Below are 72089 nucleotides of genomic sequence, written 5' to 3'. Positions count from 1 at the left end.
CAAATGAACTTTACACAGGCTTTAACGAAACATGGCTTGTAACAAAAATAACTAGGCTTTAACGAAACACGGCTTGTAACAAAAAAAAATTAGCAGTAAGCTTTAATTGTCTTTTTGCACTGAGTCAATTCCTCTCGTGCTGTTTCCAACGTCTTATCATCGACTCATTAAGACCAAGCTCCCGTGCAGCAGCTCTATTTCCTTTTCCAACAGCCAGATCAATCACCTTCAACTTGAAAGCTGCATCATATGCATTTTTCCGTGTCTTTGCCATGATGAGGGTGACAAAATGACTACCGTAATCAGAATGATGGGAAGTTTGAGAGCGCTCGATTTAATCTAAACAGTAAACTAAAAAGTTGTTTGACCTTAACCCGTTCGGCAATTTCATTGGTCTAATGAAAGCTTCATGCCGCCAAAAAACTGAGCACGTCACAGAATGTGTTTTTTTGGAAGAAAAAAAATTGAAAGCGGGAAAAATCCATATATTAGCCACGTCATTGTTTAAGCCGTGAGGTTCAAAGCCTGGGAAAAAAGTTGCGGCTTATAGTCCGGAATTTACGGTACATGCCCATCTGAAGTTTGCCAATGAACATCTGAATGATTCAGAGAACAACTGGTGAAAGTGTTGTGGTCAGATGAGACCAAAATGGAGCTCTTTGGCATCAACTCAACTCGCCGTGTTTGGAGGAGGAGGAATGCTGCCTATGACCCCAACGACACCATCTCCACCGTCAAACATGGAGGTGGAAACATTATGCTTTGGGGGTGTTTTTCTGCTAAGGGGACAGGACAACTTCACCGCATCATTTGACGGGGCCATGTACTGTCAAATCTTGGGTGAGAACCTCCTTCCCTCAGCCAAGGCATTGAAAATGGGTCGTGGATGGATATTCCAGCATAAAAATGACCCAAAACACAGGGCCAAGGCAACAAAGGAGTGGCTCAAGAAGAAGCACATTAAGGCCCTGGAGTGGCCTAGCCAGTCTCCAGACCTTAATCCCATAGAAAATCTGTGGAGGGAGCTGAAGGTTCGAGTTGCCAAACGTCAGCCTAGAAACCTTAATGACTTGGAGAAGATCTGCAAAGAGGAGTGGGACAAAATCCCTCCTGAGATGTATGCAAACCTGGTGGCCAACTACAAGAAACGTCTGACCTCTGTGATTGCCAACAAGGGTTTTGCCACCAAGTACTAAGTCATGTTTTGCAGAGGGGTCAAATACTTATTTTTCTCATTAAAATGCAAATCATTTTATAACATTTTTGACATGCGTTTTTCTGGATTTTTGTTGTTGTTATTCTGTCTCTCACTGTTCATATAAACCTACCATTAAAATTATAGACTGATAATTTCTTTGTAAGTGGGCAAACGTACAAAATCAGCAGGGGATCAAATACTTTTTTCCTCCACTGTAGTACTAAAACACTTTAGTGTCTCCCTTGATCCTAGGTCCTGACAGAGTTGTGCAGACTCAGGACAACTGAGCCTTGGAGGAATACGCAGATTTAAAGAGGAGTCCGTAATTTGCTTTCTAATGATCATGATCTTTTCCTCAAAGAAGTTCATGAATTTATTACTGCTGAAGTGAAAGCCATCCCCTCTTGGGGAATGCTGCTTTTTAGTTAGCTTTGCGACAGTATTAAAAAGACATTTCGGATTGTTCTTATTTTCCTCAATTAAGTTGGAAAATAGGATGATCGCGCAGCAGTGAGCGCTCTTCGATACTCCACGGTACTGTCTTTCCAAGCTAGTTGGAAGACTTCCAGTTTGGTGTGGCGCCATTTCCGTTCCAATTTTCTGGAAGCTTGCTTCAGAGCTCGGGTATTTTCTGTATACCAGGGAACTAGTTTCTTATGACAAATGTTTTTAGTTTTTAGGGGTGCAACTGCATCTAGGGTATTGCGCAAGGTTAAATTGAGTTCCTCAGTTAGGTGGTTAACTGATTTTTGTCCTCTGTCGTCTTTGGGTAGGTAGAGGGAGTCTGGATGGGCATCAAGGAATCTTTGGGTTGTCTGAGAATTTATAGCACGACTTTTGATGCTCCTTGGTTGGGGTCTGAGCAGATTATTTGTTGCGATTGCAAACGTAATAAAATGGTGGTGATATAAATATAAATAAACTCTTGTTACTATAAGGCCAAAACTGGGTATAATTTAGCACCTGAAAGAGGTAGGCTAGGACATCTATATATAGGACTATATATCAATCTAGAACAGGATTATCTATTTTGGATGCAATTTGTATGGAGTTCACGGCGAGAGAGACTGCGAAAGAGTGCTTGCGTGTGCACTGATTTAAAGCAAGGATATTCGAGTAATAGGCTTTTAAAACTGTAGCTGAAACAAAAAAATGTAAAAAGAATAATCTTTACAATTTAAAAAACAAGGTGACCCCAAAAGCCAGATGGAGATGGGTAAGGAGGTAGGCTAATAACATTAGGGGAAATATTATGAAAGGTATGCATCAGCATACTAGGCCCGATTATATTTCGGTAGCCTGTAACATTGTAGGCCACATGTGCTGCACCAGAATCACATGTTCTCTTCTGCGTTATCATGGTTTGAACAATGTGCGTAATTCCAGTCCATATGATAGATAGATACATTTACATTTTAGTCATTTAGCAGACACTTTTATCCAGAGCGACTTACAGTAGTGAATGCATACATTTCATTTTTTTTTGTACTGGCCCCCCGTGGGAATCGAACCCACAACCCTAGCATTGAACACAGCAAGCTGGTGTGGCAAACACCATGCTCTACCAACTGAGCCACAGGGAATGGCCTAGATAGATAGATAGATAGATAGATAGATAGATAGATAGATAGATAGATAGATAGATAGATAGATAGATAGATAGATAGATAGATAGATAGATAGATAGATAGATAGATAGATAGATAGATAGATAGATAGATAGACACTACATTACCAAAAGTATGTGGACATCTAATTGTCGAACATTTAATTCCAAACTCATGGTCATTAATATGGAGTTGATCCCCCCTTTGCTGCTAGAACAGCCTCCACTCTTCTGTGAAGGCTTTCCACTAGATGTTCGTTGCTGCAGGGACTTGCTGCAGGGACTTGCTTCCATTCAGCCACAAGAGCATTAGTGAGGTCGGACACTGATGTTGGGCGATTAGGCTTGGCTTGCAGCCAACATTCCAGTTCATCCCAAAGGTGTTCGATGGGGTTGAAGTCAGGGCTCTGTGCAGGCCAGTCACGTTCTTCCACACCAATCTCGACAAACCATTTCTGTATGGACCTCGCTTTGTCCCCCGCGGCATTGTCATGCTGAAACAGGAAAGGGCCTTCCCCAAACTGTTGCCACAAAGTTGAAAGCAAAGAATCATCTAGAATGTCGTGGAAACCAAAGGCAGCGATATGCTGCTAAGCAGACGGGAGTGATTTTGAGAGGTTCAGAGCAGATTGACAAAAGGAATAGATTTGCTGCACTGGTGCCTGATTTAACTGGCCCTTGATCGTTGGGATTGCCTGTGTCTGCGACAACGGTGCTGACTCCAACTACGCTGACTGCAACTACGCTGACTCCAGCAGCGTCTTTGAGTTCGGCTCCTTTCCCTCTTTCTGAATCTGACGGGGCACTGACTGCTGTGGGAGGTTTGGACCTATCACAAGGAGCAGCGGGCTTACGCTATCCCGCTTCTCGTGGGCCGGTGAAAGGTTCAACGAATTGTGTGAGGGGTAAGAATCGGCGGATTTCCCCATTCCCTTCTCCGGCCATTGTATTGGGCAGTTCAATGGTGAGAACTGTCTCAGTTCCAGGAGCAAAAACAGGAAATTGTGTCTATCATAGTTCACATGGGATTCAAGGACATTATGAAGGGCAGCTCAGAACAGCTGAAGATGGATTTTAAAGAACTGATTGGGTCACAACTTGACACCAACAAACACCCAATAATATCTGTCCCTCTGTCCTTAAACCATGGCATTGAACAGTTCTGCAGACTTCTAGCCCTCCATAACTAGCTACGAGACTACTGCAGCTCTCTGTGTAACATTTATTGACAATTTTGATACCTTCTGGAAAGAAAGCTAATTTTATATGGAAGATGGGATCCACCCAAATCATTAGGGTTTCTGGATCCTTTCACAGCATTATAAGGCTGGTGAGGGTTTGGTGCGAGTAGTCGCACTTCGCTTCGCTCCGCAGGTAATATTATATTTCATTACATTACAACGGTTTGATTTGTTTGATCTGAGCAATTTTTTTTCTTAGCTAGCTACATAGCCGTCTTTGTATCAAAGATAATTGTGTAGTTTAGAGTAATTAGAGTAATTATCGAGGTTAGCTAGCCAGCTGTTTTCGTCCTCCTAACTCAGTCAACACTGCTAGCTAGCCAACTAGCCAACCTCTACCGACTAGCAGCACTGTAGAAACTATTACATTACAACGGAACGACTTGATTAGTGTAGTGTTAGCTAGCTACATAGTTGTCTTTGCTGTCTTTGTATCTAAGATAATTGTGTAGTTTAGAGTAATTATCGAGGTTAGCTAGCCAGCCGCGCCGCGACGCCGTTGTCCAGACTCCAGACTTAGTCAACACACCTAGCCATCGTCAAACCCACTGCTAGCTAGCCGACCTTTACTGACTAGCAGCACTGTAGAAACTAATACATTACAACGGAACGATTTGACTAGTGCAGTGTTAGCTAGCTACATAGTTGTCTTGGTCATAGTTTGATAATTGTGTAGTTTAGAGTAATTATCGAGGTTAGCTAGCCAGCCGCGACGCGACGCCGTTGTCCAGACTCCAGACTTAGTCAACACACCTAGTCATCGTCAAACCCACTGCTAGCTAGCCGACCTTTACTGACTAGCAGCACTGTAGAAACTAATACATTACAACGGAACGATTTGACTAGTGCAGTGTTAGCTGGCTACATAGTTGTCTTTGTCATAGTTTGATAATTGTGTAGTTTAGAGTAATTGTCGAGGTTAGCTAGCCAGCTATTTTCGTCCCCCGCGACGCCATTTTTCCAAACCTAGCCAACTATTACCGACGAGCAGCATTGTAGAAACTAAATACATTACAAAGGAACATCTTGATTAGTGCTATGTTAGCTAGCTACATAGTTGCTTTTGTATCATGATAAGGTGTAGTACTGAAACTATCGAGGTTCCCTAGCCAGCTACACGTTCAAACAAAGTCAACAACGCAGCCACTGCTAGCTAGCCTACTTCACCAGCCAGCAGTACTCTATCATTTGTTATTTTAGTCAATAAGATTTTTGCAACGTAAGCATATCTTTCTGAACATTCGAGACGTGTAGTCCACTTGTCATTCCAACCTCCTTTGCATTAGCGTAGCCTCTTCTGTAGCCTGTCAACTATGTGTCTGTCTATCCCTGTTCTCTCCCCTCTGCACAGGCCACACAAACGCTTCACACCGCGTGGCTGCTGCCACTCTAACCTGGTGGTCCCAGCGCGCACAACCCACGTGGAGTTCCAGGTCTCCGGCAGCCTCTGGAACTGCCGGTCTGCGGCCAACAAGGCAGAGTTCATCTCAGCCTATGCTGCCCTCCAGTCCCTCGACTTCTTGGCGCTGACGGAAACATGGATTACCACAGATAACACTGCTACTCCTACTGCTCTGTCCTCGTCTGCCCACGTGTTCTCGCATACCCCGAGAGCATCTGGCCAGCGGGGTGGTGGCACTGGAATCCTCATCTCTCCCAAGTGGATATTCTCTCTTTCTCCCCTTACCCATCTGTCTATCTCCTCATTTGAATTCCATGCTGTCACAGTTACCAGCCCTTTCAAGCTTAACCTGTTAGGGCTAGGGGGCAGTATTTACACCGCCGGATAAAAAAACGTACCCGATTTAATCTGGTTACCACTCCTACCCAGTAACTAGAATATGCATATACTTATTACATATGGATAGAAAACACCCTAAAGTTTCTAAAACTGTTTGAATGGTGTCTGTGAGTATAACAGAACTCATTTGGCAGGCAAAAAACTGAGAAGGTTTCATGCAGGAAGTGGCCTGTCTGACAAGGTGTCGTTCTTCTTGTCTCTGTTTATTGAAGAGTGAGGATCTTAGCTGTCCCGTGACACTTCCTACGGCTGCCATAGGGTCTCAGAAGGCGGTAAAAAGCTGAATCGTGGCTTTGCAGGCTCTGGCTGAAAAAAAGTACCGCGTTTGGGTAGTGGCTGGTTACAGTACTGTGAGACTCAGGCTCGTGCCCGCGTCGACCGAAAGCTTTGTTTACTTTCCTCTGTTTAGCTAAATGGACATTCTCAGTCGGAATATTATCGCTTTTTTACGAGAAAAATGGCATAAAAATAGATTTTAAACAGCGGTTGACATGCTTCGAAGTACGGTAATGGAATATTTAGATTTTTTTTGTCACGAATTGCGCCATGCGCACGACCCTGATTTACCATTTCAGATAGTGTCTGGGACGCACGAACAAAACGCCGCTATTCGGATATAACGATGGATTATTTTGGACCAAACCAACATTTGTTATTGAAGTAGCAGTCCTGGGAGTGCATTCTGACAAAGACAACAAAAGGTAATCAAAGTTTTATAATAGTAAATCTGATATTGGTGAGTGCTAAACTTGCCGGGTGTCTAAATAGCTAGCCCGTGATGCCTGGGCTATGTACTTAGAATATTGCAAAATGTGCTTTCACCAAAAAGCTATTTTAAAATCGGACATATCGAGTGCATAGAGGAGTTCTGTATCTATAATTCTTAAAATAATTGTTCTGCTTTTTGTGAAAGTTTATCGTGAGTAATTTAGTAAATTGTTAGCGAATTCCCCGGAAGTTTGCGGGGAATTTGCTAGTTCTGAACGTCACATGCTAATGTAAAAAGCTGGTTTTTGATATAAATATGAACTTGATTGAACAAAACATGCATGTATTGTATAACATAATGTCCTAGGGTTGTCATCTGATGAAGATCATCAAAGGTTAGTGCTGCATTTAGCTGTCTTCTGGGTTTTTGTGACATTATATGCTAGCTTGAAAAATGGGTGTCTGATTATTTGTAAAATAGTCATATGTTTGAGAAATTGAAGTAATAGCATTTCAAAGGTTTTGAAAATCGCGCCACAGGATTCAACTGGTTGTTACGGTCCCATAGAGGTTAACATCCTAATCATTTATCGCCCTCCAGGTTCCCTTGGAGAGTTCATCAATGAGCTTGACGTCTTGATAAGTTCCTTTCCTGAGGATGGCTCACCTCTCACAGTTCTGGGTGACATTAACCTCCCCACGTCTACCTTTGACTCATTCGTCTCTGCCTCCTTCTTTCCACTCCTCTCCTCTTTTGACCTCACCCTCTCACCTTCCCCCCCTACTCACAAGGCAGGCAATACGCTTGACCTCATCTTTACTAGATGCTGTTCTTCCACTAATCTCATTGCAACTCCCCTCCAAGTCTCCGACCACTACCTTGTATCCTTTTCCCTCTCGCTCTCATCCAACACTTCTCACTCTGCCCCTACTCGGATGGTATTGCGCCGTCCCAACCTTCGCTCTCTCTCTCCCGCTACTCTCTCCTCTTCCATCCTATCATCTCTTCCCTCTACTCAATCCTTCTCCAACCTATCCCCTGATTCTGCCTCCTCAACCCTCCTCTCCTACCTTTCTGCATCCTTTGATTCTCTATGTCCCCTATCCTCCAGGCCGGCTCGGTCCTCCCCTCCTGCTCCGTGGCTCGACGACTCATTGCGAGCTCACAGAACAGGGCTCCGGGCAGCCGAGCGGAAATGGAGGAAAACTCGCCTCCCTGCGGACCTGGCATCCTTTCACTCCCTCCTCTCTACATTTTCCTCTTCTGTCTCTGCTGCTAAAGTCACTTTCTACCACTCTAAATTCCAAGCATCTGCCTCTAACCCTAGGAAGCTCTTTGCCACCTTCTCCTCCCTCCTGAATCCTCCTCCCCCTCCACCCCCTCCTCCCTCTCTGCGGATGACTTCGTCAACCATTTTGAAAAGAAGGTCGATGACATCCGATCCTCGTTTGCTAAGTAAACGACACCGCTGGTCCTGCTCACACTGCCCTAACCTGTGCTTTGACCTCTTTCTCCCCTCTCTCTCCAGATGAAATCTCGCGTCTTGTAACGGCCGGCCGCCCAACAACCTGCCCGCTTGACCCTATCCCCTCCTCTCTTCTCCAGACCATTTCCGGAGACCTTCTCCCTTACCTCACCTCGCTCATCAACTCATCCTTGACCGCGGGCTACGTTCCTTCCGTCTTCAAGAGAGCGAGAGTTGCACCCCTTCTGAAAAAACCTACACTCGATCCCTCCGATGTCAACAACTACAGACCAGTATCCCTTCTTTCTTTTCTCTCCAAAACTCTTGAATGTGCTGTCCTTGGCCAGCTCTCCTGCTATCTCTCTCAGAATGACCTTCTTGATTCAAATCAGTCAGGTTTCAAGACTGGTCATTCAACTGAGACTGCTCTTCTCTGTGTCACGGAGGCTCTCCGCACTGCTAAAGCTAACTCTCTCTCCTCTGCTCTCAGACCTCCTCCTAGACCTATCTGCTGCCTTTGATACTGTGAACCATCAGATCCTCCTCTCCACCCTCTCCGAGTTGGGCATCTCCGGCGCGGCCCACGCTTGGATTGCGTCCTACCTGACAGGTCGCTCCTACCAGGTGGCGTGGCGAGAATCTGTCTCCGCACCACGTGCTCTCACCACTGGTGTCCCCCAGGGCTCTGTTCTAGGCCCTCTCCTATTCTCGCTATACACCAAGTCACTTGGCTCTGTCATATCCTCACGTGGTCTCTCCTATCATTGCTATGCAGACGACACACAATTAATCTTCTCCTTTCCCCCTTCTGATAACCAGGTGGCGAATCGCATCTCTGCATGTCTGGCAGACATATCAGTGTGGATGACGGATCACCACCTCAAGCTGAACCTCGGCAAGACGGAGCTGCTCTTCCTCCCGGGGAAGGACTTCCCGTTCCATGATCTCGCCATCACGGTTGACAACTCCCTTGTGTCCTCCTCCCAGAGTGCTAAGAACCTTGGCGTGACCCTGGACAACACCCTGCCGTTCTCCACTAACATCAAGGCGGTGACCCAATCCTGTAGGTTCATGCTCTACAACATTCGCAGAGTACGACCCTGCCTCACACAGGAAGCGGTGCAGGTCCTAATCCAGGCACTTGTCATCTCCCGTCTGGATTACTGCAACTCGCTGTTGGCTGGGCTCCCTGCCTGTGCCATTAAACCCCTACAACTCATCCAGAACGCCGCAGCCCGTCTGGTGTTCAACCTTCCCAAGTTCTCTCACGTCACGCCGCTCCTCCGCTCTCTCCACTGGCTTCCAGTTGAAGCTCGCATCCGCTACAAGACCATGGTGCTTGCCTACGGAGCTGTGAGGGGAACGGCACCTCCGTACCTTCAGGCTCTGATCAGGCCCTACACCCAAACAAGGGCACTGCGTTCATCCACCTCTGGCCTGCTCGCCTCCCTACCTCTGAGGAAGCACAGTTCCCGCTCAGCCCAGTCAAAACTGTTCGCTGCTCTGGCACCCCAATGGTGGAACAAGCTCCCTCACGACGCCAGGACAGCGGAGTCAATCACCACCTTCCGGAGACACCTGAAACCCCACCTCTTTAAGGAATACCTAGGATAGGATAAAGTAATCCTTCTAACCCCCCCCCCTTAAAAGATTTAGATGCACTATTGTAAAGTGGTTGTTCCACTGGATATCATAAGGTGAATGCACCAATTTGTAAGTCGCTCTGGATAAGAGCATCTGCTAAATGACTTAAATATAAATGTAAGGCAGCGTTGAGACAATAACTTATCAATGACCCAAGCCCCGCTCAGTTAATCCCTACCATTGTGTCGCTGAGTTGTCAATGCTTCAGCAAATGTACATTATCCCAGGGGCATTAGAAGACATAATGTAAGTAACCTAATACCACAGCTATTGCATGCAGAAATCATGTGCCTATGAACCAGAGTTATACTGTTAGCACTGAGGCGGTGTGCCCTAGTAGGAAGTCCACCATATGCAGCTCACCCTGCACTAACATAAATAACATGAGCATGTCTACCTCTGCTAAGCTTCCCAGTAAAACATCCCAAAAAAGTGCTAAAAAACTTTAACATGTGGCTTAAGAAACAAGGTTCATGAAATCAATAATTTGCTAATAACAGATGACATTCATATTCTGACAATCTTTGAAACTCACTTAGATAACACAGCGGTAGCAATAAATGGTTATTACATCTAGAAAAAAGACAAATGCCAAAGGAGTCAGTATCTGGATAACATGTGTGAAATGCTTGATATTGTATGTGACATCAGAGATGTATTTTCTGGGTGATTTAAATATTGACTGGCTTTCATCAGGCTGCCCACTCAAGAGAAAGCTTCAAACTGTAACTAGTGTCTGGAACCTGGTTCAGGTTATCAGTCAATCTACCAGGGTAGTTACAAACAGCAGAGGAATTAAATCATCAACATGTATTGAACACCAATTTACTAATGCTACAGAAATTTGCTTTAAAGCAGTATCCAAATCCATTGAATGTAGTGATCACAATATAGTAGCCATATCTAGGAAAACAACAGTTCCAAAAGCTGGGCCTAACAAACTCAGCAAAAAAAGAAACACCCCTTTTTCAGGACATTGTCTTTCAAAGATAAATCGGAAAAATCCAAATAACTTCACATATCTTCATTTTAAAGGGTTCAAACACTGTTTTCTATGCATGTTCAATGAAACACAAACAATTAATGAACATGCACCTGTGGAACGGTTGTTAAGAAAATAACAGCTTACAGACGGTAGGCAATTAAGGTCACAGTTATGAAAACTTAGAACACTAAAGAGGCCTTTCTACTGACTCTGAAAAACACCAAAAGAAAGATGCCCAGGGTCCCTGCTCATCTGCGTGAACGTGCCTTAGGCATGCTGCAAGGTGGGCATGAGGACTGCAGATGTGGCCAGGGCAATAAATTGCAATGTCCGTACTGTGAGACGCCTAAGACAGCGCTACAGGGAGACAGGACAGACAGCTGATCGTCCTCGCAGTGGCAGACCACGTGTAACAACACCTTCTTAGGATCGGTACATCAGAACATCACACCTGCGGCACAGGTACAGGATGGCAACAACAACTGCCTGAGTTACACCAGCAACGCACAATCCCTCCATCAGTGCTCAGACTGTCCGCAATAGGCTAAGAGAGGCTGGACTGAGGGCTTGAAGGCCTGTTGTAAGGCAGGTCCTCACCAGACATCACCTGCAACAATGTCGCCTATGGGCACAAACCCACCGTCACTGGACCAGACAGGACTGGCAAAAAGTGCTCTTCACTGACGAGTCATGGTTTTGTCTCACCAGGGGTGATGGTCGGATTCGCATTTATCGTCGAAGGACTGAGCGTTACACCGAGGCCTGTACTCTGGAGCGGGATCGATTTGGAGGTGGAGGGTCTGTTTACATACAGAGGTTGGAGTCATTAAAACTCGTTTTTCAACCACTTGTTGGCAAGTCGGTTAGGACATCTACTTTGTGCATGACACAAGTTATTTTTCCAACAATTGTTTACAGACAGATTATTTCACTTATAATTCACTGTATCACAATTCCAGTGGGTCAGAAGTTTACATACACGAAGTTGACTGTGCCTTTAAACAGCTTGGAAAATTCCAGAAAATTATATAATGGCTTAAGAAGCTTCTGGTAGGCTAATTGACATAATTTGAGTGAATTGGAGGTGCACCTGTAGATGTATTTCAAGGCCTACCATCAAACTCAGTGCCTCTTTGCTTGACATCATGGGAAAATCAAAAGAAATCAGACAAGACCTCAGAAAAGTAATTGTAGACCTCCACAAGTCTGGTTCATCCTTGGGAGCAATTTCCAAATGCCTGAAGGTACCACGTTCATCTGTACAAACAATAGTACGCAAGTATAAACACCATGGGACCACGCAGCTGTCATACCGCTCAGGAAAGAGATGCATTCTGTCTCCTGGAGATTAACGTACTTTGGTGCGAAAAGTGCAAATCAATCCCAGAACAACAGCAAAGGACCTTGTGAAGATGCTGGAGGAAACAGATACAAAAGTATCTATATCCACAGTAAAATGAGTCCTATATCGACATAACCTGAAAGGCCGCTCAGCAAGGAAGAAGCCACTGCTCCAAAACCTGTTTTTCAGTGTTTTTGTCCAAGCTTTGATACACCTGTACTGACCTCGCCTTCTGGATGATAGCGGGGTGAACAGGTAGGGCTCAGGTGGTTGTTGTACTTGATTATCTTTTTGGCCTTTCTGTGACATCGGGGGCAGGTGATGTGTTGGGCAGACCACACCACCCTCTGGAGAGCCCTGTGGTTGCAGGAGGTGCAGTTGCCGTACCAGGCGGTGATACAGCCTGACAGGATGCTCTCAATTGTGCATCTGTAAAAGTTTGTGAGGGTTTTAGGATCCTAGCCAAATTCTTTCAGCCTCCTGAGGTTGAAGAGGCGCTGTTGCGCCTTCTTCACCACACTGTCTGTGTGGGTGGAGCATTTCAGTTTGTCAGTGATGTATATGCCGAGGACATTAAAGCTTTCCACCTTCTTCATTGCGGTCCCGTCGATGTAGATAGGGTGGTGCTCTCTATGCTGTTTCCTGAAGTCCACGTTTCCATCAGAGGCGTACGCATTTATAAATAAACATTAACCATTACTAAACTAGTTCTAAATCCATTATAAATGGACCCTTATTGTAAAATGCCATTTTGCACCATAAAGCTAACAAAATGTTACATGAAGTTATAATAGTTAATAGCAGGAGAGCACAGTACGAGCAACCCACCCTCCATTTGCTCTTGGCAAAGTTCTTCTTGATCTGGGCGTTGACAGACTCATGGATGTTCTTAACCATGGCTGTGTCTCCAGCAACCTGGGGGAGGGAGAGAGACATGAGGGTCTGTTGAGGGGCACAAGAATATGTGCAAGAAGGTGCGTGTGTGTGTGTGTGCGCATGCACTGTACCAAGAGTGCTGAAGAGCCTGGTCACATGTGTAGCATATCCTTGGGTTCTTCTCTATCAGGTGGACGATAAAGACTTTAGCTAAAAAAACACCACAGGGACACACACAACGATTTATATCTCGCACATCTGAGAGTGGAGGACTACCGTACCTAAGATGAAGATATTGTTGAGAAAGGCGGTATCTTAGAAGAATACCACCAGTTAAACAAGATGTAAAAGACTGAAGACTGGACATACTTAAAATAGAATTAGTGATGGTGGAAAAAAATAGACAGTTACATATCGGGATATTATTTTAGACGATATATCATTTTGACAATATTGCACTATTATTTTTTGCAGTAGTTAGCTTTACCTGCACCAAAACTCCTGTATTTTTCCTTCATAGCATGTTCTCCATCTTTTTAAATAGTGAGCCAAAATGTTTTCAGCACTTGTTTGCTCATGGTTCTCTTGTCCCTCTGCAGCACACATATGGTGTGCAATATGTTTAGAACATCAAATCACAATAAAATCACTACTGAATCACAATACATATTGAATCACAATACATATCGTATCGGAACATAAGTATCGTGATAATATTGCATCGTGAAGTCCCTTGAAGTCCCAGCCCTAAACAGCAGTAGACAATCTTAGGCCCATTCATGACTAGTCCATAATGTAATAACTGCCAATAATGTTATATCTTTTTCAGTCTCCTGACCCTTAGCGATAGAAGAAAAAAAAAAGATTTTTTTAATTTAACTAGGCAAGTCAGTTAAGAACAAATTCTTATTTACAATGATGGCCTAGGAACAGTGGGTTAACTGCCTTGTTCAGGGGCAGAACAACAGATTTTTACCTTGTCAGCTCGGGGATTTGATCCACCAACCGTTCGGTTACTGGCCCAACGCTCTAACCACTAGGCTACCTGCCACCCCAGATATAGTGATATATAGATAGATATATATACTGCTCAAAAAAAATAAAGGGAACACTTAAACAACACATCCTAGATCTGAATGAAAGAAATAATCTCAATAAATACTTTTTTCTTTACATAGTTGAATGTGCTGACAACAAAAATAATCAATGGAAATCCAATTTATAAACCCATGGAGGTCTGGATTTGGAGTCACACTCAAAATTAAAGTGGAAAACCACACTACAGGCTGATCCAACTTTGATGTAATGTCCTTAAAACAAGTCCAAATGAGGCTCAGTAGTGTGTGTAGCCTCCACGTGCCTGTATGACCTCCCTACAACGCCTGGGCATGCTCCTGATGAGGTGGTGGATGGTCTCCTGAGGGATCTCTTCCCAGACCTGGACTAAAGCATCCGCCAACTCCTGGACAGTCTGTGGTGGATGGAGCGAGACATGATGTCCCAGATGTGCTCAATTGGATTCAGGTCTGGAAAACGGGCAGGCCAGTCCATAGCATCAATGCCTTCCTCTTGCAGGAACTGCTGACACACTCCAGCCACATGAGGTCTAGCATTGTCTAGCAACATCCTCCGATCATGCTGGAGGATGCTGCAGGCAGCAGAACATTCTCCACGGCGTCTCCAGACTCTGTCACGTCTGTCACATGTGCTTAGTGTGAACCTGCTTTCATCTGTGAAGAGAACAGGGCGCCAGTGGCGAATTTGCCAATCTTGGTGTTCTTTGGCAAATGCCAAACATCCTGCACGGTGTTGGGCTGTAAGGACAACCCCCACCTGTGGACGTCGGGCCCTCATACCACCCTCATGGAGTCTGTTTCTGACCATTTGAGCAGACACATGCACATTTGTGGCCTGCTGGAGGTCATTTTGCAGGGCTCTGGCAGTGCTTCTTCTGCTCCTCCTTGCACAAAGGCGGAGGTAGCGGTCCTGCTGCTGGGTTGTTGCCCTCCTATGGCCTCCTCCACGTCTCCTGATGTACTGGCCTGTCTCCTGGTAGCGCCTCCATGCTCTGGACACTACGCTGACAGACACAGCAAACCTTCTTGCCACAGCTCGCATTGATGTGCCATCCTGGATGAGCTGCACTACCTGAGCCACTTGTGTGGGTTGTAGACTCCGTCTCATGCTACCACTAGAGTGAAAGCACCGCCAGCATTCAAAAGTGACCAAAACATCAGCCAGGAAGCATAGGAACTGAGAAGTGGTCTGTGGTCCCCACCTGCAGAACCACTCCTTTATTGGGGGTGTCTTGCTAATTGCCTATAATTTCCACCTGTTGTCTATTCCATTTGCACAACAGCATGTGAAATTTATTGTCAATCAGTGTTGCTTCCTAAGTGGACAGTTTGATTTCACAGAAGTGTGATTGACTTGGAGTTACATTGTGTTGTTTAAGTGTTCCCTTTATTTTTTTGAGCAGTGTACATAATACCCCATAAGGACAAAGCAAAAACAGTTTTTTATAAAATGGAAACATTACATTTACAAAAGTATTCATACCCTTTATGCAGTACTTTGTTGAAGCACCTTTGACAGCGATTACAGCCTGGAGTCTTCTTAGGTATGACGCTATAAGCTTGGCACGCCTGTATTTTGGGAGTTTTTTGGATGGAGAGTGTCGCTGCACAGCAATTTTCAGGTCTCTCCAGATATGTTCGATCGGGTTCAAGTCTGGGCCACTCAAGGACATTCAGAGACCACTCCTGTGTTGTCTTGGGTGTGTGCTAAGGGTCGTTGTCCTGTTGGAAGGTGAACCTTCGCCCCAGTCTGAGGTTCTGAGCACTCTGAAGCAGGTTTTCATCAAGGATCTCTCTGTACATTGTTCCGTTCATCTTTCCCTTGATCCTGACTAGTCTCCCAGTCACTGCCTCTGAAAAACATCCCCACAGCATGATGCTGCCACCACCATGCTTCACTGTAGGGATGGTGTCAGGTTTCCTCCAGATGTAATGCTTGGCATTCAGGCCAAATAGTTCAATCTTGGTTTCATCAGACCAGAGAATCTTGTTTCTTATGGTCTGAGAGTCCTTCAGGTGCCTTTTGGTTAACTCCAAGCATTGCTCAGTTTGGCCAGGCAGCCAGCTCTAGCAAGAGTCTTGATGGTTCCAAACTTCTTCCATTTCAGAATGATGGAGGCCTCTGTGTTCTTGGGGACCTTCAATGCTGTAGAAATGTTTTGGTACCCTTCTCCAGATCTGTGACCCGACACAATCCTGTCTCAGAACTCTACAGCCAATTCCTTTGACCTCATGGCTTGATTTTTGCTCTGACATGCACTGTCAACTGTGGGACCTTATATAGACAGGTGTGTGCCTTTCCAAATCATGTCCAATTAATTGAATTTACCACAGGTGGACTCCAATCAAGTTGTAGAAACATCTCAAGGATGATCGGTGGAAACAGGATGCAGCTGAGTTCCATTTCGAGTCTCAATGCAAAGGGTCTGAATACTTATATAAATAAGGTATTTCTGTTTTAAATTTTTTCTACATTTGTTAAAAAAAATAACTGTTTTCACTTTGTCATTAGGGGTATTGTGTGTAGATTGATGAAGAAAATAAGGCTGTAACGTAACAAAATTTGGAAAAGGTCAAGGGTTCTAAATATTTTCACAATGCACCGATAGATAGATAGGTAGACAAATAGATAGATAGGACACATAATACCCCATAATGAAAAAGCAAAAACTGTTTTTTATAAAAGCGGAGAGACTCACACTGTTACTGCTCCTAGACGGAGGGGGACATACAGGTAGTGGGGTTAGTGTGTGTGGTACAGTGTGAGTTGGCTACGGAATGCGCCTCGGTGTCTGTAGCATGGTCATAGATTTGTGCTCTTGCTAACTCCATTGCTGTCATTGTCAAGCCAAACACTTGGCATCACTATCAGTGACAAGGAGTTGGCATGATGGCGCAAACAGACTGGGACTCGGGCTATGGTCTGCAGCAGCGAGGAATGTATGTGAGAGTGTGTGTGTGTGTGTGTGTGAGTGAGAGAGAGAGAGAGAGAGAGAGACAGTGTGCAGAAGAGCATGTTTTAGCGAGAAAAGTACAGTGGAAGATATCTCTCCTATCTGTGCTGCCATGCCTTCTTACTACTCATGGGAAATACTTCAGACAAGGTAAATAATCTCTACTCCCCCTCAGTCACGTCAATCATTTATCTGACTAACCTAACCTCTACTATATTATAGAAGATGGGGAGGATATTAAAAGGCGGGTATCTTACATCAGCGGTTATAGAGTTGGGCCAGTAACTGAAAGGTCACTGGTTCGAAACCCTGAGCCGACAATGTGAAAAATCTGTCAACGTGCCCTTGAGCAAGGCACTTAACCCTAATTGCACCTTTAACTCGCTCTGGATAAGTGCATCAGCTAAATTACTGAAATGCAAATGTAAACCACAGTCAGGATGGGAAGGAAGATGATATGACTTTCTTATGGGGACTTATTTCCATTGATGTCCCTATTTTTTTACAAAAGTACATATACAATTACATAGATACAGACATATTACAGAGATAGAGACGAAAACCTCCAGATGAGTATGAGTTCTGACAAGCTTGTTTGGCTGGTAGCTTATTTTTTCGATGTTTGGGGCTGCTGCTGAACCATGATGTGCAGGCATAATCAAAGTGACACTGGACTAGGGCACTTGCCAGTGTCTTTGGGTTGTTTATTGCTATGTTTCCATAAAATTGGCAACAGAATTTCATGTGAATATTCTAAAATTCTCATAAAAACAATATGCCATTTCAGGGAATCTTCCTATGACAGGGAAGATTTTAATTTACTGGACATTTGAGAAATGTAATGGACATCCATACACACTACTGTTCAAAAGTTTGGAGTCACTTAGAAATGTCCTTGTTTTTGAAAGAAAAGCACATTTTTTGTCCATTAAAATTACATCAAATTGATCAGAAATACAGTGTAGACATTGTTAATGTTGTAAATGACTATTGTAGCTGGAAACGGCAGATTTTCTTTTTTTTAATGGTATATCTACATAGGGGTACAGAGGCCTATTATCAGCAATGTGTTCCAATGGAGTGTTGTGTTAGCTAATCCAAGTTTATAATTTCAAAAGGCTAATTGATCATTAGAAAACCCTTTTGCAATTATGTTAGCACAGCTGAAAACTGTTGTGCTCATTAAAGAAGCAATAAAACTGTCCTTCTTTAGACTAGTTGAGTATCTGGAGCATCAGTATTTGTGGGTTTGATTACAGGCTCAAAATGGCTAGAAACAAAGCACTTTCTTCTGAAACTCATCAGTCTATTCTTGTTCTAAGAAATTAAGGCTATTCCGTGCGAGAAATTGCCAAGAAACTGAAGATCTGGTACAACGCTGTGTACTACTCCCTTCAAAGAACAGCGCAAACTGGCTCTAACCAGAATAGAAAGAGGAGTGGAAGGCCCCGGTGCACAACTGAGCAAGAGGACAAGTACATTAGAGTGTCTAGGTTGAGAAACTGGAAGCTTCATTAAATAGTACCCGCAAAACACCAGTCTCAACGTCAACAGTGAAGAAGCGACTCCGGGATGCTGGCCTTCTAGGCAGTTCCTCTGTCCAGTGTCTGTGTTCTTTTGCCCATCTTAATCTTTTCTTTTTATTGGCCAGTCTGAGTAGTGTATCTGAATATCCAACCTGGCTCAATCAATATACGAAGGATGTTGGCCAAATGATCCACATTAAAAACAGCCTATAACAAATTACGAAAACACAATTCCTCCTTGTGTTTCGATGAGTAGCATATGCAAAACTTTATAGCCTATACTTTTTTTGTTTTTAGGCTACTTTCCTAAAACAATAATTGTCCACCTCACAATTCAGCTGTCAAAGATTTGAACACTAAATGTATCAGGGCATTGCATGCAAAGGCCTAATAGGCTTAGGTGTCCACTGTATGATGTTCATATTTTAATTGAACAGTTGATGTTGAGATGTGTCTGTTACTTGAACTCTGTGAAGCATTTATTTGGGCTGCAATTTCTGAAGCTGGTAACTCTAATGAACTTATCCTCTGCAGCAGAGGTAACTCTGGGTATTCGTATCCTGTGGCGATCTTAATGAGAGCCAGTTTCATCATAGTGCGTGATGTTTTTTGCAACTGCACATAAAGCCATTTTTAAAGTTCTTGAAATGTTCCAGATTGACTGACATTCATGTCTTAAAATAATGATGGACTGTCATTTCTCTTTGCTTATTTGAGCCTTTTCTTGCCATAATATGGTCTTTTACCAAATAGGTTAAAAATATGGTATTTACCAAGAAAGAGAAGCTTAGACCTAGCCCCAGAGAGATAGAGATATGCAGGTGTCATGCTACGATATGCAGATGTCATTACATTTACATTTAAGTCATTTAGCAGACGCTCTTATCCAGAGCGACTTACAAATTGGTGCATTCACCTTATGATATCCAGTGGAACAACCACTTTACAATAGTGCATCTAAATCTTTTAAGGGGGGGGGGTTAGAAGGATTACTTTATCCTATCCTAGGTATTCCTTAAAGAGGTGGGGTTTCAGGTGTCTCCGGAAGGTGGTGATTGACTCCGCTGTCCTGGCGTCGTGAGGGAGCTTGTTCCACCATTGGGGTGCCAGAGCAGCGAACAGTTTTGACTGGGCTGAGCGGGAACTGTGCTTCCTCAGAGGTAGGGGGGCCAGCAGGCCAGAGGTGGATGAACGCAGTGCCCTTGTTTGGGTGTAGGGCCTGATCAGAGCCTGAAGGTATGGTGGTGCCGTTCCCTTCACAGCTCCGTAGGCAATCACCATGGTCTTGTAGCGGATGCGAGCTTCAACTGGAAGCCAGTGGAGAGAGCGGAGGAGCGGGGTGACGTGAGAGAACTTGGGAAGGTTGAACACCAGACGGGCTGCGGCGTTCTGGATGAGTTGTAGGGGTTTAATGGCACAGGCAGGGAGCCCAGCCAACAGCGAGTTGCAGTAATCCAGACGGGAGATGACAAGTGCCTGGATTAGGACCTGCGCCGCTTCCTGTGTGAGGCAGGGTCGTACTCTGCGAATGTTGTAGAGCATGAACCTACAGGATCGGGTCACCGCCTTGATGTTAGTGGAGAACGACAGGGTGTTGTCCAGGATCACGCCAAGGTTCTTAGCACTCTGGGAGGAGGACACAAGGGAGTTGTCAACCGTGATGGCGAGATCATGGAACAGGCAGTCCTTCCCCGGGAGGAAGAGCAGCTCCGTCTTGCCGAGGTTCAGCTTGAGGTGGTGATCCGTCATCCACACTGATATGTCTGACAGACATGCAGAGATGCGATTCGCCGCCTGGTTATCAGAAGGGGGAAAGGAGAAGATTAATTGTGTGTCGTCTGCATAGCAATGATAGGAGAGACCATGTGAGGATATGACAGAGCCAAGTGACTTGGTGTATAGCGAGAATAGGAGAGGGCCTAGAACAGAGCCCTGGGGGACACCAGTGGTGAGAGCGCATGGTGCGGAGACAGATTCTCGCCACGCCAACTGGTAGAAGCGACCTGTCAGGTAGGACACAATCCAAGCGTGGGCCGCGCCGGAGATGCCCAACTCAGAGAGGGTGGAGAGGAGGATCTGATGGTTCACAGTATCAAAGGCAGCAGATAGGTCTAGAAGGATGAGAGCAGAGGAGAGAGAGTTAGCTTTAGCAGTGCGGAGAGCCTCCGTGACACAGAGAAGAGCAGTCTCAGTTGAATGCCCAGTCTTGAAACCTGACTGATTAGGATCAAGAAGGTCATTCTGAGAGAGATAGCAGGAGAGCTGGCCAAGGACGGCACGTTCAAGAGTTTTGGAGAGAAAAGAAAGAAGGGATACTGGTCTGTAGTTGTTGACATCGGAGGGATCAAGTGTAGGTTTTTTCAGAAGGGGTGCAACTCTCGCTCTCTTGAAGACGGAAGGGACGTAGCCAGCGGTCAATGTCATGCTACGACACCTGCATATCTTTGTCAAACATTTTAAAGTTCTTGAAATTTTCCGGATTGACTGAAATTCATGTCTTAAAGTAATGGTGGACTGTCATTTCTCTTTGCTTATTTGAGCTTTTTCTTGCCATAATATGGTCTTTTACCAAATAGGTAAAAAATATGGTATTTACCAAGAAAGAGAAGCTTAGACCTAGCCCCAGAGAGATAGAGATATGCAGGTGTCATGCTACGACACCTGCATATCTTTGTCAGACATCTTTGTCAGATGGCTACTGCTTCTGCAATACAGATATAGACGTATAGAAAGAGGGTAATTTGTACATTTTCTATCCAAATATTTATGCATTTATGCACTACCCTCCTTCTGTGCTCACCCCCAAAAAATGTAAAAGTTTAATAATCCTCCTCTACTTTGGACCACCACTCCACCCCAGTAAGTTTCGATCTGTCTCTAAAAATAAATGTTTTGTCAAACCTGTGGTATACGGTCTGATATACTACGGCTGTCAGCCAATCAGCATTCGGTGCTCGAACCACCCAGTTTATAATTCTAAGTGTAATTTCACCACCCAGCTGTTGGTGGTAGTAATACACCATCCTATCTGGCACCATTCAACATCCTGTCTCATTCATGTCTCAGAGTTTGTGGCGTGAGAAGGTACAGTGCATTCGAAAAGTTCAGACCCCTTCGATTTTTCCACATTTTGTTTACGTTACACAGCCTTATTGTCTTCATCAATCTACACACAAAAGCCTATAAGGACAATGCGAAAACAGGTTTTTAGAAATGTTTGCAAATGTGTATATATATATATATATATATATATATAAAAATATATATAATATAATATAATATATAAATATATATAAAAACAGAAATACCTTATTTACATAAGTATTCAGACCCTTTGCTATGAGACTCAAAATTGAGCTCAGGTGCATCCTGTTTCCATTGATCATCCTTGAGATAATTCTACAACTTGATTGGAGTCCACCTGTGGTAAATTCAATTGATTGGACATGTCTTGGAAAAGCACACACCTGTCTTTTTTTAAATTTTTATTTAACTAGTCAAGTCAGTTAAGAACAAATTCTTGTATACAATGATGGCCTAGGAACAGTGGGTTAACTGCCTTGTTCAGAACTGCAGATTTTTGACTTTGTCAGCTCAGGGATTCGATCTAGCAACCTTTCGGTTACTGGCCCAACGCTCTAACCACTAGGCTACCTGCTAGGCTACCTGCTAACCACTAGGCTACCTGCTGCCCCAAGGTCCCAAGGACCTGTCTTTATAAGGTCCCACAGTTGACAGTGCACAGTGGACTCCATCATTCTTAAATGGAAGAAGTTTAGAACCACTCTTCCTAGAGCTGGCCACCTGGCCAAACTGAGCAATCGGGGGAGAAGGGCCTTGGTCAAGGTGGTGACCAAGAACCCCATGGTCACTCTGACAGAGTTCCTCTGTGGAGATAGGAGAACCTTCCAGAAGAACAGCCATCTCTGCAGCACTCCACCAATCAGGCTTTTATGGTAGAGTGGCCAGACGTAAGCCACTCCTCAGTAAAAGGCACATGACAGCCCGCTTCGAGTTTGCCACAAGACACCTAAAGGACTCTCAGACCATGAGAAACAAGATTCTCTGGTCTGATGAAACCAAGATTGAACTCTTTGGCCTGAATGCCAAGTGTCACGTCTGGAGAAACCTGGCACCATCCCTACGTTGAAGCATGGTGGTGGCAGCATCATGCTGTGGTGAGGTTTTTCAGCGGCAGGGACTGGGACACTAGTCAGGATAGAAGAAAAGATGAACGGAGTAAAGTACAGAGAGATCTTTGATGATAACCTGCTCCAGAACCCTCAGGACCTCAAAGGTTCACCTTCCAACAGGACAACGACCCTAAGCCCACAGCCAACACACACAGCCAAGACAACGCAGGAGTGGCTTCGAGAAAAGTCTCTGAATGTCCTTGAGTGTCCCAGCCAGAGCCCGGATTTGAACCCGATCAAACATCTCTGGCGATAACTGAATATAGCTGTGCAGCAACACTCCCCATCAAACATGACAGAGCTCAAAAGGATCTGCAGAGAAGACTGGGAGAAACTCCCCAAATACAGGTGTGCCAAGCTTGTAGCATCATACCCAAGAAGACTCGAGGCTGTAATCACTGCCAAAGATGCTTCAACAAAGTACTGAGTAAAGGGTCTGAATACTTATGTAAATGTTATAATCAGTTTTATTTTATGACATTTTTTATTTGCAAACATTTCTAAAAGCCTGTTTTTGTTTTATCATTATGGCGTGTGTAGATTGATGAGGGAAAAAAACACTATAATGTAACAAAATGTGAAAAAAGTCAAGGGTACTGAATACTTTCTGAATGCACTGCTGGAGTTGGACGCTACACTTTTGTGCGTTTGTTCACCAGAGAGGTAGAGGCAGCAAGTGGCTCTGTTTGTGTTTGTGACTGTGTGCAAGTGTGAGGGGACGCATTTGCTCGCTGCAGCGTACCCACATCCATACACCCCCCAACATTGCGTGCAATGAAACATTTTTCGGAGTTAATTTTGTGCAATTCTACACATTTTACCATGGGGCGTAGATAAAATGTTGCAGTTTTAAAGCAAGTTTGCTCCAATTCTACACATTTTGCCATGGTGCGGAGGAGAGGATTTTGCAGTTTGTTTGCAGTTTGCAGGCCGGGCACTGATATTGGGCGATTAGGCCTGGCTCGAGGGGTTGCATTCTAATTCATCCCAAAGGTGTTCGATGGGGTTGAGGTCAGGGCTCTGTGCAGGCCAGTGTAGTTCTTCCACACCGATCTCGACAAACCATTGCTGTATGGACCTTGCTTTGTGCAGGGGGGCATTGTCATGCTGAAACAGACATCTAGAATGTCATTGTATGCTGTAGCATTCACTGGAAGGGGCCTAGCCCGAATTATGAAAAATAGCCACAGACCATTATTCCTCCTCCAAACTTTACAGTTGGCACTATGCATTGGGGCAGGTAGCGTTCTCCTGGCATGCGTCAAACCCAGATTCGTCTGTCGGACTGCCAGATGGTGCAGCGTTATTCATCACTCCAGAGAATGCGTTTCCACTGCTCCAGAGTCCAATGGCGGAGAGCTTTACACCACTCCAGCCGACGCTTGCACATGGTGATCTTAGGCTTGTGTACGGCTGCTTGGCCATGGAAACCCATTTCATGAAGCTCCGAAGAAACAGTCCTTGCGCTGATCTTGCTTCCAGAGGCAGTTTGGAACTCAATAGTGCGTGTTGCAACCAAGGACAGCACTCGGCAGTCCCGTTCTGTGAGCTTGTGTGGCCTACCAATTTGCGGCTGAGCCTAGGGCCAGTTGCCCATCCCTGATGTAGAATATGTTTTTCAACTTGAACCACAACAGTAATGGTAGTACTAACTACAGTCTGGTTCCACTACCCCTGAGAATGTCTCTGTTTCTACTCTCAAGGCGTTGACCCACAAAGATATGTTCTGCGGTTATGAGTTATTCATGCAATCAGTGAGGTGCATAAAAAAAGTTGCCACAAATTCTTTGAAATCACATGGTTTGTAGTATAACACAGAGGCCTGCTGAGGGGGTGGAGATAATGGGTGGATTTGCACTTGAAGCATTTTAGTTTTCAGATATTGTATGGAAATTAGTTGTGGGTGTCTTGCCCACTTCTCAAACATGGGTTAAGTCATTTTGATACTGAGAGGTCTGACCAAGCTTGGAACTCAATAGTGAGTGTTGCAACCAAGGACAATCATGTGTCATTTAGAAACATGATTGATGGAGACCTCCTGCTAGGCTACTATAAATATCAGTGGCCTATTCAGTGGAGTGAAACAATCAGAATGCAGTAGTAGATTTGTAAAAAATACATTTAATGCCAGCACACACTGATGGGGATGCATTTTTAGACTGTGGACTTTTAAACATTCAATTCCCCCTTTTACTACTGGAACTAGAGGTTTCACATGTAGTAAAGATTTAACTTGTGTGACTTCAGGTTCAACAAATGACTTCCTGTGGAACACTTTTTTCTTTAAAAATAATCTGTGGTTGTCGTCTTCATTCTTGACACCCACGGTGGTGACAAAATAAATTGTAGTAGTGTTGAGTTATTAGGAAACCCTTGCCGCAAGTAGGAGGTGATATGTTCATTCTTGAACACTGTATAACCTCCTTACAAAAATTATGATAACATTTCTATAATCGGATTTAGATGATTTATCATGGGGGTGACCAATGTCAGTTGTTTTGGGCAATTAATGGATTTACTGTGGTGGATTCTGAATGGTGTGATATAATATATATATATTTTTTTACAACGTCACAAGGATGTGTGTGCCATATTTGCTTTCATGGTAAATTGAAGCCACAAGATACAGTGAAACAAAACAGACAAATATGGACGAGCACTGCTTGCTCTCCACAAAATTACAATCTGTTTATGTCAATGTGATGTCAATTGTACACCGAATCTGTCAATGTATCTTTCTATTGTGGTCTCTTGCACAATACTTGTGTCATATTTAATTTCCATTACGTTTAAGGCCTGAGAATGAGTAGAGCAACAGGGTGACAGGATAGAGAATCGGAATAGTAATCTGCGATATGTAATAAATTATTAAGCTACTATATCTTCAATATCTAAAATGAAAAAATATTTTTAGGTCAACCTTAAAGAAGAGGGAGGAATTCAGACTTTGAGCACCTGAGACATGACCTAAAATAAAGGACAAAATAACTCGACCCACCAATTTATAACCTTTAGGATTAGATCGAGTGGGATGTAACATCACACACATCACATTAATACGTCTGTTCTGTTCCACTACTACAGTAAGCCGTTTCATTAATTAACCCTTTCCTGACATTCACAATGAAAGCCTGTAGTGACTGGTTAGTTTCCCCAGCAGTGGGAAGGTTGACTGAGGGTTGCGCATGTAGCCTGCTAATCCTTTTTCTCAGCTTAGTTACATTACTGAAAAGAGGCATGGAGATGCCCACGTTATCACACACACACACACTGATCTGGACGGCTTGGGAGTAGGAAGTGTTGTAATGAGAGCTCAGGGGGGAGTTCCCCCACGTGGCTGTGTGTGTTTCACACGGGAATGAAAATATATCACATCACACATTACCACACTAGCTTCAATTGAACAACATAGGCTAAGAGACCACTTATGGAGAAGATGTTGAAACATTGTTCTCTTTTACACATTTACTGTAACAGACCTCACTTCTCACTGACTCCTTGAGGTAAACCAATACTTCCTACTGGATTAAGATAACATCATCTTTTCCTCAGGTTACAATACCAAGAGGTCATAAGCTTTTATGGTCAATCATCAAAATGTGTTCAGGAAATAATTAACCAGTAGTTTAGAGTAAGCCCCCCTAGGTCACAGCTACATCTCATAGCACCCTGACCTTTTCAATAACAACCCCCAAAAAATTCAAGATGGGAAATCATAAATTCCAAGTCTTATAAAAACAACAAAAAACATTTGAAGTCTTAAGTTCATGTATTTAAATTAATGTAATGTTTTTTTTTAATAATCAATCAATCTAGCCTACTAGTTGAAATACTACAATGATAAAAAACAGAAAGTACCGGTTACATTGCATTACCCTTGTATGCAGAGGTCCTCATCCACGCCAAACCCTAAGCCTGTCCAATCGATCCTTCACATTCTAGAGTGCGTTAACCATCACCATCCATTCAGGCCACATTAAAACATTCACAGGAAAGAACAGACAACAGTGCAGCTCTCCTCAAAATAAGCAAGTCATTATGGACAGATAAAAAATGCTATGAATCCATCATAAGGAACATGTACTGTATGTGACTACGCTCCATGTGTCCAAAAAGGTTACAATTTCAATTGAAGCAAAAGATCCCAAGACAATGTTTACAAAGGTTTGCATTGCTTTCTTCCCCAGGTTATTCCCCCAGGCAATGTTGAAGACTATGTGAAAACCATTGACCTATCATGAATATGTCACGTCCCATGACCCATGCTATGACATTTGCTTTGCCAGTAGTACAGTACAGTTGTTTAACTGTAGTCCTTATCTAAGGCTGATAGAGATGGGGCTAACCATCCATTCAAACATCACCACCCTCAGCCTTGTCGTCAGAAACCAGAAGCATCCTGTTTTCAGGGGAAAAGCAGAGAAAAGCCGAAGCCTGAAAACCAAATACTTCCGGTTTCTTCCGACCCCACTCACACATTTTTTTACGGGTGCTACGTTAGGTTAAAACACCAACTGACATTGAAACAAAAGTGTCAAGCTAATGCACACAGAACATCAAAAGAATGTACAGTGCCTTGCAAAAGTATTCAGACCTCTTGGATTTCTTCACATTTTAATGTGCTACAAAGTATTGCAATTCATTTTTTGTCAACAATCTACACAAAATACTCTGTCAAAGCGGAAGAAAGAAATCATATTTTTTATTAATAAACATTTTAAAACATATAGTTGTTGCATAAGTATTCAGTTCCCTGAGTCCATACATGTTAGAAACACCTTTGGCAGCAATTACAGCTGTGAGTCTGCTTGTGTAAGTCTAAAGCCTTGTTCACACTGTAGGCCTTAATGCTCAAATCAGTTTTGGACTACTGTACTGACTGTCCAAACAGCAAGTTACAAGTGACCAAATCAGATGTGTAGGTTCAGACAGCAGACACAGCAGTCAACTAGCTAGCAGGGTAGCTGTTTAGCTTTCTGGCACATTCACTAATTTGTTTGTAAACAATTACCAAGCTAGTTAGCTCCCTCATGTGCTTGTCAAACTGTCAGAGTAGCTAGCAAGCAACAAGATAAGCGAAATATCAGTCTAAAAACCACTTGAGGGTAAATAAATCAGATTGGACTGAACAGACATGGTCAGGAATCAGATTTGTATCGGACTTCAAACTACCTACGAAGGTGGTTTAAAATGTGACTTGAAATGGCCGATTCCATGTTTTTTGGCTTTTCAGACCGCAGGAAAAAGAACAGATTAAAATCGGATATGCAAATAAATATGATTGAGTCACTTCACGGAACACGGTTTAAGGGCCTTGCACACCTGAATTGTGCAATATTTGCCTATTATTCTTTTCAAAATTCTTCAAGCTCTGTCAAGATGTTGGGGATCAAGGCCGGACAGCAATTTTCAAGTCTTGCCATAGTATTTCCACCATGCTTGAAAATAAGGACGCAGTTACTCGGTGATGTGTTTTGTTGGATTTCCCCCAAACATAGGGATTAGAATTTAGGCCCCAAAAGTGTATTCCTTTGCCATGTTTTTTTTGCAGTATTACTTTAGCGCCTTGTTGCATGTTTTGGAATAGTTTTATTTAGTATATTTGTGTTCTTCTCACTGTCATTTAGGTCATTATTGTAGAGTCACTACAATGTTGTTGATCCGTCCTCAGTTTTCTCCCATCACAGCCATTGTACTCTGTAACCGTTTTAAAATAACCAATGGCCTCATGGTAACATCCCTGAGCAGTTTAATTCTGGTCCTGCAGCTCAGTTCAGAAGGACGACTATCTTTGAAGTGTCTGGGTGGTTTAATACACAATGCACTGCATCATTATTAACTAGACCATGCTCGAAGATATTCGATGTCTGACTTGTTATTGTTACCCATCTACCAACCACTGCCCTTTTTAAGAGGCATTCAAAAAGCTCCCTGGTCTTTGTAGTTGAATCTGTGATTGAAATTCAATACTTGACTGAGGGACCTCACAGATGTACGGTGCATTCGGAAAGCATTCAGACCACTTACCCTTTTCCACATTTTGTTACCTTACAGCCTTAATCTAAAATGTATTTCATTTATATTTCTCATCAATCTACACACAATACACCAAAGTGAAAAAGTGAAACCAGGTTTTTTGAAATTTTTGAATATATATATATAAAAAATATATATATATATATCTAATTTACATAAGTGTTCAGACCCTTTGCTATGAGACTCGATATGGAGCTCAGGTGTGTCCTGTTTCCATTGATCATTCTTGAGATGTTTCTACAACTTCATTGGAGTCCACCTGTGGTAAATTCAATTGATTGGACATGGTTTGGAAAGGCTACACACCTGTCTATATAAGGTCACACAGTTGACAGTGCATGTCAGAGCAAAAACCCAAGCCATGAGGTCGGAGGAATTGTCTGTAGAGCACCGAGATAAGATTGTGGCGAGGCACAGATCTGGGGAAGGCTGCCAAAACATTTCTGCAGCATTGAAGGTCCCCAAGAACACAGTGGCCTCCAAGAAGTTTCCAAGAAGTTTGGAAACAAGATTCTCTGGTCTGATGAAAGCAAGAATTAATTCTTTGGCCTGAATGCCAAGCGTCACGTCTGGAGGAAACCTGGCACCATCCCTACAGTGAAGCATGGTGGTGGCAGCACTATGCTGTGGGGATGTTTTTCAGCGGCAGGGACTGGTAGACTAGTCAGGATCGAGGAGGGAAAGGAACGGAGTAATGTACAGAGAGATCCTTGTTGAAAACTTGCTCCAGAGCGTTCAGGACCTCAGACTGGGGCGCAGGTTCACCTTCCAACAGAACAACAACCCTAAGCACACAGCCAAAACAACTGTGTGCTTAGGGTGGCTTTGTGACAAGTCTCTGAGTGGCCCAGCCAGAGCCCGGACTTGAATCCGATCCAACATCTCTGGAGACTTGGAAATAGCTGTGCATCCAACCTGACAGAGCTTAACAGGATCTGTAGAGAAGAATGTGAGAAAATCCCCAAATACAGGTGTGCCAAGCTTGTAGGGTCATACGCAAGAAGACTCTAGGCTGTAATCGCTGCCAAAGGTGCTTCAACAAAGTACTGAGTAAAGGGTCTAAATACTTATGTAAAAAATGTTTTGTATGTAATACATTTCCCAAACAATCTAAACCTGTTTTTGCTTTGTCATTATGGGGTATTGTGTGTAGATTGATGAATAACAAATCTATTTAATCCATTTTAGATTGAGGCTGTAACATAGCAAAATGTGGTGTCAATGGGTCTGAATACTTTCCGAATACACTGTATGTAAGGGGGACAAAGGAAGGGTTAGTCATTTAAAATGTCAACCCATATTATTTCACACAGTAAGTCCATGTAACTTTTTATGTGATTTGATTTGAGCTAAATTTTACTCCTGAACTAATTTAAGGGCTGAATACTTATGCAAAGACTATATTTGGGATATTTTTAATTAATAAAAAAAAAATCCACTTTGACAGAGTATTTTGTGCATATTGTTGACAAAATTACAATTAAATCCATTTTCATCCCATTTTGTAACAAAATGTGATATAATCAAGGGGTCTGGATTCTTTTGCAAGGCACTGTATAGCCTATAAGACATGTGTACAGCCTATACATAGGACATTTATATTGTTGTGAGTCTTATTCATTTATCTCAAGTGTTGCAGCAAAAGCAGATGGGCTGAACCAAAGTTACTGACAAAGAGAGCTGTAAATTTGAATGTACAACTTTATAAAATGTGAATGCAGTTTGTCAAATCTTTTAGTCGTCTCTATGGGTGATTATTGACTTTTGAATACAAATTCACATTTGCAATTTAATAATACCAGAACAACTGGTCTACAGTACAAGTCAAAAGTTTGTACACACATACTCATTCAAGGGTTTTTCTTTATTTTTACCATTTTCAACATTGTAGAATAATAGTGAAGACATCAAACCTTGAAAGAATGTCAAGAGTGTGCAAAGCTGTCATCAAGGCAAAGGGTGGCTACTTTGAAGAATCTCAAATATGAAATATATTTTGATTTAACACTTTTTTGGTTACTACATGATTCAATGTGTTATTTCATAGTTTTGATGTCTTCACTTTTATTGTACAATGTAGAAAAACCCTGGAATGAGTAGGTGTGTCCAAACTTTTGACTGGTACTGTATGTCCTGTTCCAAATTATTTATAGTGTATCCATTAATGATTGTTAGTGTAAGTTAGTGTAACAAATAATTCAAGTATTTGGTTTGATTGTAAAGCTGTACACGTAGGGCTAAATGAATTGCCTGGCAATGCGAATACGAAATTCTCCACGTTGTCTGGGTCAGCCAGGCCACTAAATGAATGTCACCATACTTAAACTAACATACAGTATGAAAATGTATGCCATTTATCCAAATGAAATACTTCAATAATATGGTTTGCCTAGTTGAATCCTACACCAACAAAACAAGAGAACAAAAAATGTGCAGGCTGTTTGTTCCAAGAGCTGAAGTTCGAGTCATTCCGCCTGGTTGCAACTCTTGCTGGCATTTGACAGTTAATTGTCTTTTACCTGACCTAACGTAAGTGCGTCCTATTCAAAAAATAAGATGGGCATCTTGAATGCTGCTTGAAATCTCTCTCCCTCCCCTCACTCCATATAAAATAGAACATAGTAACTTCTGCAAAGTTATTTTTGATGGTCTGCTGGTAAGCTGTGCATTTATTCTTGTGAGGTTGTTAGGAAAATAGTAAAACATTTTCTGTGGGGTCACTCAGTAACTTTCCTCATCATACACTATGGTAAGCCATGAGGAACAACACATCAGTCAACTAAAGATGTATGAACTATGCTTTTCGTATGATCTGAAAGGGCAGTAATTTGACTTGAGATCCTTCTGGCACAACCTGGACGTTCGTGTAAATCCTTCCTTGATCTCAATGGTAGACTTCTTCTGACATTTTTTAGTTAAGCACATAGATCTCAAGTCAGAATAATGCCAAAAGTGAGACCTCTACCATACCTGCTTCTTTATATGAAACAAATAAAATATTCTCAAGCAGCATTACCTGATCATGAACTGGTAAAGATTACAAAGATTTCTCTCATGCCATGTCCAAAATGTACAACAATGCAATTATTAGTTTTAAACAAAATTGATGCAGTATCTACAGAGATTATCCAAAATGGGACCTTACTTGGGGCCTGCTCACCATAGTATCTCATGTCCTCTTTTCATAGAGGTCTTATGAGCTTAATATGGCGCCATTCACAATATTACATTACCCATAGCTGAAGGTTTGCAGTATACAGCTCATGTACTAGTGATTACCCCAAAACTACACGGCAAACATCAGATTTTTGTTCTTTGACTGCAGCTCCAGAAGCATATCACAAAGGCTGAAATCAATAGCCATTTAATTAGTTGTTTACATTTCACATGCCAATGTTGCATGCTTTGAGCTGGGTTTGACAGACAAAACGTACAAGCGACGATTGCTGTGTAATTTTGGGGTCATAGACACTTAAACGGCCGTGACTGCTGATTGGTCCAACCGAATCACTCCCATTGACCTGTATCCTTGAAACCTGACCCTAGGCAACACAGTGACTAAGGTCTGAATTTAATGACCGACTCTTTTGGCATAGAGAATCTACGTCACTGCCTACGTCGATAAGGGTAAAATATACATTCTGGGGACTCTCCCAACAAATCAAGAGGCAGATATAACAGAACGTCGTGATTTTGCAGGCAATAACTTTGCAGTGGTTTTAGTTAAGGTAGTTGATACAAACTATCCACTTGCGTAATTCACTCATTAAAAATAACCTCCGTGATCATTTTGCATTTTGTATTTTATTCAAGCAGATAAAGTAGTGACTTAGGCAGTAACATAGTTCCTCTATGACAAGAGTCCATCATTGAAACCAGACCCTAGTCACTGTGTTGCCTAGGGTTGGGTTTTCGAGACTAATTGACCTGTGTGACGACGGCTCGGTGCGTGTCAAGTCAAACACCTTTAAAAAGGAATTAGAATCCATTTCTGTACCTTTCCTATACAAAGTAGAAACCCATTAAACGAACACAAAAAGTCAAACGGGACACACAGAGACAGAAAAAAAAACAACGAAAACGTGGCTTTAGTTTTTGTTTTTCCAGTTCCCTCCTCAGACTCCTCCTCCTAGACCTTCTGCACCTGTGGCTGCGGCGCCCTGCGTCCTGCCTTCATGCGGATGCGGGCGTAGACGCGCAGGAAGAGGGCGAGGAAGACCACGACCATGCCGAAGCCACCCACCATTGTGACGGCGTGGCCATACAGGAAACAGGAGAGCAGGATGGCGATGGCCTGCCGAAGGGTCATGATGATGGTGAAGATGGCGGCGCCGAACTGTGCGATGGTGTAGAAGATGAAGAGCTGGCCGCATGCTGAGCACACCGACAACAGCACGGCATGGAATGCAAACTCCGAATGTCGCGTCATGAAGGCCAGCGAGTCAAAGAAGGCGCCCTGCTCCAGCAGCGAGCCCACGGTGAAGAGGCAGGAGAAGAGGTTGACGCCGAACATCATCTGTACCGACGACATCTTGCACTTGAACAGGTTGTCCTGCCAGTTGGACGTGAAGCTGTCGAAGACGATGTAGCCGACCAAGATGACCACGCCGCTGAACGTTGTGACCGTAGACGGGTGCTTACCGGTCGTGCTTGTCAACAAGAACATGCTGACGCCCAGAGAGATCAGAGCCGCCGTCAGGTACTCCCAGTACTCGTAGCTCTTGTGCGACACAATCTTACTCATTAGCATGACGGGGATCACTTTAGAGGCCTTAGCCAGCACCTGGGTGGGGAAGCTGATGTACTTGAGGGCCTCGTACTGGCACCAGCTGCTGAGGACGTTGGAGAGCGAGGCGAACGAGTATTTATACATGGGCGCACCGTGGCGAGGCTGCTTGAACAGGAGACACCACAGGCCAGACACAGTCAGCGCCAGGATGCGGTTCATGAACACCAGGAACTGGGAGTCCTTGAAGCGCTCGCCCTCCTCCTCAGGGTTGGAGGCCCCGTACGAGCGTGTCATCACCCTCTCCTGTAGGACACCCCATGTCAGGTAAGATGTCTGGAGAGAAAACAAGATAACATAGATAAGGAGACTAAACTGTATGACGTAAATGAGATATAATTGTGAATATGTTGGTATCGATGTTTAACCTTTTACACTTGTGGGAATTGGCCTATATGGATAGTAGTGTTGCATGGTACACCGGTACCATGGTAATATCACGGTACCAAAACCTCATAATAACAACATTTTAGAATACCGTAGTATCGTTTCATATGATACAACCACATTTTTCTGCCCTACTAATCTAAAGAACCTGCTGGCGCCTGTAATAAAATGTTTATAAAGTCAGCTACATTTAAGCAACAGCAACTAGTCTCTTGTATGCGCAGGTCCCATAATAGCCACTTCACTTCCATGCGCATATCACGTGTGGCAGCTATAACCAGACAGCCACATACGCTACCTGCCCGCACTCACCTGCTTCTTGCTGATTATTGGTTTGATAAATAACGTTGTTCAGTCATGTTACCTAGCTAGCGAACAACCTGGTAACCGGTAGGTCTAGGCAAATTTGATTGGCACAGGAAGAAAGGAAAAGGCTCTGCTACTCATGAGATGTGCTTCAAAGGTAAGATTCATATAGGCCTAATGCAAGCCTAAACTATATCAATACATCTCTCTTTCTGGTGCTCCTTAAATTTGGTTAGGTGCCTAGTCAAATAAAGCTTTATTTACATAGCACATTTCAGACATGAATGCAACACAATGCGCCTCACAGAAAAAAACAAATAAACAATGAAAACTGAAATATTTACTACACAAGAAACACAAGAGGATAAAAAACTAAAACATAATTTAAAACTGAAAGACTAACATTTTAAAAGTTGTAAGCAGTGTGTGTGTGTTTGTGGGCTAGAGAGAGACAGGAAGGGAGGGAGTGTGTGTGCCTGTGTTAACTGAAGAGTAAAGAAGGTTTCATGCAGTGTTTTCCCTTACTGCTACAATGACATGGAGATAATTATGCATGTACAGTTGAAGTCGGAAGTTTACATACACTTAGATTGGAGTCAATAAAACTCGTTTTTCAACCACTCCACAAATTTCTTGTTAACAAACTATAGTTTTGGCAAGTCGGTTAGGACGTCTACTTTGTGCATGACACAAATAATTTTTCCAACAATTGTTTACAGATAGATTATTTCACTTATAATTCACTGTATCACAATTCCAGCGGGTCAGAAGTTTATATACACTAAGTTGACTGTGCCTTTAAACAGCTTGGAAAATTCCAGAAAATGATGTCATGGCTTTAGAAGCTTCTGATAGGCTAATTGATATCATTTGAGTCAATTGGAGGTGTCCCTGTGGATGTATTTCTAGGCCTAACCTTCAAACTCAGTGCCTCTTTGCTTGACATCATGGGAAAAATCAAAAGAAATCAGCCAAGACATAAAAAAAAAGAATGTGTAGACCTCCACAAGTCTGGTTCATCCTTGGGAGCAATTTCCAAATGCCTGAAGGTACCACGTTCATCTGTACAAACAATAGTACGCAAGTATAAACACCATGGGACCACTCAGCCGTCATACTGCTCAGGAACAAGATGCGTTCTGTCTCCTAGAGATGAACGTACTTTGGTGCGAAAAGTGCAAATCAATCCCTGAACAACAGCAAAGGACCTTGTGAAGATGCTGGAGGAAACAGGTACAAAAGTATCTATATCCACAGTAAAACGAGTCCTACATCGACATAACCTGAAAGGCCGCTCAGTAAGGAAGAAGCCACTGCTCCAAAACCGCCTTAAAAAAGCCAGACTACGGTTTGCAACTGCACATGGGGACAAAGATCGTACTTTTTGGAGAAATGTCCTCTGGTCTGATGAAACAAAAATAGAACTGTTTGGCCATAATGACCATCGTTATTTTTGGAGGAAAAAAGGGGAGGCTTGCAAGCCAAAGAATGTTAGGCCTACTCATCTTGTTGGCTGACGAAAAGTAAATGTGGACAGTTCTTCCAATATCTTCAATATGCACCTCGGAATTGGATAAGGACGCGCGCAGTTGCGACCCCGATGTGTCTGTCTTCACTTGTAGCCTGTGAGAGAGATCCGATCACGTGATGGAGAGTCATGTGAGTGAGAGGTGCTTCGGAGCACGCAGCACTCAGGGAGAAGTGAATTTGAATTATTATATTCAGCCTAAGGGCACAACCGCCACCGCTTGTATGAGATCAAAGCAGTATTTATTATAATCATCAACATCACCATTTATTTCACGTTACTGTACGGCCACTGCATTCCAATTTATGTGCTTATCAGTGACAAAATCTGCAATTTTCAACCCATATACAGTATTGAGTGCAAAGGGCTACAACTACAAAATCTACCCAATCTAAATTCAATACATTTTATTTATATAGCCCTTTTAACTACTTTACCTGAAGTCCCGCAGCGCAGAAGACTAACTTGAAGGCTTGTCTGGCTGACGAGCCAGAGTCAGCGTCATTTCTCGGAGCTATGGAAACATCGTCCAGGAGACCAGTCTTCGATTCACTACCAAACACACAGGCCTTTATGACAGGATAGCAAATGCCACGACCTGGGAAGGGAAAACACTGGTCAGGAAGATATTTTAAGGTCCAGATCACATCAACCATTCACTGATTCATCAAAACAAACACAATGATCTTGTGAACATAGAGAAACTGTGAATTGCAACTTCAAGGATACACCGAGTTATAATGGATAGAATTCAGAATTAATGTGGATTTGCTTTTTAGGTCTATTTGTGTGCGTATCGTTCTGCGTGTGTGCCTGCGTATATGCATGCAGAGTGTGCATTATCACCAGTCTGTAGAACATCCACACCTGTTTCGAGGTAGTTGATCCTCTTGAAGTAGCCGATGAGAAAGTAGCCAGGTATGATGATGGTAGCGTAGCCCAGCACGTTGAGGAAGAAGCGGAACAGCCACACGTCGTGCCAGTCCTGTAGCAACGAAGACTCTTTGTCAGCCGCCAGCGTAGACGGGAGGAGGATCAGCACCAGGCCAGACCAAAGCCTTCAGCACATACAGGATAAAAGTACTAGTATTAGTACCGGAGGCATGGCAGGTAAGTTATGTAATAGACTGGTTAACTATAATAAACTCTCAGCAGCATGTTTTTCCCCACATGGTTTTAGAGTGATGGATTGAAATACTGCAGACGCTTCTCTGATGAGATACTAAAACTTAGATTCTAGTATTTATTTACAACTTTAGACTTTAGTAGATTATGTGACTCGGGTGGGACATATTAGAAGGTGGGGGACACAGTGTAATTTAAAGCATAATTAACACATAACACCCATTGGCCTGAAAGCAGAGTAAAGAGAAGAGACGATCCATTTCTACACAACAGCCCCGTATTAGTCCAGGTAACACAACCTATTTCCACCTGTCATGTTCACACTGATCCTTTACACTAGCATCCTTTTCCACAAATGCCACTAATTTACCTGCACACACCAATAGCTCTCCTCTCCGTTACCCATCTGGGGAGGGAGGGGATAACCTAATCAGGCCGTGTGAAAGGTGTGCTCCCTCCCTGGCTGCTGTGGCACAGTAGTGGATCACTTTCACTGGGAGGGAGGGCCCCCACCTCCTCCTTCACTCCAGAGGCCTGCCTACCTCTGCCTGCATGCCTGACTGGCTCACACAAACAGAGGCTCTTTGTGTGGGCCTCTACCCCCTGCCAGACCAGCCAGTCAGGCCACAGAAGCAGCAACAGGAGGAGAAGCCGCCACTGTAGCATCGCCCAGTGCAACCTGGGCTTTGAACAAGCAGCTCATTACATGGCACTGCTACCAACACTCCAGCCGCAGCTGGAAAAATGGGTCCGAGACAGAAAAATTTCCGCATTTAGGCTTCGTGCCGCAGTTGCTGGGATTCCTTATCGCAGGGGTCATCTTATCGCAGGGGTCATCTTTGAAAGTTACACAATTGGAAAGAGGGCCATGCTGCTTTTACAGTACCAGTCAAACATTCTGACAAACCTACTCATTCAACGGTTTTTCTTTATTTTTACTATGTTCTATGTTGTAGAATAATAGTGAAGACTTAAACTATGAAATAACACATTTGAAATCATGTAGTAACCAAAAAAGTGTTAAATCAAAATATATTGCCTTTGCCTTGATGACAGCTTTGCACACTTTTGGCATTCTCTCAACCAGCTTCATAAGGAATGCTTTTCCAAGTCTTGAATTCACAAACATGCTGAGCACTTGTTGGTTGCTTCTCCTTCACTCTGCGGTCCAACTCATCCCAAACCATCTCAATCGAGTTGAGTCCGGGTGATTGTGGAGGCCAGGTCATCTGATGGAGCACCATCACTCTCCTTGGTCAAATAGCCTGTACACAGCCAGGTGGTGTATTTTGGGTCATTGTCCTGTTGAAAAATAAATTATAGTCCCACTAAGCACAAACCAGATGGGATGGCGTATCGCTGTAGAATGCTGTGGTAGCCATGCTGGTTAAGTGTGCCTTCAATTCTAAATAAATCACAGACAGTGTCACCAGCAAAGCACCCCCACCGGTCTAATGTCCATTGCTCGTGTTTCTTGGCCCAAACAAGTCTCTTCTTATTGGTGTCCTTTAGTAATGGTTTCTTTGCAGCAATTTGATCATGGAGGCTGGATTCAGTCTCCTCTGAACAGTTGATGTTGAGATGTGTCTGTTACATGAACTCTGTGAAGCATTTATTTGGGCTGCAATCTGAGGTGCAGTTAACTCTAATGAACGTATCCTCTGCAGCAGAGGTAACTCTGGGTCTTTCGCTGATGGCCCTCATGAGAGCCAGTTTCATCATAGTGCTTGATGGCTTTTGCAACTGCACTTTAAGAAACTTAAAAGTTCTTGACCTTCATGTCTTAAAGTAATGATGGACTGTAATTTCTCTTTGCTTATTTGAGCTGTTCTTGCCATAAGATGGACTTAGTATTTTACCAAATAGGGCTATCTTCTGTATACCTCCCCTACCTTGTCACAACACAACTGATTGGCTCAAACGCATTAAGGAAAGAAATTCCACAAATGAAATTAATAAGGCACACCTGTTAATTGAAATGTATTCCAGGTGACTACATCATGAAGCTGGTTGAGAGAATGCCAAGTGTGCAAAGCTGTCATCAAAGCAAAAAAAAAAAATATATAACATATTTTGATTTGTTAAACACTTTTTTGGTTACTACATGATTCCATGTGTTATTTCATAGTTTTGATGTCTTCACTAGTATTTTACAATGTAGAAAATAAAGAAAAACCATGGAATGAGTAGGTGTGTCCAAACTTTTGACTGGTACTGTAGGTACACTGGAACAGTTAGCCTAGGCCTAATTATTGGAATGGTTAGGAATGGATTGATTTTAAAAGCTTAATTTGAAAAAATCTAGCCATTAAAGAACCTGTGATTCACTTTGTTCCAGGATGCTCAAAAATGCAATGGGGGAATTTCTTGAAGGGACACCTTCATTCTATAAATAAAGACTTATGGGACAAGACTTATATTCAGATAATATCAGATGACTTCAAAAAAGGATAGAAAAAAACGAATGCATTGTTACTAAATATACATTGCATAATTGATTCTCCTCAGATGTGGAGGGGAAAATAGCTGGTTCAAGAGCTAAAAATAGAACTGCTGGGTTGAGGTTTTCCTTTGAGGCTTATTAGGTCTTATGCATGTTGCCTTGATAAAGATGGTATGGAAAAAGTTGCCCAAGTTGTAGGAAACCTATTGCATTCTTAATAAAAAAAATATAAACACAACATGTAATGTGTTGGTCCCATGTTTCATGACCTGAAATAAAAGATCCCATACATTTTCAATTTGCACAAAAAAGTGTATTTCTCTCAAATTTGGTGCACAAATTTGTTTACATCCCTGTTAGTGAGCATTTTCTCCTTCGCCAAGATAATCCATCCACCTGACAGGTGTGGCATATCTAGAAGCTGATTAACAGCATGATCATTACACAGGTGCACCTTGTGCTGGGGACAATAAAAGGTCACTAACATTTGCAGCTTTGTCACACAACGCCATATATGTCTCAAGTTGAGGGAGTGAGCAATTGGCATGCTGACTGCAGGAATGTCCACCAGAGCCTGATCATTTAATGTTGATTTCTCTACTATAAGGCGGCCTCAAACGTAGTTTTAGAGAATTTGGCAGTATGCCCAACTGGCCTCACAACCACAGACAATGTGTACCCACGCCAGTCCTCCACATCCGGCTTCTTCACCTGCAGGATCGTCTGAGACCAGCACCCGAACAGCTGATAAAATGTAGGAGTATTTCCGTCTAAATCCCTTTTTGGGGGGAAAAACTCATTCTGAGTTCCCAGGCCCACCCATAGCTGCGCCTCTCCCCAGTTGTAAAACCATAGATTAGGACCTAATGAATTTATTTAAATTTGACTTTCCTTACGAACTAACTCAGTAAAACCGTTAATTATGTTGCATTTATATTTGTTTAGTATAGTTGTAGCGGATGGCATACTTAACATCAAACAGTGACATTGCATCCCTTACACACTTATAGGACTTGAGACTAGTATGTTGGCCTGGATCCATAAATGCCTAAACTGTACATGTTTTTTTCTTCTTCACATACCTGACAGGGCTGGTTCACATTACACTATTATCCTAGAAAATCTGAACTGTCTACATTCATCAAATTGTAGTAATACAGCAAGCACTGATGGCCTAAAAGCTGAAACGTATGAACAATTCACATGTCAGATACATTTAGCAATGGCTAGGTTCTTTCTGCATTTATTCATATGGACCTAAGCTAACCTGTTAAGTGTAACTAGTCTACAACCTGTGACAAGGAAAACAATACTATTTACAAACACATAACTTTTTAACTTGTAATGACTATGATTTGGGCATTTCAGTGTGGGCTTTGTCAAATTTCAAAACACAACACACACTCTACATTTCATGGTAAATTAGCTAACTAGCTAAACCATATCGTCGAGTGCAGTCTGACAGCTGTTTACATGGGCACGCTCACATTGACAACTGGCAGTTAGCTGTGCTAAATATATATAAAAAATGTTGCTTTACTTTGGGTTTAAAATGAATGCAATTCCAAATGAACGGTTAGAGGCATCAGCATAATATGTTCCTACCTCCATAAAAAAGATGGCATTTTCCACCCACCAATTCTGGTCTAACACCTGGCGTTGCGAACACGCCGAATAACTCAACCACTTTAGCTACAATGAAGCGTTTACGCAAATTAACTGAGGAAATCCTTAATGTAAAAGCTAATTTCTTTCGGGCTGGCTGTTTCCTTTCCCTGTGCCTTCACAACTTATCAATTGCCTATGTGTTCACTTCAATGAAGAATCCCCCTTCAGTGGAAACCTGGAAAATGCGAAGCCGGATTTCATTACATAGCTGAGATTGTAGACCACCGTCGCACATTGCCACCTGTAGGGCTGGAAGAATAAATGCACATGCTCACTTTACGAGCAGTACCAAGATAGGCAACTAGTAAAGTGGGCTAAAACGACTAAAACAGCTTCTCAAATAAAAATTCCTGATCACATTTGTAGACGACTTCATGGCGACGTTGGCTAGCTAAACTCATGCGTAAAAACGAGCTTGGGTCTAACGGTTGTCTCGCACCGAACTGCGCATGTGCACGCCATCAACTCAAAGGCACTCCTTCGATATATATTTGTTTTTGGCGAAAATGAAAACGTGTTAGTTTTATCACTTTCATCAGGTTGGGGTAATAACATTAACTGCTTGAGACATTGGCTCGAATCAACTAGTTTGTGCCTTTTGATCTAAGGAGGTGTTGTTCACTTCCTCTCATTGACTTCACAAACGCCGAACCCCGGCCTGATTGTTTCGCAAGCGTTCAGAGAAGTCTCGCGATATTGCGCCTCTGGATTTAGAAACTGTGACAGAACTGTATTTATAGGCTACAATATGTTCTATTATTTTATTTTTTTCATTGCATTCACAGGAATGTTCCTGTATTGTGTAATATTATTGTTGCAATAATTTAAAAAACTACACATCAACCAAATTGCCAATTTATAAAGTAGAATGCATGTCTATCTCCCAACAATGTAATAAAAACAATATTATCAACATTTTTCCAAAACGTATTGCAATTAAAGTATTGAACCATTTATATTGGGGAGTTTTCATTTATCCACACTGAAAGCACACGTTTGGAAAGATACATGCCCCTCAAATGAGGAAGTCAGGTCAGCCAACATACCAGCAAACACATGCAGTTATCCAGCTGAGGAACGCTCAACTCCTTGATTATATGAGAGCGGAGTTGAGCATCACCTTAGCTAGCAGTTATCTTGACAATGAGGAAGTTTTTCTGTCCAAAAACAGACTTTCTACCAGCAATATACACTGAGTATACAAAACATTAGGAACACCTTCCTAATATTGAGTTTGTCAGTGCATGGACTCTACAAGGTCTTGAAAACGTTCCACAAGGATGCTGGCCCATGTTGACTCCAATGCTTCCCACAGTTGTGTCAAGTTGGCTAGATGTCCTTTGGATGGTGGACCATTCTTGATACACACAGGAAACTGTTGAGAGTGAAAAACCCAATAGCGCTACAGTTCTTGACACACTCAAACCTGTGCGCCTGGCACGTACTACCATTCCCTGTTCAAAGCACTAACATCTTTTGTCTTGCCCACTCTCTGAATGGCACACATACACAATCCATGTCAATGCTTAAAAATCTTTCTGTCTCCTCTTCATCTACATTGAGAGAATTTCTACAACCCCTGCCAAAACAGTGGTTTCCTAATCATCTGGGCAAACAAACTAGCCTTGCTTATCTGGCTTATTCTGGAGTATTGACACATTTTGTCAAGTCTAGTTTATGCCAAAAAAAATTACTTAAGTCACTCAAATGCTTGTGAAAGAAAATAGGTCAACATACAAATAGAAGGTAAAACATTACCTACAAACAAAGAAATTAATCCCTCTGCCTCATTGAAAGGCTTCTTTATTCTCTGGTCCCAGTCTCACCTTGAGCCTGTCTGAATATTCATGATGGGCAGACAAAGTATACAGAGAACAGACAAGTGATCTGGGTGAGTGGAATTTCCAGACACATTGTACTAGAGGGTTATCAGGAAGAATCAAGCAACCAGAAAATAATGTTTTATCAAAAGCAGCTGACAGGAGTTTTGTAGTTATGAGGCTTTGTTCTCCCAAGTCAGCATCCTACAATGTTTAGAACAATTTATTGGATGGATTTGCTGTACATGTTGAGTCAGCAATAGCCTGCTAAAAACTTGGATTAAAATGCGAGTGTTGTCCAACCAGATTCTTTGCCACAAAACATCTAGTCTACAGTATATAATCTACATAATTGATTAAATCCTTAATTCCAGATGCCATCCTTTTTGTATTATCCTCCCTGCTCAGATGTACATATACAGTACTATAAACAATTAATGCCCCACTTCAATTAAAAACTCCAAATATACTTTGACAATGACCCCCCCTCTCAAAAAAGAGTGAAGCTATAATCGTATTTATTTTATTACAAAATAAGAGTTTGAAAATGTTAAGAGAAGGCAAAACATCTAAACAAGCCAGTCTGATTCAGTACACCATAACCAGGATCATTCCTGATTTATCAGAGATGGAGGAGAACGATGGTAAAAAAGGGATTTTACTGTATTGAAAATACAGCTGTTATGATTGTGTCTTAGTTATGATTGTGTCTTAGTGGCAAGTCAATGCATTCAAAGCAGAAACCGAGAACTGAAACATACAATGAACGATATTAAATTATGATGAAGAACTTCTCTCCATAACAGATTTAGTGACTAAAGTATAATTGAAAAGCATGTTCAAGCTGAAACAATGTTTATTTATAGCATGACAGCAATGTATTTTCTTTGTTGAAGCTACATTTCCCACTATAAGTCAGATATTATATACACACACGTGATAGAGGTAGATTCCCTGTGTATAGGGAAATTAAACATTTTCATTTAATTATTTCTGCTCATATTCATACAATTGTTTTTGGTAGTAAATCAGTTACCTTGTATGAGAAAATGTTTCATTTAAGTCTACATTACATTTTCCCGCTGATTTTTCTGTATTTGAAAACAGGTATCACTTTGCTAGCAGAGAATAAGCAACTTTTCAATGTGAGTGTCTAAAGAGTTCACACATTCACACACCGCACAACAACGATAAATAACCCTACAGCGAAGATTTATGTAAATGAAAAATCACCTTTAAAACAGCAAATTACAAACATGATTGATGTAAAGCTATACTTTTCTGACGAGGCTCCATGATGATGTTCAAGAGGTCAAATGTCACCCGTTGTAGAGTATTCAGGTGGAGAGAGAATACACAGTCAGAATGGTACTCTAACCACTGACCTGCCCTGGATTTGGATGTCATCAAAAGGGAAAAGAGCAAGGATCTGAAAGAAAAGCATATTACATGTCACATTATATGTTCTACATTTGACCAGACAACAGTCCAGTCAGTCTCCTTCACAACAGGTAATAATCTGGAGATGTTTCACCCCCCCAAAGCATAAGAAAAATGTATTTCAAGCATTCTCAGAGAATATCAGACTTTGAGTCACATGAAACACTGAGCTGGTTTCCCAGACATTCACTACATGACCAAGAATGTGGACACCTGCTCAAACATCTCGTTCCAAAATCATGGCCATTAATATGGAGTTGGTCCTCCCTTTGCTAGTATAACAGCCTCCACTAGATGTTGGACTATTGCTGCAGGGACTTTCTTCCAATCAGCCACACGAGTATTATTGAGACCGGGCACTGATGTTGGGCAATTAGGCCTAGCTCGCAGTCGGCGTCCCAATTCATCCCAAAGGTGTTTGATGTGGTTGAGGTCAAGTTCTTCCACACCGATCTCAACAAACCATTTTTCTATATGGACTTCACTTTGTGCACGGGGGCATTGTCATGCTGTAAAAGGAAAGGGCCTTCCCCAAACTGTTGCCACAAAGTTGGATGCACAGAATCGTCTAGAGTGTCATTGTATGCAAAAGCGTTAAGATTTCCCTTCCCTGGAACCATGAAAAACAGCCCCAGACCATTAGCCCTCCTCCACCAACTTTACAGTTGGCACTATGCATTGGGGCAGGTAGCGTTTTCCTGGCATCCTCCAAACCCAGATTTGTCCGTCGGACTGCCCGATGGTGAAGTGTGATTCATCACTCCAGAGAACGCGTTTCCACTGCTCCAGAGGCCAATGGCGAGCGAGCTATACACCACTCCAGCCGCATTGCGCATGGTGATCTTAGGCTTGTGTGCTACTGCTCAAGCATGGAATCCCATTTCATGAAGATCCCGACGAACAGTTCTTATGCTGACGTTGAGTGTTGCAACCGAGGACAGACACGCTACGCGCTTCAGCACTCGGCGGTCCCATTCTGTAAGCCTGTGTGGCCTACCACTTCACGACAGCCGCTGTTGCTCCTAGACTTTTCCACTTCACAATAACACCACTTACAGTTGACCGGGGCAGCTCTAGCAGGACAGAAATGTGAAGAACTGACTTGTTGGAAAGGTGGCATCCTATGACAGTGCCATGTTGAAAGTCACTGAGCTCTTCAGTAAGGCCATTCTTCTGCTAAAAAGTCTGGAGAATGCATGGCTGTGTGCTCGATTTTATACACCCGTCTGCAATGGGTGGCTAAAGAGCCAAATGCACTAACTTGAAGGGGAGTCCATATACTTTTGTAAATATAGTGTAGATTAAGGCTATAACTATAGTCCTGGACTAAAAATCATGTTCAATGGAGAATCTGCATTGAAAGTGCTTTTTAGTCCACTCCAAGGATTGTGTGTAGGACTCTGGCCCTTCCTCTATATCTCACATCATCATTGCCGCCAGCTAGATCCAGTGCCGTCTCATCCTCTATGTTCCTCAGCATCTTATCAGCCCCGGATTGACAGAGCAGGTTGGCGATGGCTGCGTCCTGCCGGCCAACGGCGAGGTGAAGTGGCGTGCAGCCATTAAACATCGGCACGTCCACATCGGCTCCCTTGTTCAATAGCAGCGTCATAGAGACAATGTCATGGAGCTCCACTGCCAGATGGAGAGGTGTTTTACCGCTCGTACCTTCCTGGGGGAGAGAGAGAAGACAGGCGTGGGCTAGGGACTCGATAAATAAAATGTGCCCTCAAAATAGGATGGGAATGGCACAAATGGAGGGAGCAAAGGGTCAACAAATCTTAGTAAGGACATTTTAGAAACTGTTCTCTTCAATACAATTCAAATACTGAAAACATTCAATGAGGCAGCTTGATATCTACTGTATAGCATGTTTATTTCGCACAGAAAGATATCTAGGGTAGGGTTAGGTCAGTCTATTATGTTGTGTTCTATATCTATCTGTGTCTGACTCAGACTTGCTGGCCTGGGCCTCTTCTCTGACGAGTCTAGCTGCTCCAGAAAAAGCCACCATTACATCAGGCTTTCTAGCCCAGCAGCCTCATGACCCAACTCTAATTACCTTGTCATGAATCTATCAGAACCTGCTGAGCTCAAGGCCATATCACTATCAGTCTCACTACAGCAGTGCACAAGTGCAGCAGATGGGAGTACAGTAAAGTAGTAAAGTACATAGCTTGAAGGAGACACTGTACTTCTAAATAAATACCATGCACTCATTATGACATGATACATTCACTTAGGAGAGTGTAGTTTGATCATCTATGTCGAGGTAAATATTTCTCTGCACTACTACAAATTAAGAGGATTTAGCTATGACACATTGAAGTACTAACTACAGTGTTATAGCACAATGTAATGCACTACGTGAGTAATACAAGCCCAGTGAGCAAAATTGTCTGGGCTCTGGGCTCAACATCTAGTGCTCATAGCAAGGTTATTGTAACAGAGTACATCCGGGGGAGTAACTGGACGAACCTGGATGTTGAGGTCTGCCCCTTTTTTCATCAGTAGCGTCATCAGACGATGCTGCCTGTTCACAGTGGCTAGGTGGAGAGGGGTGAGACCTGAAAAAGAAGACATTCTTTTTCAAAAACCACCTTTCTGAATGTGCGATTTGATGAATTTGAGTAGATGTTATAGCTAGTATCAAACAAGAGTCGGTAAGGTCATACCACGTGACACACAATAACCTACATACAGAACAAAATATACAATTGTTTACATTTATAAACATGATTCACATCTGCAAAGCCTACTAAGCCGGGAACATCGAAAACTAGCTAGACAACAATGATTCGTTCACACCAGTTTTGTCTCGCACAGTGCAATGTTGCAATAAAACACAACACGCGAGGTGGGTACGTCCTCGGATAGACGCCAACACATCAACAGGAATTGACACTAAATAAAGTGCCATCACATCATGGTATCATTATAGCCTCGTACACAGCCTAAAAGCTGATCATCCTGGGCCCTGGTCAGTAGGCAAAAGTTATGGAATGTTCAAATGGAAATACATTAAAAACAGATCTATGATACTCCCCCACTTAACATTAAAACTCATTCAGTCTGTCTACAAACAGGCTCTCAAAGTGCTTGATAGGAAGCCCAATAGCCATCATCACTGTTACATCCTCAGAAAGCATGAGCTCCTGAGTTGGGAAAATCTTGTGCAATACACCGACACGTCTTGTATACAAGATGCTAAATGGCCTGGCTCCCCCTCCACTCAGTACTTTGGTTAAACAGAAAACCAAACATATGGCAGCAGATCCAGTGCAATGTCTGCCATGAGAGGTGACTGTATAGTTCCCTTAAAAACCTGTTTGGGATAGGGGGCAGTATTTTCACGGCCAGATAAAAAAACGTACCCGATTTAATCTGGTTACTACTCCTGCCCAGAAACTAGAATATGCATATAATTAGTCGATTTGGATAGAAAACACTAAAGTTTCTAAAACTGTTTGAATGGTGTCTGTGACTATAACAGAACTCATATGGCAGGCCAAAACCTGAGAAGATTCCATACAGGAAGTGTCCTGTCTGACAATTTATTGTCCTTCTGTAGCATCTCTATCGAAAATACAGCATCTCTGCTGTAACGTGACATTTTCTAAGGCTTCCATTGGCTCTCAGAAGGCGCCAGAAAGTGTAATGGGGTGTCTGCAGTCTCTGGGCGAAGAACAGCAGGAGTATTTGTTAGTGGTCAGGCTGGGAACAGTGACACTGGAGATGCGCGGTCACGAGACTACTCCATTTTTTTCTTTCAGCCTTTGAATGAATACAACATTGCCCGGTTGGAATATTATCGCTATTTTACGAGAAAAATAGCAAAAAAATTGATTTTAAACAGCGTTTGACATGCTTCGAAGTACGGTAATGGAATATATATTTTTTTTTAAATTGTCACGAAATTCGCTCGCGCGTCACCCTTCGGATAGTGACCTCGACGCACGAACAAAACTGAGCTATTTGGATATAACTATGGATTATTTGGAACCAAAACAACATTTGTTGTTGAAGTAGAAGACCTGGGAGTGCATTCTGACGAAGAACAGTAAAAGTAATCCAATTTTTCTTATAGTAATTCTGAGTTTAGTGAGCACCAAACTTGGTGGGTATCAAATTAGCTAGCCTGTGATGGCCGAGCTATCTACTCAGAATATTGCAAAATGTGCTTTCGCCGAAAAGCTATTTTAAAATCTGACACCGCGATTGCATAAAGGAGTTCTGTATCTATAATTCTTAAAATAATTGTTATGTTTGTTGTGAACGTTTATCATGAGTAATTTAGTAAATTCACCGGAAGTTTGCTAGTTCTGAATATCACATGCTAATGTAAAAAGCTGTTTTTTTTATATAAATATAAACTTGATTGAACAAAACATGCATGTATTGTATAACATAATGTCCTTGGAGTGTCATCTGATGAAGATCAAAGGTTAGTGCTGCATTTAGCTGTGGTTTTGGTTTTTGTGGCATATGCTTGCTTTGAAAATGGCTGTGTGATTATTTTTGGCAGGGTACTCTCCTGACATAATCTAATGTTTTGCTTTCCCTGTAAAGCCTTTTTGAAATCGGAGAATGTGGTTAGATTAACGAGAGTCTTGTCTTTAAAATGGTGTAAGATAGTAATATGTTTGAGAAATTGAAGTTATAGCATTTGAGGTATTTGTATTTCGCGCCACGCTCTACCATTGGATATTGGTGAGGCGTTCCACTAGCGGAACGTCTGTCCTTAAAAGGTTAAGGAAAAGCACCTTTAGTCAATCTGCTTTCTCTGTGAGAGCTTCCCATGTCTGGAATACACTGCCATCAGACACACATAACTGCACCACCCATCACACTTTCACAAAAAACATGAAGACATGGCTAAAGGTCAATCAGATTTGTGAACATAATCCCTAGCTGTGTATTGCTGCTTTCCATGTTGTCTGTAGCTTGTGAGGTATGGAAACACTTTGTTGCTTTTTGTGCTATGTTGCTCTGTCTGCATGCTATGTCTTGCTTGTCCTATGTTGCTCTGCATGTGCTCACTGCTCATTGATTGTCTGTATTGTAATTGTTTTTAAAAACCTGCCTAGGGACTGCGGTTGAAAATTAGCCGGTTGGCTAATTAGCCGGTTGGCACTTTTACTGAAACGTTGATTAATGTGCACTGTCCCTGTAAAAATTAAAAATAAACTCAAACAATTCTGCTTCCCTGACATGTAGAATAAGGCATCACGTCAGCTCTATTTATGATATTTCTATCTGCAACATTACACATTTTCCTACTGAAGGTGGCCCAGAGTTGCTTTCATTATTGCACCGTAGAAAAACATTTTGCAAGAGACATGTCAAGATAGTCCCTCCCTGTTTTTCTTTTTTTTCTCGCTTTTGGAGCCAAATTAATATGGGTCCTGCTTTCTCACCTCTCCAGTTCTGGGACTCGAGCACAGGGGCCAGCTTGCTGGGGGAGACATTCCGGGTCATCTCAGTAGCGCACTCGGCCCAGCCCTGTTCACAAGCCATGTGGAGCGGCGTGTTCCCCTCCTGGTCCTGCAGCTCCAGGCTGGCCCCGCTCTCCACCAGGTCCCGCACCACCGACGAAAGGTTCAGGTAGGTGGCTAGGTGTAGCGGGGTCTGGGAACATGCATACAAAATAATAACTCCCATGGGTAGACTCAATATGGCCGCCAGCCCACCCACCACTGAACATTGACTGGGATGGGGATCCCCTTTTTTGTAATTCTATGGGACCACGTACCAACCCGAACAAACCAACAAAGGGTTAGTATGGGAAGAGGGTGTGATATCTGACTTGGAGTCAGTATGTACCCTCTTTCTAAGGGATTTGAGTACAATCAGGATTACTAAGACCCGATATAGGAGCTGATCTTCAGTACAGTAGCTAGTATTGAAAAGCATCCAGAAAAGAGAAAGAAAACAAACTGCAACAATGGTCAGGGGAGAGACAAATCTCAAGCCACGATCACCACGACGACAGACTCACACGGCTGCACTTGAGATCGAGGAGAAAGAACAAAAATAAACATTCAAAATACCTGAGAGATAGCGAACGAGCGAGATAGGGAGTTAAAGAAAGAGAGTGGGGCAGAGGGTCGAGAGAACGAGGGATAAAAATATAGAAAGAGGGAAGAAAGAAAACACACTGAGCTTTACTATAGAGCTCTAATGCCAAGTGAGATGATTAGCAAATATCCATTGGTAGGCCTGAGACATCTCAATGTGAAACTCCTGATTGAACTGGGTAGGGCAAAATGTCATGGTGCAAAATGCTGACTGTCATTTCTGACCTCCCAGACATTTTCCTCTCTGACCCATCAGGATGTCTCAAACGCCCCGTCAGCTTGCCTCACCACCCCTCATACCTCCCTCGCCCCTTTAAGTGACAGGTTACACACCCCACCCCCTTAATGTTCAGTCAAAGCTCCTCTTAAATATGCACTGTCCAGTTGCACATTTCTCATCTATGACTGCGTTTTCTCAGGCAGCCCAATTCTGATATTTCTTCCACCAATGAAAAAAATCTGATGTGAAAAGATCAGATGTGATTGGTCAAAAGACCAATTGGTGAATTTAAAAAAAATCTAATTGGGCTGCCTATGTAATCTCAGCCTTAGAAACAAAAATATTCCAGACAAGATTTCTTGTTTTTGAACACGGGAAAGCAGGGGAGTTTCCAATTTCCATTTAAACTCCCTTATGAAATAACCCTAGAACCCCTCTCACCCACTGAACCGTTCCAGTGAGAGGATGTAGTACTGGAGAAAGGGGAAGAGAATGCTCTTCAATTACAGGATGCAGAAATAACATTATCATCTCTGTTGTTGTCATAAACATTGGCAGTTGCAATCATCAAGAGGAAGTATCATGAAGGTTAAGTAGTTTCAGTACACCAGTACCCGTGTTGAGGGTGTAAAGAGAAGGGGGTGTGGCTGTGTCTTCTGTACCTGGTACAAGTTGTTCTGAATGTCCAAGACATCTTTGGGGAACAGCTGTATCAATTGGTGAGCAAAGAGTTCATCTTCATGGATGATGGCTAAATGCAGGAGTCTGGAGGGGTGACAAAAACAAACCATTTCTTATAAAATGTCAATCATAAATCTATCAGATTTTACATTTTACATTGCAGTTGTCACAAAGTGCTTCTGCAGTAACCCCGCCTAGGCCGCAAAGCAAACAAAAGCAGTTTTTAGTTGCGATCACTTAAACGTTGCATTCAACTGAAAAGTGAGCAGCCTGGGGAGAGTGGAAACATTTCTCATGACATTCCTAGTTACTTTAATTTAAATATTTAAATGTGAGCAGCCACAGGATATAATAAATGGATTTCATCATGTGATGGAAAGAATTACCTGCTGGAGAATTCTTAGAATGTCATCTAGATCTACCTGGAAATGTAACACATACCACCCCATGAATGAAAACGGCTTAGTAGGCCACAGTGCTCAGTGGTGGCGAATGTTGCGCAATAATGGAACTTTTATGCAAAGAATAGTCATGTCAAGAGGATGTTTGATTCCACAAAGCACTTAAAATATTTATCTTCACAGTTATCAGTCGTTGTAATTGAACTCAAGTTATTTGGATAATATCCTAAGATCGAACAAACAGAACCATCGGGTTATTACTGAATGTTCAGCAAACACAAGCCTCAGGCCTATGGACTTGAACTAGTCAGTTAAAATAGCAAATGCAATGCATTGTGTTCTTTACTGCAGCCCATATACAAAGTCATGACATTTGATACATTCAATCAAAGTGGAAAACAAGAAACCCTTACCCCAAAAGCTAAAGGGGAAGTTCTAGCAGACAGAAGAGCCAAATGCAGGAAATGGAACAAGGCCACTGCTGTGCTTTACAACACTGCCGTGCTCTACAACAAGGCTTTCCAGAACACGTTGTTCACACACTACTCCCTACATAGTGCACTACTTTTGACCAGGGCTCTATTCCCTAAATAGTGCACTACTTTTGACCAGGGCACTCATTGTCTACATAACTAATTAATGTGAAAGTAGTAACTCGTTTAGCCTATCCTTGTTCCATGCTAAATGGCTTCAGGCAAATCAATTTATCTTGTAACTTCATTTTAAGACAATCCATTTGACATAAAAAAAAGCAACTTAAAAAAACTAAAAACATTTACTTGCACAAATAAGACCGTAGATTATGATTTAATAACTCCTCTTCAAAGCAGAGCCAGTAGCCTGGTCCCATATCGGTTTGTGCTGTCTTGCCAACTCCTATGGTTAATGTTTGGTGTGACAAACATATGGGACCAGACTACAGAACTTGCCAGCATTCTTTCAACTTTTGAAAGATACAAGGTCAAATGCATCACATGGCAAGATCTTCCTTGGAAAATCTACTTTTAAAAATAAATCTCAAATGGAACTTCCTAGTTTGAATAACAGTTGGGTAAGATAAAACAAAAGAAAAAAATCCCATGAGGGAAATTAAATGCCTGCACTGTGATACTTTCTCAAGTCACAGGATTGATGTAACGTATTGTGGGTTCTTTCTGTTGTTAGGTAAATATAGTACAGGTTCCTTGTGACCTTGTCAGACAACGAGAGCAAGGATATGAAAGGATGTCAGAGAGACAAAAGCTGTTACTATCAATGGAATGGTTACACAGACTCACTTCGACTTTGAACAATTGATAGCGAGCAACATAATATATTTCTGAGTACACTGACTCCAAAGACAAAGCCAGGACTGACTGGAATGCAAAATCACATGTAGAAGGCCGATAAGGCCAAAAGTTTGCATGTCTGTGACTGCGTGTGTAGAAGTTGTATGAATTTCATTGATCAGCCTATTCTTGGACCTAGCAAGAGAAGTACTGTGAACATGTGCCCTGCCTTGTCTATCATGGGGAATTTCCACAGCCATGTCTCTTACACTTCTGCTTTCCAAGTCGAGGCACCCCACAGGAGCCCATCCACAATCATGACAGCTTTCACAAGCCTGAGTGTATCACTCTAAACTTAAACTCTCTAAATCGACATCGCATGCCATAATGACTGGGAATAGGATTAACATGACATACGCAAAGAGGTGAATTTCTCCAGCGCAGGCCAAAACTACAGCCCATCCCCCAAGCCTTCATTGACAGCAACAACACTGTGGGTTGTTTGATTGTTCAGCTGCAAATTCATGCATTAGGCCTAGCCTACAAAAATGCATCCATCTTCAAATTGTTATGGTGGTTAACACACAGACATCCCATCAGACATGATTATGTCAAAGAAAACATCACCGGTTTGTTGACAGTGGTAATTTTAGTCTATGCTCTCATGGCCAGTTGAAACCCCATAAAAGGACAACCAAGGAGCAACACCAATCCAATTCTGTCAGTTGTACAGGGTGTATCTGGGAGCTTCTTGGAGCGAAGGGTTGGGTTTTAGATTGAACACAAATGTATGGGGTAGAACAGACATCACATTGTGCATTAGGATTAAGTTGGTTGATAATTGTAATCACGGCCCAATTAGTAACTCAATCGCCTATGTTATGCATTTTTAGACTGTGAAAAGTAATTATGGACAAAGAGATTAGGATTAAAGGAGATTGGAAAATCACACTCAAATTACGGTTGGCCCTACTTTTATCTATACTGAAATGTGTCAATTAAATACATAATAAACACGTCAATGCTTGCACATATGCGTGTATTTCTTCCTACATCGTTTCACCATAAAGTCGTCGACATGGACACATTTTACTTACTCAAGAACATACGCATAGGATACATTTAAATATGTATTACTTTAAAGATGTAAATAAAAAAAACTTAGGCCTACGTGTCTCCATCTTCAGTGATGTTGGTGAGAAGGTTATCTTTATGTTCAAATCCTGTATTCTCCGCACTGTCATCTTCAGACTCCGAAATGTTGCAGCCCTCTATTATCTCACTGAAATTCTCAACAGTTAGTGACGACGAGCCATACGCAGAATCCAACCGCTCCTCCGTGTTGCTACTACATTTGTCCCTGGCTTCACTGGATTCAGAAGTCGAATCCCGTACCGTTTTGTTATAGGGATCATCTGTCGTAAAATATTGGAATGATTCAACACCAGAGTCTATTCGGTTATCCTCCAATAAATTCACTTTCCCATTCGCATTTTTAGCGCTTGCCATGGTGGCCCCCGGCCCTCAGTCACTCCAGGAAGGCTTTGCTGGTTTAAACCCTAAAAGGACTACCTTTTGCTTGATGGTGCGAGCAGTCCTCGGAGGAAAAGTCGATCACACCTGAGTAGGAAATCACTGTTCCTTTGTTGCTTTTCATGCCACCGGGTCGAGCGCTTTTCTTTTCCCGCACAACTGCAGTTAAATGAAAATAAGTGAAGTCATCTTGCGACACCGTATACATGCAAAATGGGCCATTTAGTTCAAACCATAAAAATACTTAAAAATCAGGAACAGGATTTAAAATACATTTGGTACGCTCATAAACTAAGGTCGGCCTACATAGTTGAGAGCACGTGAGCAATGAAAGGCGATAGGGTAAGCGCTCAGCACTGACATTGGGGAATCCCCGAAGGGCGTGGTATGCGTTTACATTACAACCACCCACCAACGCCATGGAGTCTCCCTGGTTTTACAGGATATGTTTGACCAATGTTCCCCGTACCGTGCTTTCATTTGTGTCTATTTATAAACTAGTATGTCACAACCAGGAGATTCACAAGTTAAGTAAATAGGGAGCTCATTTTTCAGTGAGTAGGCAAGAGGCCATTTCTTAGGCCTAAAAACAGACAGCCTAATCTAATGTTGCAATATGGGGACAGAATACAAAAAGTGTAGCCTATGAGTTGACCTATAAGTAAGCATTTAGAATAGGCCTATTACAAACATGGAAGTAAAACTTCAGTGGCCTATTAATATAGCCTACTAAGATGCTGGATAAGAGCGTCTGCTAAATGAAGTAAATGTAATGCTGACCAGACCACTCGCCATGCGCGTGACGATTTTGTCCACCAACACCAGACGCAATCAGGACATGCAAGTTGAAATATCAAAACGAACTCTGAACCAACTATATTAATTCGGGGACAGGTCGAAAAGCATTAATTAAACATTTATGACAATTTAGCTTGCTGTTGCTAGCTAATTTGTCCTGGGATATAAACATTGGGTTGTTATTTTACCTGAAATGCACAAGGTCCTCTAATCCGACAATTAATCCAAAGATAAAAGGGTAAAACAAATTTGTTTCTAGTAATCTCTACTCCTTCAGGCCTCTTCTATTGATTTTATATGGCGTTTGGCAACCAACTTTAAGGTGCATTACCACTACCAACTGGAGTGTAGACCTCAGTTCATCTTTCAATCACCCACGTGGGTATATGGTCCTAAAGACCAATGAGGAGATGGGCGAAGCGGGACTTGCACGTCAAGAATTACAAATAGAACCAAGTTCTATTTTAGCGCCTGGCTACGCAGATGACGCTCGTTGACGCACACCAGCAGTGTGGGTGCAATGATTTAATACATTTATGTGTACATTTATTTTGTGACGAGAGCAGTGTGGTCAGCATGTTAGCCTATTATGTTCAATACTGTATTATTCTTCTCTGGTGGGTGCTCTCTAATTTATCCCAATGGGCTAAAGGAGCCTAACGTTACTCCTTATAGTCCAAGGACCTTACATGTTCTGTTTAGAGGCAACTTGGCGCTGACAGCCAAATACTCCATCTAAACGTGAATCGATTCTCAATTGCAGTACAGTTCTAGAAACATAAAGCCCTCTACTTTCATATCACATCAAAATGTTTAGAGCCAAGGGCCTCAACATTGTGGCCATGAGAGGGCAGAATCAGCCTACAGCAGGCTACAGGCAATAATACATAATGATTAGGTAAAACATTTTAATATGTTGTAACTAACTACAGCAACATAAAGTGCTAGTGTTACCAAGGATTACTTTAATACTATTCATAGTTAAGATACTAGATTCGCAGAACAGAAGCAGTAAAGTAGTCTTGCCCATAGCATGAAAAGCTTTTGAGCAGATTTTCTGGCATTTCAACTTGCTGTCAAGAGTAGGCTAGCTGTTGCATATTTGTTCCTGCAGCTAATGTCATTAATGTTCCAAGTCCAATCCTACCTGGCCATACTTTTTGAATGATTAGATGCAGTAAGTTGATTATATCAGTGCTCACATATTCACTAAGCCATCTAATAACTTCACTCTGGGGTGAGCCATAAAACTGGATAAGGTGAAACTAGCCTATTGGAAACTAATGGTAAAGGCTTGGATTTTCACTGAACCAAGGATGGTTTTCATTGAGTAGGCTATATATGGAGCAAAAATGACTGTATAAAATAAATAATTCAAATACTGAGCTATATTGTATGCTCTAAAAACGGTGGCCCTTATTTTATAATAATATAATTGCTCAGAGGAAGAGATTTTGTTTAACAACAAGTAATACTTTTTCTTCTCAAAAAGGTAGGGGTCAAAATTATAGAACCCCTGTTTTCAATACCTTTCAATACCTCACCTTGTGAGGATAACGTCACTGAGCCTGGAGTTTGATAAACGGGATTGGAACCAGTGCTTTGGGAAAATGACCTGAACATAGAGCTCTTTGGCCATGCGCATCAGTGGTGGGTTTGGAGTTGAAATGAGAATGCAAATGCCTTCTCATCACAAGTACCTGGAGAGGATTGCAATCACCACACATCACCAGGTGTGCTCTTATACATTCTGTCTGTGCCGTCTCAGGGGGGAGCACATGTAGCCTAGTCTACAGACAAGCCTACTTGCCTTTGTCCTACAGCCTAGTAGTGTTTTTTTGTCCTAGTACCCCTTGTTGGGAAACAGTGCCTTAATCTATCGCAAGAGTATTTCGGAAGCACCTGCATCAAGGCGCAAAGAAGCTAATTTTTTTCTACTGTGAACATATGAACCCAATACATTTCGCTTTGGATATAGGCTGCTGTAGCCATGCAGTGGCACCTCATGCTGTGGGGGAGAAGATGCTGCTTTACAATGGGAGCAGGATGTAGGGGTTTCCTCCCGCTATATTGGTTGGATTATGTAGCCTGGGGTAGGCTTGCTGGCTAGTTTAGGTTGCACTGTGATTTGGACCTCAGTTTTACTAAGGTGATCCATGCCCCTGTGTTTTTGCTATTGTCAACATGTCCCCAGCATCGGCTGCAACGGCCAGTGAGAGCAACACCACTACTGTTCCAGAGGAGGACACAGAAGAGAGCCCCCGCGAGGAGGTGAGAGAAGAGAAACGCTTTGTTTAGCTTGCGGCTGTACGAGAGCAGCTAAGCAAATCGTGCATTTGGCAAATGGTTCATATTCATATCATAGCTAAATCCCACATAACCTGAGCCCTATTCCGATTCTGAGATATCGGTTCAATTACCCACTTAAAATGAACACATTATGCGCTGCATCAGCACATCTGCACCAATCTTGTTTTGAATACGTTTCTTAGGCTATCGTTTATCACTGTAAATCGTATATGGTTTTGACCATATTATTAAATATGTGGTGTAGTTTGATTGTGCAAGTTTGTGTGCGTGTGTGTTTGCGCATGAGTTTAGGCAAACTACGTGAGTGTGTGCTTGTTTTTCTCTCCCTTCCAGTCACCGAAATGGTCATGTCCCCATGAAATGGTCACTCTCTGGTGCGTATCAAAATGATTGACAGCCCCCTGTCTGAGGAGATATGACAGGCTATATGCTATTCCTGTCATGGTCTTCCAAGGCAAGGGATTATGAAAGCCCTTTTAATGTTCATTTACACAACAATTTTAACATTTAGGGGAATTTCACAAACTATTATTATTTATAATTGTTACAATCAGGCCCTCTTGTTTTTACTGTCATTCTGAATAGGTTTACATCAGGAAACACTCAATTGTATACAAATGTTTAACTGCTGGCTGGTTATAATCCGATCTGCTTTGTATAGCCATGGATTGGATGATGATTTAGTAGAAGGGTTTATTATCAGTAGATAGGATGTGTCACTAAACATTTTAATGTGTGAGTATTCATTACCTTACACTCACAGTTCCTATTATCACACTTCTGAATTAAACCTAGGACTGAAGAATTTACATTTCCAATCAAGGTTTAAGTCTTGAGAGGTGCTAATGTTGAGTCAAACTTTGTTTTACACTACATAAGCCTACATTGGCCCAATTATGACTTCTAACCATCAACATGGAAGTTGGGCAAGCAATATCTCTTCCATTAGCCCTTCTATTACACAATAGTTTTTTTAATGTAACGCAGAGCCAGTCTTAACAATATCGAAGTGTCAGCTTGAAAGGCACTCAGTTTGAGCCTTCCCTGTGGCTCAGTTGGTAGAGCATGGTGTGTGCAACGCCAGGGTTGTGCACTGCCAGGGTTCGATTCCCACGGGGGGCCAGTACAAAAAAAATGCATGAAATGAAATGTATGCATTCATTACTGTAAGTTGCTCTGGATAAGAGCGTCTGCTAAATTACTAAAATGTAAATGTTGGAGGCACTAGATAGAACACACTAATAAGCCATTGCTCGAAATCGTTGAAATACAATGTAGGCTATTGTAGCCTATAAAAATAAGTAATTTAAATGAAATGCCATGTAACAGGAAGTGTGAATGAAAGCCTGCGAACCCAAATAAACCCTAAAATAATCGCTGACTTATCTAACACTGTCACATCCTGACCAGGACAGGGGTCATTTGTAATTGTAGTATGGTCAGGGGGTGTTTGTTTTGGGGTTTTTTGGTTCTAGGGGATTTTGGTTCTAGTTTTCTATTTCTATGTTTCTTTTTCTATGTGTGGCCAGGTATGGCTTCCAATCAGAGGCAGGTGTCTTTCGTTGTCTCTGATTGGAAGCCATACTTAGGCAGCCTGTTTTTCCTGTGTCTTTGTGGGTGGTTATTTTCTGTATAGCCTGTGTGCCTTATTGAACTGTTTCATTGTCTGTTTATTTTTGTTTTGAGTGTTCTTTCAAATAAAGAGGAAAGATGAGCACTATACCTGCTGCATTTTGGTCACTGTTCATCGATGCATCTGACAGAACCACCCACCAAAGAAAGACCAAGCAGCGGGGTAAGGAGCAGCAGGAGAAGTATTTGGAGTCATGGATGTGGGAGGAGATCCTCGATGGCAAGGGTCCATGGAGCCAGGCTGGGGAGTACCAGCGCCCGAAGACGGAGCTGGAGGAAGCAAAGAGGGAACGACGGAGGTACGAGGCGTTGTATCCTCCTATTCAGGAGGTGGAGAGGCAGCCCCAAAATATTTTTTTGGGGGTGGGGTATAAGGGGAGTGTTGCTAGGTCAGGGGGGAACCCTGACCTAACTTCCCGGGCTATTCGGGGGGATCCGTGGAGTAAACAGGAGCCGAGAAAGGAGTCGAGCGCCGAGCTTGACGCGAGATTCCGGAAGGAGGTACTGGCAGAGAGGGCACGACTGAGCAGGCGTGCAGAGGGGCGAGCGATGCATTACGGGGTGATGCGCACTATCTCGCCCATCCGCACGCACAGTGCGGTCAGTACGGGCACCGCAGCGTTGCCGTGCTAGAGTTGGCACTCAGCCAGGAAGGAATGTGCCTGCTCAGCGCATCTGGCCGCCAGTGCGTCTCCTCGGCCCAGCTTATCCTGCGCCTGCTCTACGCACGGCAGCCCTCATCCCCCAGCACAGCCCAGCTCGCCCTGTGCCAGCGCTCCGCCCGTGCCGGGCTACAGGGACCATCCAGCCAGGACGGAGTGTGCCAGCCCTGAGCTCCAGACCTCCGGTGCGCCTCCACGTCCCAGTGTGCCTCGTGCCTGCTCTGCGCACCCAGTCTCCTGTAAGTCTTCCCAGTCCGGGGAGACCGGTCCCAGCTCCACGCAGGAGGGCACCAGTGACGCTCCTCAGCCCGGAGCCTCCAGTGACGCTCCTCAGCCCGGAGCCTCCAGTGATGCTCCTCAGCCCAGAGCCTCCAGTGACGCTCCTCAGCCCGGAGCCTCCAGTGACGCTCCCCAGCCCGGAGCCTCTAGCGACGCTCCCCAGCCCGGAGCCTCCAGCGACGCTCCCAAGGTCAGGAGCCTCCAGCGACGCTCCCCAGTCAGGAGCCTCCAGCGACGCTCCCCAGTCAGGAGCCTCTGGCGATGCTCCCCAGTCCGGGGCCTCCAGCGACGCCTCTCAGCCCGGGGCCTCCAGCAACGCCTCTCAGCCCAGAGTCTTCGGAACAGGAGCTACACCCAGAGCCAGAGCCACCTCCGTAGTGGGAGGATTGGCGAAAAAACCGTCGTTGACGGTGGCCACCCTCCCTTCCCTCCCTTTAGGTTTGGGGTTGGTGGCAGGGTGGGTTTGTTTTCTGTGTTTTGGGGTTTTTTGGTTGTAGGGGATTTTGGTTCTAGTTTTCTATTTCTATGTTTCTTTTTCTATGTGTGGCCAGGTATGGCTTCCAATTAGACTCAACAACCCTGAAGCGATTATCAGCATAAAATATATATCAAAAATAAATAAAATAAAAAAATTGCTAAAAACAGAGATCACCCAAAAATAAATATTATATACTGTTAAAACATTCACGTGGAGAAAAGCACTAGGAATGGAAGGCTTTCCAATATAATTCTATTTAGCATTTTCAGACAAAGTATTGCCCCTATTTACACATGAAAACAAACATGGCACTCAATTCAGTATTCAGTACTTCCTAGTTCCATGTATCAAACAATTATTTCAGTTATATTAAAAGCAGGAAAATCTGGAGTTCCCTACTGATTATAGACCCATAAGTTTAATGAACTGGGACAATAAAATAATAACAAATGTGATAAACTAGGTGTATGTGTGGGTCACTACTTCACACGAGAGCCATAATATCTTGTTTTTTTTATTAAAATGTGTTTTTTTGGCAAAAATACCTTCTGGAACATGTGAACTTTCATGTGCCTTAATAACAAACGTGTATGCCATCTGAAAATATGAATAAAATAGTTAAATTACGAGCCTAGTTGGTTTAGCCACAGAAAAAGGCATCAACCTTTCCGCTAGCCATGATTGGCTGAGATAATGAGTGGGCTGGACATGCCACTCAAGTTAAAGTGTACTGTTAGCTAACTAACTAATGTTAGCTGGCTGGCTAGCTAACGTTACGTGTATGATATTATTATTCGTATCTCAGAGCCATTTGCTTGGCTAGTTATAGCCTAATGTTAGCTAGCTAACATTGAACCTGGTTGGTAGGCTACCTGCAGATTCATTCAGGGGAGTAACGTCATGAGTTGGGTTTATCATTTAGCTAGCTAGCCTATCTAGCTACATGTTCAAATATTACACGTTTCTAATTTTGACAGTTGTTTTCATTTCAAGTTAAAGTATACTGTTAGCTAGCTAACTAATGTTAGCTGGCTGGCTCACTAGCTAATGTTATGTGTATGATCTTAATATTTGTATCTCAGAGCCATTTGCTTGGCTAGTCATAGCCTAATGTTAGCTAGCTAACATTGAACCTGGTTGGTTAGCTACCTGCAGATTCAAGCAAGGTAGTAACATCATGAATTGTGATTATGGTTCATTGTTTAGCTAGCTAGCTAGCTACATGTCTTAACCTGTTGGGGGTAGGGGGCAGTATTTACACGGCCGGATAAAAAACGTACCCGATTTAATCTGGTTATTACTACTGCCCAGAAACTAGAATATGCATATAATTATTGGCTTTGGATAGAAAACACCCTAAAGTTTCTAAAACTGTTTGAATGGTGTCTGTGAGTATAACAGAACTCATATGGCAGGCAAAAACCTGAGAAGATTCTGAACAGGAAGTGGCCTGTCTGACAAGTTCTTGTTCATCTTGGCTCTTTTTATTGAAGACTGAGGATCTTTGCTGTAACGTGACACTTCCTACGGCTCCCATAGGCTCTCAGAAGGCAGGAAAAAGCTGAATGATATCGAGGCAGCCCCAGGCTGAAACGCATTTGCGCTTTTGGCAAGTGGCCGATCAGAGGACAATGGGCTTAGGCGTGTGCACGAGTCGACCCCGTGCTTTATTTTCTTTCGTCTTTTTACCTAAACGCAGATTCCCGGTCGGAATATTATCGCTTTTTTACGAGAAAAATGGCATAAAAATTGATTTTAAACAGCGGTTGACATGCTTCGAAGTACGGTAATGGAATATTTAGAATTTTTTTGTCACGAAATGCGTCGTGCTCGTCACCCTTCTTTACCATTCGGATAGTGTCTTGAACGCACGAACAAAACGCCGCTGTTTGGATATAACTATGGATTATTTTGAACCAAACCAACATTTGTTATTGAAGTAGAAGTCCTGGGAGTGCATTCTGACGAAGAACACCAAAGGTAATAACATTTTTCTTATAGTAAATCTGACTTTGGTGAGTGCTAAACTTGCTGGGTGTCTAAATAGCTAGCCCTGTGATGCCGGGCTATCTACTGAGAATATTGCAAAATGTGCTTTCACCGAAAAGCTATTTTAAAATCGGACATATCGAGTGCATAGAGGAGTTCTGTATCTATAATTCTTAAAATAATTGTTCTGCTTTTTGTGAACGTTTATCGTGAGTAATTTAGTAAATTTTTTGTAAATTAACCGGAAGTTTGCGGGGGGTATGCTACTTCTGAACGTCACATGCTAATGTAAAAAGCTGGTTTTTTATATAAATATGAACTTGATTGAACAAAACATGCATGTATTGTATATCATAATGTCCTAGGTGTGTCATCTGATGAAGATCATCAAAGGTTAGTACTGCATTTAGCTGTGGTTTGGGTTTATGTGACATTATATGCTAGCTTGAAAAATGGGTATCTGATTATTTCTGGCTGGGTACTCTGCTGACATAATCTAATGTTTTGCTTTCGTTGTAAAGCCTTTTTGAAATCGGACAGTGTGGTTAGATTAACGAGAGTTTTGTCTTTAAAATGGTGTAAAATAGTCATATGTTTGAGAAATTGAAGTAATAGCATTTCTAAGGTATTTGAATAACGCGCCACAGGATTCCACTGGCTGTTACGTAGGTGGGACGATTTCGTCCCGCCGACCCTAGAGAGGTTAACAAAAGACTCCACTATGCAAGTGTCAATTTTAATAGAATGTCACTGCGACAATTGTTAGCCAGTTAGCTTGGGTGCTTGACTGCTTTTGTTTGGACAGAACACTCGGATCAACCCTTAAAGAGATTGGTGGAGCTAAAGCTTAAGAGGGTGTGAACGATGCTAAGTGGGTGTAGACAAAGAAGAGCTCTCCAGTAGAAGTAGCAAAAGTATTCAAAGGCCGTTTTCTCAAAAGTGAGGTTACAAGTTTATCAACTTTCAAAGCAGAATTACTTTCCCATTGTTCCTCAAATGCAGTGCATGATATACCATTTTGTAGCTCTGAGTCTCTGCTTTTGGATGGACACTTCTCCCTCTCTGTCACGGATGCCATGGTTGCCCTAAATTTGAAGTAATCCGGAGACAGGTGTTTTATACAACAGCCTTCTGTGTGTTCTCTTTTTGACTTCCTCTGCATATTTGCAATCAAATGCCAGAATTTTCTCCATCTCCTTAGCTATCATTCTCTAATTCCATCCAGCATTCCACTGATTTCAAATCTCAGTCCTCCAGAAAGTGGTGAGAGCAACAGTTTTACAGTTCTACTACGTGATATCTTTAAAAAAAAGCAGCGTTAGAAAAGATTACCTACATATACTGACCAGCTCATGTTATAGACAGAAGCGTGCAACCTGGCAGACCAATCTGAACTCATCTCTCTGCATGTCCAACCCCCCGATTATCGCATTTTGATAAAAAAAATATGTTTACGTTCAAATGGCTCTCCTACCCCCAGTTTCCTGAAACGAGTCACATATGAAAGCAGATTTAATTAAATGGTACAATCTTCCCATAAATCTTACAGGTAGTATAAGCCTCTTCAGAATGTAATGGCTCCCAAAGTTTTTGTATTTATTTTTGGAAGTACCAATTACCCCACCAAAGACATTCTTTAAAAAAGTATACCCGGTCATAGAATAAAAAAGACAGTTTTACATCTTCCTAAGTGAGAGGGAGTTTTTAATCTTCCAGACTTGGAATTGTATTAACTCACTACCCAAGGCTTTTACTTGTGACATATGGTTAAATGCACTAAAGGGGAACAATCGGTACATATTGAAGATGCTCATGCTCATCCCCAGAATATTTTTATTTTCAAAGGATAAAGCTAAGAATGTTAACAACTTCATAGTTAAGAACACTATAACAATATGGAAGAAAAATACACTTATTCTACTAGAACAAATATCACTCCCTAAAAACACAACCCTACGGAACAATCCTTGGATAGCTTTTCAGAATTCACCAATAAATTGGTCCACATGGAAAACTAAAGGCATAGATACCGTAAGTGACTTGGTAACAGGAAATACAATTATTTCCATGATAGAATTAAAAATCTATTTTGGTCTGATCCATGTAGATATTTTCAAATCGATGCAACTTAAAAGTTACATATCACAACATTTTTTATTTGAAATCTTTTGGACATCAGAGCAACCTTGAGGGAATCTTATTTGAGTCAGAAAGGGATGTTCACATGATAGTTAAGACATACAAAATCTTGGAGAGAGCATATCCAACCTATCCAATTAATTAGAAAAAATATAAACTATTGGAACCAAGACTTAAAAATAACTGATGTTGGCACAAGATGGAGGGAATGTTGGAGCATAACTAATGAAATTACAGTTAACGAAAATGTAAACTTAATCCAGTATAAACTATTTTATAGAATTAATTTATTATACAATAGACAAAATAAAAATTCTACAGCACAATGGAAGAGTCATATCTTAAGTGTAAAACTAACAATGACTCAATAATCCATGCTTTCTAGGAATGCTATGAAGTCCAAAAGTAATGGGCAGAGCTATAAAGTTGGCTGTCAGAAGTATTACAATGTAAATGTACTTTTAATCTGTCTGTCTGCATATTTCAAGACATGGCATATGGGGGTATAGTGAGATACCCAAAGGGCTGATTCTCTTCTCATCACTCATCTTGAAAAAATGTATACATAGGCGACCGAGAAGAACAAATCTGTACAATTTAAGGCCATGTGGGAAACAATAATGCAGGCACTAGGGAAGGGAGTGTGAGCATGCGGATCCGGGCTGATGAGATGTAGTCGTTGTTTGTGTGCGTCTGTAAATCAATGTTCGCATGTGCATGTTTGTATCTGGTGTTATGAAAAATTCAATAGTATAAATAAAAAAAAGAAATGGAAACAAAAATATTCTCGTGGGGAGGTTGATCATGTGAAAGTTCAGATAAAGTCTGAACTGTTTGATCATAACAAGCAAAGGCATGCAGCTCTTTGCTCATGCATAAGATATGTCAAAGCACTTAGAAAGCTGAATATTTCGTGTGTTGCAAAGAGTAGTTGCTTTTGGCTCAAATTCTTTCAAGTTTACTGTTTCTATAGAGTTATTTAAAAGATAGCTATTGCTTCAAATATCCATCAATTCATCATTCTCACTGTGCATTTGATATGTTTTTTCTCACTGTATGTATAATGGTTAGCACAACAATGCTTACAGGTATGTTTTCCCAGACTCATTGGTATTTTCTCTCTCCATTTCCCCCTGTGCAGCAGTGGCCCCTGAAGCAGTCCCTCAGTAAGTCCCTGTGCAGGGATAGCCACTGGAAATGCCTGCTCCTGTCCCTACTCATGTACGGCTGCGTGGGGGCCTTGACCTGGTGCCACATGACCAAGGTGACACGGCTCACCTTCGACAGTGCCTACAAGGTCAAGTCAATGATGTACCATGAAAGCCCCTGCTCCAACGGATACATCTACATTCCTGTGGCCTTCATGGTCATGCTATACGTGGTCTACCTGGTGGAGTGCTGGCACTGCCGCACCCACAATGCACTGCTGTACAAGGTGGACGTGGAGAGGGTGGGCGAGCGCATCGGGCGCATGCAGCAGGCTACACCCTGCATCTGGTGGAAGGCCATCAGCTACCATTACGTGCGGCGCACGCGGCAAGTGATGCGCTACCGTAACGGCGACGCCTACACCACCACGCAAGTGTATCACCAGCGTGTCAACACGCACGTGGCCGAGGCGGAGTTTAACTACGGCAACTGTGGCGGGAAGGACATCTCCAAGCAGCTGCAGGGCCTGGACAGCTTCCCCATCACCAAGCTGAGGTTCACCAAGTGCTTTAGCTTCGCCAATGTGGAGACGGAGAACTCCTACCTAACCCAGCTTCTTCACAGCTTCTTCACCGAGAACGAGGGCCTGGACAACTACATGGAGGCCCTGGACGACTACATGGAGATCTATACATCAAGGGTAGATTCTCACTTCTTGGTCTCCTACTGACAACTTAATTTCTTACCTTAGAAATGACAAGCATTATCTGCTGGTGTGGTTATGTGATTGGATTGACTGGATTGATCACTTAAAGACATGCTCCAGAGCTTTGGTGATTAGTAAGTATTTTTTTAAACTCCTGCTTCAGGCTGAATGTGTCAGTGTGTAGTTCAAACATACATAATCTACAGGCAGAATTACTGGCTTACCTCTTAGCCAAAAAATCCCTATTTTGAAAGCAACTGTTTACTGGAAGCTGTGCAGCGCTATTTACCCTACATTTTCTCCCACGTGTGACAGCCCCCTAGCAATTCCAGTTCCAGCTAATTAGCTTTACCTACAAAATTATAGACATATTTTGTGAAATCTGGTAATCATTTTATGAGCAATAACAAAAAAAGCATTAACCATATACTGGTATATCTCTTGCAGATGGTGTAATATTGTTTCCTTCTCTTGAAGCATTTCTTCCTTACACCTAGTACCTTTATAACACTAGTTGCAACTCGCCACTGGCAATTGTAACTAGATGCATAACAATGGGGTCTCACCTCATCTATAGCACATCTATGCAAGCCCCATTACTCAGGAGGGTAGTCAGGATATCCACCTTATGTTTGTCATATATTCTACCCCTTAACCTTTTAGTATTATACCTGTCTATCGATTTGATAGTGCTAGTTGATTGTTTCCCAGATAGAAGGCAATAAGGATGCGCTTCAGTCCCCATATTTACAAAGTCTAAGAGTAGGAGTGCTGATATAGAATCAGTTTAGCCTTTTAGATCATAATGAATAAGATTATATGGACAAGGGGGACCTGATCCTAGATCAGAACTCCTACTCTGAGAAGCTTTATGAATACACGTCTATGTGTGCTCTGAAGTTCCTTGAGTTGGAGACTTTGAACATGTGTATCAGCTGAAAATAATTTAGCCCTTTATAGGTTTTTAAATCATGGCATATGGAGCAGCACAGGACCGGTCCTGGCTGTTTTTCAGCCCTAGGCGAGGCAAAAATAAATTGGCCCTCCTATACCCTACAAATCTAGAATAGTCCCAGTAAGCAACATTTCACTGAAAAGACATCTAAAATAGGTATTTTCCAGGTATTTTCCAAGTTAGGTTCATTTTAGGTTCTGAATGAAAGGTGAAAATATGTATTTTCCGGATGTTTAAAATATGTATTTCTAGAGGTTGAAATCAGGTTCATTTTCGGTTCTGAATTAAAGTTGAAAATACGTCTTCTCCGGACATTGATATCAGGTTAATTTTCAATTCTGAATGAAAGTAGACAGTCTATTTTTGGACCAAATCAAGGCCAGTCCAGACTGGACCAAATCTGAACCAAAGACTTCAGTGTCTGTTTGTGCTTACTGGGGTGTAGCCTACAGTGTCAGCCCACAATGGAATTTTATGAATGCCCCTCCATGTGGTTGGCCTATCTTATTCCTGTGACTAATCAATTTGGCTATTTATGAATGTCAGATACCCAACTTGATCAGGAGTTATCCTGAGCCTATTAGCAATGTGTTTACACAGCAGGAAGTGCAGAAGTATTACATTTTTTCATGACAATTAAGCCCACAGGGTGAAACTCCTTGACAGCAGTTGTAAGTAGTCTGATGGTCTTTAATTTTACTTTGATTGGGCGCCATTAAGGTTAGGCTATTTGATTGGAGAAACGTGTATGATGTAAAAAGTGTCCATCGCATTACATTGTCATACATTTTATCCCTAGCCTGTAGGCTACAGAAAATCCACATACTCTTAATACCATAGGCTAAATCTGCTACATGATTTATGTTAGGTACTGTTTTTACGGAATGTTGGTGGAACACCGCAGCGATGCATCTCTCCAACAGCACCCTGGAGAGGCGCACTGGGAGTGGACAAGCAAAATATATTGCGCCCCTGCCTTCAACAAAGTGGGCACTGCTTATCACAGGGCGGCATCAGCACTCACCTAAAAATTCCATATGCCACTGGTTGAGAGAAATTGTCATTGTTTTTGGGAAGAATTATGTGAGGTTTTATGTGTTGCTGGAGGTGCGTCTTGGGTCAGTTTAACACTATAACCATACTGATGCTCCTATAGCAGTCTAGCTGGAGGTCACACATCATGGGAGGCAGAGTTCACTCACTCACTCACGCACGCACGCACTCACGCACTCACTCACAGGAAGCCGTCTTTCTCATTAGCAGTTTTTATTAGTTCTTTTTTTAGATCCACTCCTATTATGTCCGAGATCGTTTGAAGTTTGAAAACAGCAGATAGTGAAGTCCCAGAGTTTTAGATTTCAATAATGGTGAATATGATTACATTACTGACATTACCGACTCAATAGTCCAATGCTCACTGACCAACCTCTCATTAATTAAAAAAAGTTCAGTTAATTTAGATATCTGATGGCTTCACTGTGATACGTTATTGTGTACAAATAAGTGTTTACCAGTGCTATGTTTACTGACCATACAACAATAAATAGGATACAGCTAAAAAAAAGGTGACAGGAAGGTGACAGGAAAATTCAGAAACCTGAATAATGTTTCTCCACCACAGACTGTTAACATTTAACCCTTTGTCATATGTAACATGGAACTAGGCTTGCAAAATTCCGGACACTTTCCTAAAATTACCCAGGTTTCCAGAAATCCCAGTTGGAAGATTCCCATAAACAGGAAATCCAGAATCCAGGGTGGCAAGTAGCCTAGTGGTTGGCGTGTTGGACTAGTAACTGAAGCTGACTAATCCCCAAGCTGACAAGGTAAAAATCTGTCTTTCTGCCCCTGAACAAGGCAGTTAACCCACTAGGTTGTCATTGAAAATAAGAATTTGTTCTTAACTGACTTGCCTAGTTAAATAAAGGTAAAAAATAAATAAATAAAAATCCTCCAACCAGGATTTCTGGGAATTTTGGGAAAGTTACCGGAATTTTACAACCATACATGAAACTCATTATCATGTGTACAAAGTGGAATAATAAGTAATATTACCGTATGTACTCTCACACCCATAAGGTTTTTGGGGCTCATCATCTTATGTTGTGTACAAAATGTTGTGACTTAAGAGTGTTGCGGAATACATATTTTGTACTGTAAATAATATAGAGATAATAGGTTAGAAGGACTGTCGGGGTGCTAACATAAAATGTACTTAACAGGATAGTGTTTTGGTTTGCAGATCGAAAATCGATCAATTTCTACAGTACCAGTCAAAAGTTTGGACACACCTACTCATTCAAGGGTTTTTCTTTATTTTGTACTATTTTCTACACTGTAGGTTAATAGTGAAGACATCAAGACTATGAAATAATACATATGAAATCATATAGTAACCAAAAACAGTGTTAAACAAATCAAACAAATTGTTGGCTGCTTTTCCTTCACTCTGCGGTCCAACTCATCCCAAACCATCTCAATTGGGTTGAGGTTAGGTGATTGTGGAGGCCAGGTTATCTGACGGAGTACTCCATCACTCTCCTTCTTGGTGAAATAGCACTTACACAGCCTGGAGGAGTGTTGGGTCATTGTCCTGTTGAAAAACAAATGATAGTGGGACTAAGCGCAAACCAGATGGGATGGCGTATTGGTGCAGAATGTTGTGGTAGCCATGCTGGTTAAGTGGGCCTTGAATTCTAAATAAATCACTGACAGTGTGTAGCGTCTTGTCTGTGGTGTGGCGGAAAGAAGCGCAGGAAGCAGCGAACACTGTGTGGTAATTTTAATTAAGAACCACCCGTACAAAATAAGAGGTCTCCCAACAACAGGGAAAAATACAATGGACAAGCACAGTCAACAAACGCAGTTGACATACAGAAAAACAATCCCGCACAATAGGGTGCGGGCCAGCTGAACTAAATAGCCCTCTTAATTACCTAACTCAGGGCAGGTGAGAAAACATAAAAAAAGGGAAAAAACAAAAAGGGAATCGGTGGTAGCTAATAGGCCGGTGACGACGACCGCCGAGCGCCACCCGAGCAGGAGGAGGCGCCACCGTCGGTAGGAATCGTGACAGTACCCCCCTCCTGACGCGCGGCCCCTGCAGCGCGCCGACACCGGCCTCGAGGCCGACCCGGAGGACGAGGCGCAGGGCGATCCGGACGGAGGCGGTGGAACTCCTTCAACATGGATGGGTCCAAGACGTCCTCCGCCGGCACCCAGCACCTCTCCTCCGGACCGTACCCCTCCCAGTCCACAAGGTACTGCAGGCCCCCCGCCCGGCGTCTCGAGTCCAGAATGGCCCTTACGCTGTACGCCGGGGACCCCCCGATGTCCAGGGGGGGTGGAGGGACCTCCGGCACCTCATCTTCTTGTAGGGGACCAGCCACCACCGGCCTGAGGAGAGACACATGAAACGAGGGGTTAATACGGTAATAGGAAGGGAGTTGCAACCGATAACACACCTCGTTTATCCTCCTCAGGACTTTGAAGGGCCCCACACACTGCGGCCCCAGCTTCCGGCAGGGCACGCGGAGAGACAGGTTCCGGGTCGAGAGCCAGACCCTGTCACCCGGTGCGAACACCGGCGCCTCACTGCGGTGGCGGTCAGCACTCCTTTTCTGCCTAGCACTGGCCTCCTTCAGTGAGTCCTGTACTGCTTTCCAGGTCTCTTTGGAGTGCTGAACCCAGTCCTCCACCGCAGGAGCCTCGGTCTGGCTCTGGTGCCATGGGGCCAGGACCGGCTGGTACCCTAGCACACACTGGAAGGGTGACATGTTAGTAGAGGAGTGGCGAAGTGAGTTCTGGGCTAACTCTGCCCAAGGAATATACCTCGCCCACTCCCCTGGCCGGTCCCGGCAATACGACCTCAGGAACCTGCCCACCTCCTGGTTCACCCTCTCCGCCTGCCCATTGCTCTCGGGGTGACAACCGGAGGTTAAACTGACCGAGACCCCCAGCCGCTCCATAAACGCCTTCCAGACCTTGGATGTGAACTGGGAACCCCGATCAGAGACAATATCCTCCGGCACCCCGTAGTGCCGGAAGACGTGGGTAAATAGGGCCTCCGCAGTCTGCAGGGCCGTAGGGAGACCGGGCAAGGGGAGGAGACGGCAGGACTTAGAAAACCGATCCACAACCACCAGAATCGCAGTGTTCCCCTGAGAGGGGGGAAGATCTGTCAGGAAGTCGATAGACAGGTGCGACCATGGCCGTTGCGGAACGGGGAGGGGCTGTAACTTCCCTCTCGGTAAATGCCTAGGAGCCTTACTCTGGGCACAGACCGAACAGGAAGAGACATATGACCTCACGTCCTTAGCCAAGGTGGGCCACCAATACTTCCCCCTTAGACTCCGCCCTGTCCTCTCTACACCAGGATGACCCGCCGCAGGTAGCGTGTGCGCCCACCGAATCAACCGATCGCGAACATCGAGCGGCACATACATGCGCCCCACGGGCACCTGCGCAGGCGCAGGATCCAACACCAATGCCCGCTCGATGTCCGCGTCCACCTCCCACACCACTGGTGCCACCAGCCTAGACGCTGGAATGATGGGAGTTGGATCGATGGGGCGGTCATCCGTGTCATACAGACGGGACAGCGCGTCGGCTTTAGTATTAAGGGAACCCGGTCTATATGAGATGGTAAACCTAAACC

The 72089-nt window shown here is 42.8% G+C and overlaps 3 protein-coding genes across 4 annotated transcripts; 1 reads left to right on the top strand and 2 right to left on the bottom strand.

The window, feature by feature from the left end:
* Positions 1-30335: 30335 nt before the first annotated feature.
* Positions 30336-41312, bottom strand: LOC106607600 (adenosine 3'-phospho 5'-phosphosulfate transporter 1). Of its 2 annotated transcripts, none has more exons than XM_014204689.2 (4): positions 40768-41312; positions 36527-36717; positions 36097-36257; positions 30336-33714 (listed from the first exon to the last, which is right to left on the bottom strand). In XM_014204689.2, the coding sequence occupies exons 1-4, from the start codon at positions 40836-40838 to the stop codon at positions 32782-32784; spliced, it is 1356 nt and encodes a 451-aa protein (XP_014060164.2). In that variant the 5' UTR covers positions 40839-41312; the 3' UTR covers positions 30336-32781. The 2 variants fall into 2 exon arrangements, with proteins under 2 accessions (XP_014060164.2, XP_014060165.1); XM_014204690.2 differs by having other exon boundaries at positions 40833-41311.
* Positions 41313-43222: 1910 nt separating this feature from the next.
* On the bottom strand, positions 43223-54647 carry ikbe (NF-kappa-B inhibitor epsilon). Its single transcript, NM_001140380.1, has 6 exons — positions 53974-54647; positions 51115-51217; positions 49573-49783; positions 46634-46722; positions 45579-45827; positions 43223-44144 (listed from the first exon to the last, which is right to left on the bottom strand). Exons 1-6 carry the CDS (start codon positions 54309-54311, stop codon positions 44076-44078), a joined length of 1059 nt encoding a protein of 352 aa, NP_001133852.1. The 5' UTR covers positions 54312-54647; the 3' UTR covers positions 43223-44075.
* A 2062-nt stretch (positions 54648-56709) lies between these two features.
* Positions 56710-69757, top strand: LOC106607595 (transmembrane protein 151B). The gene is made up of 2 exons (XM_014204685.2): positions 56710-57404; positions 65764-69757. The coding sequence occupies exons 1-2, from the start codon at positions 57318-57320 to the stop codon at positions 66499-66501; spliced, it is 825 nt and encodes a 274-aa protein (XP_014060160.2). The 5' UTR covers positions 56710-57317; the 3' UTR covers positions 66502-69757.
* Positions 69758-72089: the final 2332 nt, after the last annotated feature.

This window comes from Salmo salar, chromosome ssa06 (genome assembly GCF_905237065.1).
Source record: "Salmo salar chromosome ssa06, Ssal_v3.1, whole genome shotgun sequence".
NCBI classification, from domain to species: Eukaryota; Metazoa; Chordata; class Actinopteri; order Salmoniformes; family Salmonidae; genus Salmo; species Salmo salar.
This window is presented reverse-complemented; position numbering and strand designations above follow the sequence as displayed.

Excerpts from the sequence above, each read along its gene's own strand:
- LOC106607600 (XM_014204689.2), bottom strand. The coding sequence starts at position 40,838 with ATGGAGGTAGGAACATATTATGCTGATGCCTCTAACCGTTCATTTGGA. Across the intron at positions 36,258-36,526 it reads GATCAACTACCTCGAAACAG|GTCGTGGCATTTGCTATCCT; the intron begins GTGTGGATGTTC and ends TTCCCTTCCCAG. Across the intron at positions 33,715-36,096 it reads TCTGCGCTGCGGGACTTCAG|ACATCTTACCTGACATGGGG; the intron begins GTAAAGTAGTTA and ends TTTTCTCTCCAG.
- ikbe (NM_001140380.1), bottom strand. The coding sequence starts at position 54,311 with ATGGCAAGCGCTAAAAATGCGAATGGGAAAGTGAATTTATTGGAGGAT. Across the intron at positions 49,784-51,114 it reads TTCAGAACAACTTGTACCAG|ACCCCGCTACACCTAGCCAC; the intron begins GTACAGAAGACA and ends GCATGTTCCCAG. Across the intron at positions 44,145-45,578 it reads TAGCTGGCGGCAATGATGAT|ATCCTTGCTCTTTTCCCTTT; the intron begins GTGAGATATAGA and ends CTTTTCTTTCAG.
- LOC106607595 (XM_014204685.2), top strand. The coding sequence starts at position 57,318 with ATGTCCCCAGCATCGGCTGCAACGGCCAGTGAGAGCAACACCACTACT. Across the intron at positions 57,405-65,763 it reads AAGAGAGCCCCCGCGAGGAG|CAGTGGCCCCTGAAGCAGTC; the intron begins GTGAGAGAAGAG and ends CCCCCTGTGCAG.